At 40.8% G+C, this 60,948-nt stretch overlaps 4 protein-coding genes across 6 annotated transcripts; 2 read left to right on the top strand and 2 right to left on the bottom strand.

Moving 5' to 3' along the window:
• Positions 1-296: 296 nt before the first annotated feature.
• syncrip (synaptotagmin binding, cytoplasmic RNA interacting protein) lies at positions 297-12,328 on the bottom strand. The gene is made up of 10 exons (XM_030046890.1): positions 12,156-12,328; positions 10,868-11,027; positions 8,816-8,934; positions 8,288-8,509; positions 7,304-7,480; positions 6,140-6,275; positions 5,793-5,998; positions 5,115-5,264; positions 4,733-4,854; positions 297-4,464 (listed from the first exon to the last, which is right to left on the bottom strand). Exons 1-10 carry the CDS (start codon positions 12,156-12,158, stop codon positions 3,855-3,857), a joined length of 1,905 nt encoding a protein of 634 aa, XP_029902750.1. The 5' UTR covers positions 12,159-12,328; the 3' UTR covers positions 297-3,854.
• Positions 12,329-19,062: 6,734 nt separating this feature from the next.
• bub1 (BUB1 mitotic checkpoint serine/threonine kinase) lies at positions 19,063-39,276 on the top strand. 3 transcript variants are annotated; one of them, XM_030047931.1, is made up of 24 exons: positions 19,063-19,235; positions 19,391-19,450; positions 21,515-21,656; positions 22,499-22,695; positions 23,004-23,047; positions 23,167-23,246; positions 23,352-23,401; positions 25,617-25,801; positions 26,501-26,625; positions 27,517-27,971; positions 28,551-28,600; positions 28,685-28,804; positions 29,372-29,479; positions 29,714-29,804; positions 30,081-30,156; positions 31,528-31,702; positions 32,103-32,175; positions 32,473-33,338; positions 34,445-34,545; positions 35,183-35,344; positions 35,988-36,142; positions 36,491-36,668; positions 37,700-37,806; positions 38,439-39,276. In XM_030047931.1, exons 1-24 carry the CDS (start codon positions 19,213-19,215, stop codon positions 38,635-38,637), a joined length of 3,822 nt encoding a protein of 1,273 aa, XP_029903791.1. In that variant the 5' UTR covers positions 19,063-19,212; the 3' UTR covers positions 38,638-39,276. The 3 variants fall into 3 exon arrangements, with proteins under 3 accessions (XP_029903791.1, XP_029903792.1, XP_029903793.1); XM_030047932.1 differs by having other exon boundaries at positions 23,170-23,246; positions 38,439-38,637; XM_030047933.1 differs by lacking the exon at positions 28,685-28,804 and having other exon boundaries at positions 38,439-38,637.
• Positions 39,277-39,591: 315 nt separating this feature from the next.
• Positions 39,592-46,211, top strand: LOC115356196 (lactoylglutathione lyase-like). The gene is made up of 7 exons (XM_030047263.1): positions 39,592-39,925; positions 41,053-41,222; positions 42,621-42,703; positions 43,035-43,175; positions 43,880-43,947; positions 44,216-44,305; positions 44,879-46,211. Exons 2-7 carry the CDS (start codon positions 41,154-41,156, stop codon positions 44,971-44,973), a joined length of 546 nt encoding a protein of 181 aa, XP_029903123.1. The 5' UTR covers positions 39,592-39,925; positions 41,053-41,153; the 3' UTR covers positions 44,974-46,211.
• Positions 46,212-51,452: 5,241 nt separating this feature from the next.
• hey2 (hes-related family bHLH transcription factor with YRPW motif 2) lies at positions 51,453-58,629 on the bottom strand. Its single transcript, XM_030046519.1, has 5 exons — positions 58,489-58,629; positions 56,719-56,797; positions 56,511-56,594; positions 55,202-55,283; positions 51,453-53,831 (listed from the first exon to the last, which is right to left on the bottom strand). The coding sequence occupies exons 1-5, from the start codon at positions 58,572-58,574 to the stop codon at positions 53,110-53,112; spliced, it is 1,053 nt and encodes a 350-aa protein (XP_029902379.1). The 5' UTR covers positions 58,575-58,629; the 3' UTR covers positions 51,453-53,109.
• Between the last annotated feature and the right edge of the window lie 2,319 nt (positions 58,630-60,948).

The raw sequence follows: 60,948 nt of genomic DNA, 5'->3' as shown, positions 1-60,948 counted from the left end.
AAAAAAAAATGGGGGGGTGGGGGTTCTGTTTCTCTGCAATCTGAGGAGAAGTGAACAAGCTGCACAGGGTCATGTTGAGCTGGAGAACGGCAGGTGGCGCTGCAGCTACAGACATGCTCAACATGATGCAAAGTCAAGACAACTTTAAAATGTCACCATTAAAAAAAAAAAAAAATCCCACACATTTTTCCTGTGACTTTAAGGAGAAATCCACCCTCACATCCTTTTTATTTACCCCTCTGTGATGTTCAGTGCACTCCCGGAGCGACTGTGTGATGAAGGGCTGTAATCTTTTCTTTTTTCATGTATTCACTTTGTCTCAGACTGCCTCTGTTAATTAATTTCCAATTTTCCAAGAATGCCTCATAACAACTTCCAGTGCAGGGCATGAACTTGTTTTCAATCAGAAACTGGGTAAAAATACAATTAGCCGGCCGACTAACTAGTGAACACTGGCAGCTCTGTTTATTGATGATTCATTAAATTGTTTTCCCACTTGAAGCAGGTATTTTAATCTAATCTGGTTGGCAGTGGCCCTTGTTCTTTTGATGTTAATGTCAGTGAAACTGTCAGTGGCTGAAGCCCATTAAAATAGAAAAGAGAAAAAAAGAAAAATACAGCCCCCAGAAATGCAATGTGCATCATCAATGGCTTTTTTTCCAACGTGTTTTAGGGTGGATTTTTCCTTTAAACGCTAACCCTATCTCCGAAGACATGCTCAGTCTTCAGGTGTGATGTATGTATAGTGGAAGAGTAACATTACTGTTAGCTAAAACATTTCACTCCCTAGGATGAATTTGCCACAACCACAAATGTGACATGACAGCGGGCCTACAACCACATACACAGTAAAATTTCATTTTTTTTTTTTTTAAACGCAACAGGATGTTATCCAGGATTTTCTTTATATTTCCTGTGGAAGTCCCCAACTTTTCAGGGAGTGGGAATAAAAATAATTTTCTATGTTCTTCCAGAGCTACACAGGAATCCTAAAACAAGGCAACTTCACCGTATGTGAGTTATCATTAATCATTAATGTTATGAACGACCAGCAAGATGTTTGTACAGAGTAAACAGCTCAAGACATCGCCCTTCCACTGATGGGTACAAACCAAGACAAAATTAAGACCGTTGCCCCATCGAGGAGGGCAAAGGAAGACTGTGGTTCCTCTGTAGAGGTGGATGTTTCCTGGTGTTAAACGTTTTACAAAAAAAAAAAAAAAAAAAAACACACAAAAAAAAAAAACATACTACTGTACAATCTGGCAACTACATAATCATCATCACAGTTCATTTATGAGGACAGCAAGGCTTGTTCAGGCTCATTTCAAGAGGATTTAGCTAACATGCCTGGTGTGGCTGCACACCGAGTCTCGTTCCACAGCTAAAATTCATCAAGTGCTCCATCGTTGGTGCTTGTGCATATATGTCTAAGGGTGGGAGGGGGCAAATAAAACAGGGTTTGGGGTTAAAGGGAGAGGGGGGAGGGGGATGGGGGGTCGAACCCTGCCTCAGTTTCCCTTAGTACAGTTTGGGACATGGCGGGCGAGTCCTCGAAACTGAGGTAGTTAACCAACCCTTGGCAGCTCAAGTTCTGAAAAAAAGAACCATTTTATCTCCTGGAATGCCCGGCCTCCAGCGGCGGGTGGTCGCACCTCAACACTAACGCTCTCTCAACACCAAACCCTAACTGAGATAGTCAACACATCATCACATCTAGTCCTTCGTAAAGCTGCTGGTTATCAAACCCAAACAAAAACAAAAATAAAACAAACAAAAAAAATGCATTAATTAGCATCAAGCTCCACTGAGCCACTCCAAACTTAGACAAAAAAAAAGTGCAAAGACATTTTTTCCAGAGGGATGCCCACCATGAACTTTTTTTATCCTCAGCAAGTCTCAAAATGGCATTTTTTGAGGAAGGGGAGGGGGGCGGGGCACAGGGAGGAACAGGGTAGCGTGATGTATAAGGGGGTGGGGGTGCGTTTAAAGGTATGTGTATATGTATTTTTTTTTAAAAAGTCGCTTCTCAAGCAAGCTCAAGTTTTGCTCTTCTGATTATCTTCGAGCGTGGCAGTTTTGGGAGATCTGCTCCTGTAAGGCTGGAATACCATTGGACCACTGAGTCAGCTGACCTTACCCTCCCATCCATTGGCAGCCTGCAGTGTGTAACGCCATACACTGGTCAGGTCTTCATAGCGACACATCAGGACCGGCCTCGACCCCTTTTCCCTGCTAGTCAGGTAACAAAAGGAAGCAATTAGAGAATGGAAAACAGGATCGCATTACATCTACACACACACACACACCCTCTCTCTCGCTCTCTCTCACTCACTCTCACACACACAGCTACTATAGAGGATACCGGTTTAATAGGTAAAAAGAAATGAATCTGCGTACGTTAGAAGCCAAACTTATTCAAGCATTCTGGAGGAGCTCCACGCCCTCTCAGTTAACATGCACATGTCAATGCCTTAAAGGAGGACGACAGGGCCAAAACGGAGCACTGACCCCAGTTGGTATCTTAACAAACGAGTGGTTTTAGGGTGCAGTGGTGGGTCGTGGACAAGCTTGGAGAAGGAGGAGGAGGAAGAGGAAGGGTGTGAGAGAGAGGAGGGGAGAGGAGGGGGGTGGTGGTGGTTAAGAGCAGCCACTATTTCTATAAAAGCGAATACAACAAAAAGCACTACAAGCGGGTCATGCATGCCAATTACTTTCCACCATTGCACAAGAGCACAGTATTAAAAAAAATAAATTTCCAGGATAAACATGCAAGATTAGTATCCAGGCCTTCAACGGCTAGGTAGATCCTTCTGGGACAAGGAAAAGCTTCACTCTCATAAAGTAGTAATCAAATTGTGCTTTTTTTTCTCTTTAACCCCCCAGTAGCAAAAGGGAATTGAATTACAGACTTGTAGGTGGCAATATTTATTACTCTTTACTGTATTATCAATCAGTGAATTTAGAACACCAATTTGTGAAACATCTGATAAATGTTTTCTGAAATGAGGAACTCATAAGGATGAAGTATGTCACTACACATACAGAGCACTTGAAGAGATGCCAGCTATAGAAGTAGGTGATTTGGAATTTGATGGCATGCAAGGTGACATTGTAGCATGTGGCCAACATTGGCAAACCTTTGGTCCATTTTCTTCCACAAGGAGCTTAAAATTTGAAGGCAATTTGAAGAGAGAATTTGCCGAAACATGAATTTGCAACACAATTTGAGGTTTTGTACACGTGTGCGTGTATGTTTATTAAAGCAGACAAACAGCAAAGAATACAAGCCAAAATGTAAAGCCAAAAAATAGGACTGCGGTGGTCCTTTTTTTCTTTTCAATAACAAGACACGCATTACTTTGTGACAATACAAATTGTAGTTTCATTTGTTTTAAATACATGTTTAGGAGACATAAGCTTTGTTGCTGTTAGCTACTTAAAACATGGAAACCAGAATTTCTAAAAACATACATAAAGCTATAGCCAAATAGACAGCTCGAGCACATGATTGCAATCTAAAAAATTTTTTCAAACTTGGTTATGGAAAATCTTTTAATGACCAGCTTTTAAAAAAAAAAAAAAAAAAAAAAAAAAAAAAAAAGGAAAAAAAGGAAATAAAACCAGTTCGCCAGAAGCAGGTGGGAGTGACTACTGTTTGAGTCCAAGCGGATTATTAAAATATGTACAAAAAGATACCTTGCCAGATGTCACCAATTTTGAGGGAAAAAAAAGGCAGGCAACCGGATGTGATTTAGGGCCAATCAGATAAAGTCTCTAAATAAAAAAGGGAAAAAGGAAAAATAAAAACAAAAAAACAACAACACGGATTTTGTTATCAAAGCCCTACTGTTCTACTTCCACTGTTGCCCAAAAGAATCCTGATAAAATTCCTGGTTGTCAGATTTGTAACCGGAATAGTTACCAGAATGATCACCACCTTGGAGCGGTTGCTGAGCAATGGGTTGAGAGCCCCAGTTCTGATTATTGGTCTGGCGACGCTTGGAATCTGGCTGGTTGTACCCATCAGCTTTGCGCTTTCCTCCTACATTTCCACCGCGGCCACCCCGCGCACCACGTACCCCTCCACGCCCTCTCGGCTGCACGCCTCCTCTGGCGCCACGCCCGCCTCGGCCCGGTCCGGGCCCGCCACGCTGGGAGAAACCGGCCCTGCCCCTTGGTGCCCCGGCGCCGCCGCGTCCTCTAGCCGGGGAAGCCCCACCCCGGGAGCCCCTGCCGCCACCCCGCCCTCGGCTCGGGGCCTGGAAGTCATCGTAACCGTAGTACGGGTCTTCGTAGCCGCCGCGGTAATTGTGATAGTCATAGCCGTAGTAGTCGTAGTAGTCCTCATAGCCGTAGTAGTCAGGGGGGTAAGAGTAGCAGCCACGGCCACCGCCTCTACCCCGGCCTCTTGCAGGAGGTGGCATGTGAGGTGGAGGGGCGTAGTAGTAATAGTCCTCATACCTGATGAAAGAACAAGGAGGCAACAGAACATCTAAGAACTGGGACTAAGATCTTCAAGAGCTTCTTTTCAATATTTAATTAGCTACATCTAGAACAATGTTAAATTTATCAACATCTAAGAAAAACTCAACATTGGATTAAATAACAATCCTTAGTGTACTGCAAAATGTATGACAAGATCATGTGAGGTTTTTTTTATTTTTTCAAATCAATATTATGCAATGAACATCAGATAACACTTTCCCAGAAGTAAAGTGACATTCCTTACATTTGTGTTTTGGCTGCTTGTCTCTGGGCTTTGCGTTCTTTTCTTTTCTGATCAGGTGGCTTGGCAAAAACAATCTCAATGTGCTCTCCTTCCAGCTCCTTCCCATTCATTTCCTCTAGTGCCTGAAAAAAAAAAAAAACATTAAATCATGCACATTTGCAGTTACATCTGCAAATCTGATTTGGTTTAATTATTACGAACGGCATCAAGTGAGCGTCATAAGATGTAGATTATGTTGGTAAGCTATATGTAACAAAATGCTCAGTATGCCAAATATCAAATTTATTACAAATGTTATGTTAATGTTTGGTTAATAAAATTTTAAAATTTGAGTTATGATGTGATCACATCCACATAACATTTGTGGCTGAAAAAAAATTACCTTCACTGCACCATCCCTCTCATCAAAGTGAATGAAGGCATAGTCTTTAAGCTTCTTCACTCGCTCCAGTTTGCCAAACTGACCGAAGGTTTTCTCCAGGATTTCTTCTGTGACACCATTGGCAAGGTTTCGCACAAATAAAACCTTCACCTGCAAGGTGGGCAGTGAAAAGGAAGCTTTAATATTTTAGATCAGTTTCCCCTCAACCAAATGTATTTAAGGTCCAGTATCTTCAAGAGCGAACTTAACAATGAAGTCAGACGATGCCAACTCTTCATATTTACTACCATTTTTCCCCATTCCAAAACATCCACAAAAGCCTTTGATTTTATTTCAAGTTGTCTGCTGATAGTAGCTGACTAATAATCACTGAAAACATGGTTCAAAACAGATTTTACAACACAGAAAATTCCACAATCTACATAAAATTTGTAGTCATATCTAAGCATTTCTGGAGTTAACCTTGTATACTTATAGTAGTTTTAGTTTCCACTGATACTAATCAGGATATCGGCAACTGGAAATACTTCATTTATTGCGAATGCCCCCAGTATATGAGTCAATGTTCAAGAAGCGTGCCACCATATCACCAAAATTAACACAAACAATAATGATATTCATACCTAGCAACAATTTAAGGATCATTTCCACAGGAAACTGTTTAATGTACATGTTTACCTTGGCCATGACCTCTGGATCGGGGTCCTCGATGGGATCGGCCCACTCCACCGTCACCACGTTGCCCCAAACTTTCACCTTGCCACTCATTAGTCGACGGCGAGCCTGAGCTGCTGTTTTGTGATCTTCATACTCCAGGAAGCAAAAGCCTCGGTTCTTCTTCTTGTCGTCCGGTTGGTGATAGAGTATGACGTCACTCAGACCCTCTGTTTGAAAATTTACACACATTAAGAACACATTCTATCAAGCACTCTTAAAAGCAATGTTTCGTGGTTCAGGCAGTGAGTAGAGTAACTAGAAATTAAATCCACCCAATATGAAAGCATTGCAAAGCAATAGTAGCTTACCTGTGACTTTAGCAAACTCTTCAACAATCTGCTCCTTTGTTTTACTTTTTGGAATGGAGCCAACAAATAGCCTGTTATTAGCGACAGATATGCACACCCCAATGTGCTTGCCAGGGCGAATCTCATGATTATTACACTGTAAAAATAAAAATAAATGACATAAATAAAGAGATGTATCAATAAATATGAGTTATCAAGCAAAAGTGAAATAACATAATGGTGGCTGAGGTGCAAAACCAAATTGAGTTCACTCCCTTGAACACCGTTTCCTGAAACAGCAGAGTCTGACAGTAACTCCACTGCCTGAAATGTGAGTTCTTACAAACATTAGGACAGGATGGTGAATTACCAGACATCAGTGAACTGCTGCCAAGGCTGTTAAATCAGTTCACTCCATACCATTATTTGGGGCAATATTCTAAAAGTCTAATTGCTGGGTCCAGACATCTCAGTGGATTTTTTAGACTATGATTAACATATCAAACTACTGATAGCTACATCTTGATCATGCATGCAATATTCCAACTGCTGCTAGACGTGGTGGCAGCTTCATCACTTGTTACTTTTTCCCTTCCATATGACTAGTGATGGCTGCACCTTCCCCATGTTAGAGATGTAGAATGATTTTACAGTTTGTGCCATTAATTCTCTGTTTTAGAGTCCTTCAGCAACCATTTCTATTTTGAACGGGTAAGCCACTTCTCAGAAAACTTGTATTTTCCCCATACACAGCAAATGCCACCGTTGATTCGTGTGCCATAATATGGATTGGTGTTTCAATCGCTCTGCCACACTAACTCAATGGAAAACATATTCCACTGTCTACCCCAATTTTGAGAAAAACAAAATTATGCTGCTTGTGATTTTTTATTACTGCAATTTCTGAATTACGCTGCTTAGAAAACTACTTTTAAAAACTTTAAATTCAAGCAACAGCCTGGAAATGCAAGTACTTTTCCATACTAATAAAAAGGACTGGAAACTATCAAAACCATTTTCCATACTTTTCCAGACAGCGTAGGAATCCTGTCACTGGCTGGGGAGTTTGGGGACAAACTAGCTCTTTTGACTGCTGGACAGAAACCAGCATCCTGACATACATGATTAACTCAGTCTAAAAAGCATGGACTACTCTGTTTAATAACACAGCCATGAGAAACTTACCAACTTCACCGCATCCTGGGCGGCTTCTTTAGTGCAGAAAGTGACAAAGGCGTAGCCCCTGTTCAGGCCACTGAGAGGATCCATCATTAGCCTCAGGTCCCAGATAGGCCCTGCCTTCTCAAAGAGGGGGACCAGCTCATCCTCAAACAAGTCACGAGGAATCTTCCCAACAAATATCTAGAAAACAAACATTAATAACATTATTAACCGCCTTGTAAAAGAAATCCAGCTCAATTTCAAACAACAAGGGATCCCCCTCCCCTAAACATCAAAAAGATAAAAATCTATTCTTAAGATATTGTCTGTGCAGTGAAATCACGTTTGTCATTATGGGTTTCAGCTATAAACAAAGAAAAGCCTACTGTAAATACATGCACGACTATTTTTATAATTTGTTAAATAAACTAAACAGGTTTATTAGACAGATCAAAAATGCACTGTCTGTCCATCACACCGAGAAGAAACAAAAAAGCAAAAAAAAAACCCATCTGAAGAGCCAAGATAAGTAATAACTTGTTTAATCAGGACGAGCCAAAACAGATTTCATGGTGTTTTGTACCAACCTGTCTCTCAACAAAGCATGCTTCTGTATTAGGTAACAAATCTTTAGACACCACTGATATTAAAAGCTTTATTTGCTGACTTGTTATAAATTCACCATCAAAATGACTTGGATCAACACATGATATTTTGGTGTGGCAGGACACTTTTGGACTGGGCTTTCAAAATTCAATCAAGCTTTAAGTGAAAACATAATTGATTTAAACCCCAACATGTCCATGTGAAGCGAGAACCTGGTGCACCACTATGAAGGTGAACTAAGAGAGTTTAGGACATATGTAACTATTAACTGATGGCTGAGAAACACAACCTGATGACACATTTCCTTTTTATGTTTCTCCACCTACACAAAATGTTGAGTTTGTTTCCTGCCATGTCTAAAACTAAAACATACTCTTTGCAGCCTAGCGTAAAGCACCGTACCTCTGTTCCAACGGTGGGTTGGGCACCTGAGTACACTGACTCAGGCGGAGGGCCGCCATACTTGCGCTGGCCTGTTGTTACATCAAGTGTGTAGTTAGTTCTATCCAGAAGAGCTTTGATTTTAGTCTCATCTGGTCCTTTAGTGGAATCTGAAACTTTAGCCCCTTGTTTCTCCCTCTGTCTGTAAGTCTTCATTACTCCACACAGAAAGGCACTTTTGTTCTGGAAGAGAGAAGTTTTGATTCAACTTAAGATATCACTGCAAAAAGTGACACGTTATTCAATGACCATCCATACATAATAAAAACAAATTTAATATTTTAGAGAATTATCAACATATGTCCTAAGTTGACCAAATAATACTTTCACAGTCTTCTTTTTTCAGCACAAAAAGAGAGCTGATTTTGTTGTTGTTTCTTGACAGAAATGTATGTATAGAATTATCAAAGTCCTTTCAATCTTAACTAATGCCAAAGCTGGGCATGTGATGAAACTATAATCAAAAAGTCAGCACTACTATGAACTTACTTGCACATGTGACAGATCACTTTCTTTGAACTGGACCAGGACTTGCAGGGCTCCCTCCTCGTTGAATTCTTTCAAAGCTTCGATAGCCCTTTCATCTAGGTCACTATGCGCTACCAAGCCTGGAGTTGAACACAAAGAAAACATTTTTGTTATGTATTATTCCAAGCATTTCAAAGCCATAGTGCAACAACAAAATGCACAAAAAGAAAAATTTTTAAGTGTGTTTGAAATTGTGGTCCTATTCACAACGTGTATGCTCTTGGTTTGCACCTTCTGACCACATAAAACCTAATAATCTAACAGACGTCCCTGCACTTAGTTAAATAGCTGTCAGAAATGTAACCCATAACTCATCTAAACTGCATCACAACAGATCACAAAAACAGAAAGTGACTCACCACAGGGGATTAGTAAGAAGTGACTTAAGATGTTAAGCCCTACATAGGTTGAGGTTTCATGATATACCATACTCATTTCAATAACGTCCATCTCCCCAGGGCTTTGGGTCATGCTGATGACAGTAACTGATACTCAACTGCTGTTTCAATGTGGTACCAGAAATCAACAATATACAACACTGCCACTGGCGAGAACCTCAAAGCCTGACAAAAATGAGTACACCACACTTTCACTGTCAATGAGCTATCATCTTTGACACACTACATCTCAAACACTTATATCCACCTCTAGTCCTGTTGAACAAGTTTCATTCACCTGTCTTGGTCACACAGCAGCTCTATTGTTTGTGTATGCCACGATACCAGCTGGCCTAACACCACCTACATTTGTGACTCTCTGAGGATAAAGCCAGCCTTCCAGCCACTAAGTTCAGCTGCTTTTCTTAACATCATAATACAGTCAAGTTTGTCTGAGAAAGAACAAAGATAACCATAGAAAACTACTCTTGTGTATTTCTATGTTTGACTCAATCTAAGCCACAGGGAAGTCGTGTGCTTGTTTACCTACATTAGAGATGATTGACACCAAGCACACAACCTCCCTGTAGATGGAGTCAAGCAAAAAGAGGATACAGCAGTAGGAAGACACTTGAAAGCAGGCACAATGGTTGAAGGGTGGTCTGTTTACTCAGTTTGCCACCCTGACAGTCCAATAAAAGAGTTTCCTATTAACAACCATTTCAAACTAGGCATCTCTCTACATGTGGGTGTTCAGTGGATGATCCAAAGGAACTTTAAATTAGTGCAACAGAAACTTCAATGTCAACATCAGCAAGACTATAAGCAACTAATATGAAGGAGAACAAAGAACAGAGATTGTTGGGGGTTGGTAAAAAAAAAAAAAATTATTTACTGAATTGGTTAAAAGTAAAGATATTGGTATGAAACTGGATGACCTGCAATGCCATGCAAGTTTGTCAGCAAGGGGGCAAAATATTGCTCCCAAGTTAGGCTAAATTTTGATGAGGGGAAAAACTGAGATGGCCTTGACCTCTGACCTCAAAATATCTAGGCAAAAATGGGTTCTATATGCACTCACAGGTCTTCCCTTTGCAGACATGCCCATCTTATGCTAATCCCATGCAGGCTGGCACACAAACCATGCAGGTTTTTGCATGCAGTAAACTAAAAATGTGTTATTTTCGCTTATTATAAAATGGTGTATTTCTGCATACTGGGGCCTTGACAGTCTTGGAGTTACATGAATTGGGTTCAAATTCAGTCAACAAATTCAAAAAACACAATAAATCATTACATGCAATACTTCAGACACTCAATACATACTGAATTGACTAAGTACTGTGATGTACTGAATCAGCAGATAAGCATATCATCCCAGCCCTAATAAGCAAAAAAAAATATGATGGAGAACAAAGAATAGAGATCATAGCGCCATGCCTGTGCATGCAAAATCCCCAATGACCCTGTAATAACATGTATAAAAGGAGGTGCTACAAGAAAACCCAAAGCTAAGAAAGGAGCCAGATGGTACCTAGGTTCTTCCACACAAAAGCATAACAAAGCAGGTGGGGGTGGGGGCATTGATACAGTATGTTGAGAGCAGAGCAGACAAAAAGTCTTCATTTGGGCTTACCTGCTACATAAATTTCATCTAGCTTTTCAGCAACTTTCTGTGGTAAACCCGCTTCCAATAAAGTCTGGAAATGTTCTGAGTGAGTCACCGCGGCGGTCGTGTCCATCGGTTCTTCTGTACCGTTGCCGTTCACATGATCTGTGGCCATGTCTCCAGACATCTGTGTGGACAAGATTAGTGTAACGTTAGAAACAAACATGTGGAAGGGTCTGCCATCAGGCATCACACATTTAACAAGAAAAACTGTTTGAGAAGAGTTTTTAAAACAATGCCTAATGGCTCAGAGCATCAACCCCTCTCCAAATAGGACACATTTGCTAAAAAAACAAAAACAAACAAACATCTGATTATGATCATTAACAAGGAACTTATTCTCAATCACTGTACATGCTGAGTTTAGTGATACATTATATTTAAACTGTGTCAAATGTTTTACTAATTATTTCCTCATCAGTGTTGCTGATGCTAATTCACTGTCTTGATGTTGTTTTTAAGCAGTTTTTTTGGCGTTAGGATGCAATGCTTTGTGTTATGATGAAACGTTTCCTTAGGTTGACCCCAGGAAGAGCTGTTGCTACCTTTGAGGTGACTAAAGGGGATCCAAACAAACAAATCAACAACCACTACCACCACTTCGTTTGGGGGAAAAAGACAGTTTTCACAGGAACTCGGATTGGCGCCACCGTTTCACATTAGACCTGAGCACGGCTCTTGCTAATCCCTGACGATAAACACCGACAGAGAACCAAGCTAAAACAGTTTCCTGCACTTTTTAACTGCATTTACGCTTTAATGCGATGTCCATAACTTAAGGCTAACATCCCATTGTGCAAAATCAATAGCCAGGGACAGCTAGTTTCGATGTCCACCACGCCTCTATCGATAACACGGCGGCTCGCTGCTTCACCCCACAGGCCCCAGTCTTCACCGGGCGCGTGGAAGCATTGATTTAAAGCTCACGAGGCAGCGATAGCGTAAACGTCGTCGGTAAAACGCTTCGGCTTGTGTGTGTTTCTCCTCTTGGTGTGTGTGTATTCAACATTAGTTTAGTCATGTGGCAGTAAAAAGCGAGCCCATTCTCAAAATGCCGGCTAGTCGAGCGGACGGGCTGATAACACCGTCGCCAGCGTTAGCATTAGCATTAGCGTTAGCATTGGCATTAGCCGGCCGCGCAAACTGAACTGTCCCCAGCGTTGCATTGATTTGCATCGAGCGCTAACGCAGCAACGGCTTCGTTAACGCTGTTGTTTTCGGCTACCGGGTTGATTTTTTTCCCGGAGGGACCTACCATGCGAATCTTCACTCAGGTGCACGATGCCGCCTCGCCGGTTGAAGGTGCTTCAAAGAAAGAAAGGAAAAAATAATCACGCCGGTTGTTGCTTCGGTTGGTTTCTTTACTCCCGGTGAAACAAAATGGCGGCAACGTAACGTCGCGAGTTCTTGCCTGCATGCACGGGGTTTCTTTCACCGCCCCTCACGGGCTGCTCAGTTTTCACACGCTTCCGGCAGGTGACAGGCACGAGCATTCATTTTATTTTATTTTATTATTTTTTAAAATTTTATTTTATTTTTAAGAAAGTGATCAGGAACATGCTCGACTGTTGCTACTATGCATTAAAATGGGTATTTTGAATATAATAAATATGACATCATCCTGTTTTACATAGACAACAACCAGCGAGTGTTAATTTACAGCTGAGCCGAGTAAATAAAGAATATATATTTAATAAATACTAGAGGTGAAAAGCTGAACCGTTTCACAATACACCCCACAAAGTGCAGTGTTGTTAGAATAATCTAAGTAGATGTTTGTTTTCCAAAGAATATTTGTCCAGTTCATGTTGTTATTACAAATCTATGCACACACACAAAAAAAAAAAAAAATATATAGATTTAAAATCTAGATAAACAGATATGTTGCTTATGTGATAATCCCAGTACCTACGTTACAAGGGTTTTATTTTGAAAGTTATGACCGGAAGTCTTATTGTTTAAAGGAACAATGTGTAGAATTTACAGTGATATTTGGGTAGAAATGGAACTTAGTATTCATATATATTTTTTTATTAGTGTACAATTATGTGGAAATCAGAATCTGTGCGTTTCCTTTCGCTTAGAATAAGCCATTTATATCTACATTAGGGTGCGGGTCGACTTCCGCTAGGGCTGCCATGTTGTGCTGCCATGTTTCTACAGTAGCCCAGAACGGACAAACCAGACAGGACCTCTGGAGAGCGCCTTTCGCGTTTGTGCAAATGCACAGGTAGATCGGAAGTCGGCTAACGAAGCCGGGTATATATTGTGTGCCGCACGCAGGCTTGCCATTTCGTCTTTCGAGGACTGGAAGAGAGTGTTTTGAGAGTTGAGTGTGAGAACTTTGATAAATGGAGGATCACACGTATTATTCAGCACAAGAAAGAGCGAGGAAGGGCGAACCTTCCCCTTCAAAGAAGCGAAAACGCGAAGAAGCCAAACGATTTCGAGACAGATGAAGACAGAAAACACGAGTAAACATCGGCGTGGCCTTTCCCAGGTGGAAGTCACTAATGAGGGACAGACATTTCAACAGTGACGCCGGAGTCGCCTGCTTTCTGCTTCACAGGTAATGTAGACTCTCTATGTAACTGCTACGTTACGTGGTGTATGCTTGCTTTAGCTTGAACCTGGCCACGGGGATAACGTTAGTTACCAGCACAAGTAGCCCAAGTTACCATGTTGTCACTGTTGAAAAATATTTACGAAGCCCCCTGCCCCCGGGGATTAGTCGAGAAGACGTGTAAATGTTTGTCCTGGCGTTACAAATCCATGCCCACGCATCGGGTGTGCCATCGGGTTTGCAGTCCATGGGCTCAAACTACTCGGGCACTAATTGGTAATCAGGCGGTAGGCACAGAGTTCCAAACCCATAGCACAGATTTACGCGTGGGCCTTCTTTCCCGCAGACACCGGGGGGCTCCGCACAATATCATGTTTTTAGTTGATCTGCCAGCAGTGCTATACTTGATTTATTTTGATATGTTTGTAGAGAAAGCCTGATCCCCGCAGGTTGGGACACAACAGAATGTGCGAATGTATCATGTAGCACTTATATTCTTAATGTTGCTGTTATTTCTCTAGCTATGAGCGAGGTCCCGCAACATCGACCCCTATGAAGGGAAAAACCCCTCAAGGCGCAGCTCCAGCATTGTCCAGCATAGGTACTTCAAGTGGGACAGACAGGCAAGTAATTTCAGTGAATTAACTGTGCCGTCCTAATATGTTTGATTATAAGTAAAGTAGCTTATTTATAAGTTTTTCTTTCTAAATTCATGTTTCCTCTCCGTATGTGTGATATATAGATCATCATCACAGTCTTGACATGTGGCATGGTGCCAAAAACCTGGCCAAAAAAATTGCTGCAGTAAGTTTAATAAGTGGATCATGTTATTACCTACATATCTGTCTTAAAATTGATTTGCCTTACATCAGAGTATTCAGCAATGTGACATTGATGGCAGAGATTATGCACACTTTCATTTTAATCAAAGACAGCAAAAGTTGATTTCGGGCTGAAGGTGTGTTAATACCCATGTCTAATACTATGTTTGGTTTGTTTGTTTGTTTTTTTGTCTCATCAAGGCAGCAAAGATAAAAGGACAGTCCCTTCTCCTCAACTGGCTGAAAGACATCATAAACCATTTTTGGTGGTGCTGTAAGACAGCTGACACAACCGAGGAGTTTCTTGTAGGCACACAATTTATATATTTTTTTCTCTCAATCAGTTAATTCAATGCCATATAAATGCTTGATTTATAGTGCTCTTGGTTTTCGCAGACACTGTGGACTGGTATCCTTCATCATGTCTGTAACCATCACAGCTGGGAATATGGAAGCTGCCAACATGACCACCTGGAAGACACTCGTGAAAAGGAGTGGATCAAGAGGGACTCGAAGTGCCACAATGCGCTGGTGGACATCATTTACAAAATAAGACATAATAAGCTCTTGAAATGTTTTGTCTGTTTGACACTAAATGCTGCATTTTTATGATTGTGTGCCAGCAGATCTATTGCTATTGTCTACATAAAAATGTGTGGCCTACAGTTTCTTTATAAATAAGTCTTTCATTTTACAAATGTCAGTATTTACAGTTTTTTACACATTTTTGGTACCAAAATTGTAAGGTACACTTGTCCCTTGTAATGAACAGTACATGCATACATTGTGTGTGGCAATATGTCACAGTGACAAATGATAGTAATTTAAAGGTAACTGCAGTACTGTCATACTTACCATATAATTATATATAAAGTCTCTATATACTAAGTTTATGTTTACATGTATATAATTGCAGTAAATAAAGCACATATATTTGATGATTGTCTTTTTTTATTGCACTTTGAAAAAACTTCAATGGAACAAATACAAATGAATAAATAATTATAAAAGCAAATGTATAAATATAGAGAATAATAACAATTATAATGAATTAAAACTATAACTGTAACATTTTTTTGCCTTCAAAAAAGTACCGGATGTTGATATTGTTTTGATGCCCTGATGATGGACATGAAGGTATGTGAGTACTTGTGGTAATGTATGGACATACCAGAGGGCCTGAAAGGAAAGTCAGATGCCAGGTACGAAACCAGTGTAGTGTCCTTGGGGATCAGGGAACCTGTCCCTGATCTTCCAAACACAGCAGCTGGGGATGACACGTCGGTTTCCCTGCCCTAAGGAACCATGTTGCCAATAGATGAAGTGTCTATAGGCAGCATAGCGGTACTCCCGGTTGTCATCTCCAGGCCCACTGGCTTGGCCTAATACCGTAATGTCCTCCCGGTACTGCCTGTGAATACGCAGAAATCCTTCAGTAAGGCAGTACTGGGAGAACTGTGGTAACAGGCTGACACAATTATTTGGATCCTGGCCACAGCACTTCCTCTCTAGGTCCGTAGGCATATCCCTAAAGTTACCACAAGTACACCATGGCACCCCTGGCACTCCAGCAAAAGGTGGGGCACCATGCCTGCGCTGATACATCGCCAGGGCATCAAAACCAGGCCTGGCTGCCTCTCCAGAAGCTGTGAGGTGAGCTCCCTGTGTTCCTCAAGGGTCATCTCCTGAAGAAATTTCTGAGGAAATAAAACCCAGGAAAAACGCAAATAAGTTCCATGATGTCAGTATGGTAATAACACTGTAATAGTTTGTAAGCTGTCTAGCATGTTGTCAACGTCTAAAACAATGACAGGCATTTACAAAATACCAAAATATCTCTTCATACTGTTCTTGTAGTGTGTAAAATGATTTATTTGCCTTGTTAACGTAACGTTTCCCAAACAATGACTCACGTTACACTGCAATAACACATCGACCTACAAATTACAATAATGTAACCATTGAGCTGCTATATAAATACCACTTCGTATTGTATTGGTATCGTTCATATCGCACAGACCAGATAGGGGGAAAAAAAACATACAATAAAACCATTTCATAAGAAACGTTACCGACCTTGGTCGCTCCCGGCTTTGCAGGGCCTCCACTCTCTCCTCATCTTCATCTCTAAAAGATGCCGCCAACTCCTCTCCCTCGACTCGCCCTGCCCGCTCCACCACGTCTTCCTCTCCGCCGTCTCCCTCTCCCTCTCCCTCTTTCCTCCGCCACATTACCGGGAGGTCTATCCGGTCCTCTCCGCTGCAACCCGAGGGGGGGAAATCGTCCTGCTAACTTCCATCACTACCAGACGACTTAGCTAAACTTAGCTTGTACTTGCATGCGAACCAGCTAGCCAACGTTAGTAATGAAATGCTATCACAATGCGGAACAAGTAACAGTAATATTAGCGATATTACATATAGACATACAGACAACACGAGTCATAAATAAGTTTTATAACTATCTAAGCGAACCTCATCACCCGACGTCAAAGACTCATTGAGACTCGATGCACCCGTAGATGACATGATGGCACTTGTATGGCACGCGAAGGCCTCCGTAGCTGCTCCTCCTCGGTCGGAAAGGGAGGGGGAGCGAAGCGGGGTGTTCACTTGGTTGCAATCTACAACGTCAGCGCTAGATGCCGCTAAATCTTACACACAGTGTGTAAAATTACACACTGTTCCTTTAAGCTCCAACCAGAGGAATAAGATTTTAGATGTGAAAATGTAAAGTGATATTCAGCTACTGCTTGTCACAATAAATTGTTTTTTTTTTTTTTTAATATAGGTAGATAGACAAATTCCTTATTGTCATTTAATGCATCACATAAAAACGAAATTGTGTTGCACCATAAAAGCAATAATATGATCTGATAATAAAGTGTGTATGGATGAGTTAAAAGTGTCCGAGGGCAGATGAAATAAATTGTTGTAATCTAACCATAAAAAATATCCTGTGTAACTCTGTCTGTGCAGTTCCCATTCTCTGGCTGAGCAGTCAGCCAGAGAATAGGAGGGAAGCTTTTACCTCCTTTGTTTGGTTAAATTCAGGTCAAACGCATGAAGTATGTTAATTACATTTTCCATTAGAAAATATTCTGTAAATAAAACTACTATACAAGCAAATTACAGTGAACAACAAATAACCAAATGTAGGGAAAAGAAAGAAGTTAGAGGTAATTATTTTATAAAGTTAGCAGCACATCGACTTTGCTGTATTCTTGAGGATATTGAGGGACTAAACAATTCAGCAGCCAATAAAAAAAAGGCAGAGGACACCAGGTGTTCTCTACCTGCAAAATACAGGAAGAGCAAGTCATGGTACATGTGCCATCTATAAACCACGTAAGAAAAGACAGCAAAACGTTTTACTTAATGTTTTTGTGACATTTAATCAATTATGTTAGGTCTGTCCCTTGTGGCCTCCCTCCTTTGGGAACCTGCCTCGAGTTTCACTTTATTGATCCCAGAGGGGAAATTGGGTCAGCTGCCGTTGCTCAATAGATCAATAGATAGCTAGATAGAATATATATATATATATATATATATATATAACACACACACGCACGCACGCACACACACACATATATTTGTTTAATGACAAGAAATTAAATTTTAAGTAATTTTAAGTATAAAAATATGTGCGTTAGAAATTCATTTTGTACATTAATCCTACACAGATATTACAACAATTAAAATGAAATATGAAACTGAGCCTATGTAAAAATAAATAAATAAAAAAATTAAAAAAAAACAAACAAAAAAAGTATACTTGTGTAGCCCATATACACACAGGGATATTGACTAATGTGTCTTTATGAGGCTGTAAATGTAGACCTGAAACTGCCCATATTTCACCTGCTGATCGGCTCACCAGGTGTGAAATATGGAGCGCACCCACGATGCGTTCAGGTCCCCAGCGAAATTGGACATAGAGGAGTCCTACTTGAAAATACCGTTCAGGTCAGTTTGCGGATCAAAATACGAGGCTACATCAATAAGGAAATATCTACGACCAAGTGAATGTATTTATTTCAGACTGAAACATGAGCTGTTTATTATGAAATTTTATTTGGTCCACCAAGGTATTATAAGGCAGTGTTATGTACTTGGTGTGTTTGAAAACCCACCACTCTGGTCGGATGAGTGATGATCTCTTCCATATTTTTACTTCTTGAACAGCTATGTATAATAACTCAGAATGGTTTATTACATTATGGAGCAACTGATTCAGAATCTGTATTTCACCTGCTTTTGTTATACCTTTCATTAACTCCATTATTGTGGTGTTAAGATCAAATTCCCTCCTGCCAATTTTTTTTTTTTTAAACAGTCAATAGGAATCTTTTACACCATTAAAACTCTTAATATCAAATTTGAATTAAATAATGGCGTCTTGGATTTTGTGTCCCCTTGTACAAAAAAAATAATAAAGTATATTTAAAATAATGTTACACAGCATGAATATTGTCTGAATAACTTCATAGTTTAATAAAATAGTTTTCAAGACTTAGTAGAATAGTCATTTGTGGTTTGCAAAAGCTCAGACTGTGTAATAAAATCAGCAGAAAACGTAAATTAACGCTTTTTGCTTTTTCAAACGCGTGACCAGACTGCGTAATTCGTTATTCCTATTTACGTGAACGCACCGTTATGAATAGCGATCCACACACGATCCGATTGGCGCCTGTTGTCCAATAGGATCGCTTGGAACCCACGGGACTCGCGTTGCTATTGGCTGAGCGCGAAATTTCAAACGCCATAGGGACAGCGGCGGCTCGCGGTGGAGAAACAAACGCCCTGATGCTAGTTAGAGTTAGCTAACGGAGCTAAACTAGTGACGTGAACCAACCGGGTCAGCTAGTTAGACAAACACGAACTCAATTTCGTGGTTTAAATGATCGTTTAAACTCAATTCAAAGCAAAATGGACATTGCCAGGCATTTAGAGTAAGTTTGCTTTCTTGCTTGCGTTAGCCCGCTGTCAACGGTTAGCTGAGCTAGCTAACGCGAAGACTCAGTGAACGTAGCGTTACAGCATCTTTTCAGTGTTTTGTTTAATTTATATTTGCGTGCCCTCACTGACATTTCATTTTATCTTTTAGGCTTTTTGAAAACAGTTTGACTTCATATACAGGAGACGACCCGCTGGAGCCATGGGACAGGTGAGTATAGCTAGCTCCTCACGTCAACCCAGTCAGCTTAACTAATCCAGCAAATCAAGTGTTTTTATTTTGATATGTCCATCTATAGTCCAGTCATTTTATGAAAAAAACCTAGGACGAATTGCAAGAGAAGCAAACTCAACTGATTTTGTATCCTCAGTTTGTCCTGAGTGAGGGAAAAAAAGTCCCAAGGAATCTCATTGGTGGAAAGTTTAGAAAATCACCTCTATATGACCACATATTACCAAAAAACACTGTTTTTAACACACAGGGGAAATGAGTTCAAAATTTTACTTTCAGATATCACTATAAAAATTCACAAGTTGATTACACACACAAAGACAAGAAAAAAAGTCAATTACAAGTTCTTTGAATTATTCTGTTTACACATGCATATCACACATGATCTGATTTGATATGCGCTAATAAGGAATATAAGGAATAAATGCCAGAACAGATATTTAAACAATGAATTAAAAGGTTACTATATGTATAGTAACCTTTTATGTATATGTATAGTAACTATACATATAGTAATTAAAAGGTTACTATATGTATAGTAACCTTTTAATTCACTGTTATATAGTAACCTTTTAATTCAAGGTTACTATATATATATATATATATATATATATATATATATAGTGACTTTTAATTCACTGTTTAAATGTCTCTTCTGGCATTTATTCCTTATATTCCTTATTAGCGCATATCAAATCAGATAATGTGTGATATGCATGCGTAAACAGAATAATTCAAAGAACTTGTAATTGACTTTTTTTCTTGTCTTTGTGTGTGTAATCAACTTGTGAATACTTATAGTGATATCTGAAAGTAAAATTTTGAACCCCTTTCCCCTGTGTGTTAAAAACAGTGTTTTTTGATAATATGTGGTCATAAATAGGTCATTTTCAAAACTTTTCTTCTTGGGACTTTTTTTCCCTCACCCAGGACAAACTGAGGACACAAAATCAGTTGAGTTTGCTTCTCTTGCAATTTGTCCTAGGTTGACCCCAATTTTGGCCTAAAATTACTGGACTACTAAGACACTGTTCTCTAGCAACACAAGTCCTGGATGTGTTCATATCACCCAGTCTAAGTGTTTACTTTAGTACCAACACTGAATGCTGCACAAAGCCTCCTTTAGAAAGAGTCACCTGATCCGTTAGTTGCTCTAATTGCATCAGTTCACATGTGAAACCGGATTGTACAAGGTTGTGATGGTTTAAAAGACAGGCCTGTGCGTTTCACAGCTAAAAAATTGTAAAACTGCTGTTACAGCATAGCATCACAAATTATAGAGCAAGACTGACGGATGTGGATGTCCCTGAGCTGCCCAGGGTGTCTGCAGGTCATTTGAAGGCTTGAGAAAAGTCTCAGTAACTCTAGCTACAGTGAAGTTGCTAGTGTTAAAATGTTTTGGAAACTTTTATAAATTAGTATTGTTATTGCAGTAGTACGTAGTAATAGTCATAGTAACTTCACCTTCAGGTACTTTGCTAAAGTTTTAATTAAAACGTACTGCATTTATATCAGTGAAATCTGTGGATATCCTGTCAGATTTGGCTGCAAGAGAGATTCGAGCTTTATCTTTATGGCACCATTAGGTGAAATTTGTGTGACATTGAATACAATATTGTACAGATGGAGATTTCCAAACCAAGCAATAACACAAAATGTTAAAACAGATCCAGTGAATCTATTGTAAAGAGAGTCATCATCTCAGAAAGAAAGATACAGTTTGTCTGTTAGAAAGTGGATGTCCTCTGGTCTGGTTGAAGACCCATGCTGTTAAAATACAGACTGTACCATCCTGTTTTTTACTGATCAGCTGCGTGGCACATGGGGATCAACTTGTTAATCGCCTTTCCTCTCGTTGTAACTCAGTTTCATTTCAATGCTCATCACAGTTTCAGAGCTAGTGGTTATTTAATGATGCTTTGCTACTGCTGCACACACTGCTGCCCTCATACTGTGACGTGTTTTGCCCTTGTATCCAACAGTAACAGCAGGAAACATATACACATGACTGACAACTGACAGTAATGTTGTACATCGTCACAGGTTTGTGCAGTACTTGGAAAAGAAAATACCTGCGGAAGATTCCAGTGGAATGTCGCTGGTGTTTGACCGACTTGTACAGAGATTCCTGCATGAGGAGAAATACGCCAACGACACCAGATATGTGAACCACTGCATCAGATGTGTAAGTTTGCATAAAGTATCTCCCGACTGAACTGGTAAATGATTTTACAGCAGTGATGTCGGGCTTAATGATATAGCGTTATTTAGATATGAGCACTTTAAAACATTTTTACAACATCAGGCTCACATTTACATTTATGTTCTTTATTGATTGATTGAATGGCTGTATGTACTGTTTGTCGTTTATGGTGTATGTATTTTATGGTATATGTATTATGTGTATTATGAGCTATGGGATACAGAGAATTTCCCTAAGGGGATGAATAAAGTACCTATCTATCTATCTACCTCTAGCATGCGAGATATTAATATCTCAAAACTCAACGATATGGACGATATCAAATTTAGGGTTAGGGTTAGCCTGAGCTGGTGATTGGTTTGTTCTGATCAATAAAATGTTTTGTCACGTAACTGCATTTTCTACATCCAGCTGGTATTATTATTATTATAATTTCAAATAACTGTGAACCCATAGTCACATTGTATCAAGATATTAGGCAGGAATATTGAGGTATGAAATTTTGTCCATATCGTGCAGCCCTACAGTGATGCTTGTGAGGAATTTTACTGTCTGCTCTTTAACTGTCCCCATTTTTGCACAAGCTATGGTTTTACGTTCACACACAAGTTGTCATAAGGTCATTGTTTATGATGTTATGATTGAAAAGCAAAACTTACATGTTCAACATTCAGACGCTGTCTATATTAGTATACTGCTAATATGAATAGAAGAAACACTGTTAAATGTTGTTTTGATCATATGATTTTTCTTTCACTTGAGAGTTGATCAACGTTCTGTGCCATAATCTCACAGCGCCCTGTTGTTCGTTCTCTGTGGTGCAGGGGACCTTCTACGCTGAGCCCATCGCTTTGTACAGTTACATCCACGGGAAGGGCGTCGGCACCCGGACCGCAGCGCTTTACGTGGCCTGGGCGCAGCAGTTTGAACAGCGGGGAATGAACGATCAGGCGGACGTCGTGTACCAGAGGGCCGTGGAGAACCAAGCGCAGCCGGCAGACACTGTTCTCCACGAATACAGGTTACTTTTAATTAAAAGACACATAGGTTTATTCATACTAGTCATACAATTAACCCTCATTAAGAATTTGATCAGTTAATGTTGATGATATTTGATTATATCTTAAGTAAAATAAATTCTGTGACTGCCATTAATTTCTTGTTGCAACCTCACTGTTGGATTTGATGCTCAAATGTGCACACTGCTTTGAAATATTGATCATATTAGTAAAGTGATGGACAAACAGTTGCATGTGAATATGGCTCTGCACCAATAACACCAAGGGCACAGCTACCTTTCATTTTGCTGATCCACATTCTGTCTTGCAGGCAGTTTCAGTTGAGAACCTCGAGAAGCCAGGCAGCAGTATCAGGTCAGAAACAAAGAATTTTGTGACTTTTTGTTTTTCATAATCACAGAATTCCCATTTGTTTAGCTATGGGCTCCTGAACCTCCTGTGCACTACTAATGGTAAACGTCTGTTGTCTACAGCAGGAAGTCAGGCCCCGCTTCAGAGCTCACAATTGGTCAATCAGATGTCATCGCGCAGGGAACCTCAAGCCCAGAGCAAGGTGAAGAGTGTGTGTTTGTGAGAGTGACAGCTTCCTATAATAACTGTATTATAATAAACTTGTGGCTACTCTACAAACCCCCTATGCCTGTTTTGTCTGTTTCAGGGCTCCGTAGACTGTCTCTCTCAGCTGCCTGAGGATAAAACCATCAGAATGTAAGTTCCTTGTCATTATTATTTCCATTTGTTTTCTTTGATTTGCTGCATCCTGGTGTCTCATATGGGTGGGACAATGGACCATGTCATCAGAGATTGGTGATGGATGGAATCTATTGGCAATCTGTACGATTACTTGCAGTGAAATATATTTAGTGCCTCTAATGCATGGTGTAGAGCAACATCTCTGTTGATTAAGCCCATTTACCTCCAACATAAAACCTGCAGTTCCTCTTTCCTCTGACACTTCCCTGTAGCTGCTGTCAGGAGTTCTTAGGAGCAAATAGACTGTTCCTGATATTGCAGTCTCAGGTCTGCTCTCAGTCTTTGCAGTAATGGGATGTCTTTGACTGTGATGCTACGGATATTTTGTATCGTGCTGAGGAAGCAATTTATATTCGCGGTTTGGTGGTTGACCATGTTAGGCGGCTCAACCCTGCGATAGGCATCACATAACCCTGATATTGTGATAATGCAGTTATCGTCGCAGCCCTGGGCTCACGGCTGGGGTTTAAATCTTGTCTAAGAGCTTTGTCATAAAATCAGTTTCTCTTTCATGTTTCCTGTCAGTAGGCCTGTATCTGACTCACAATTTGTAGAGTCGACTCAGGTCTGTACTTCTCTGCAATGACTTGATGAAATGCGTGTGTGTGTGTGTGTGTGTGTGTGTGTGTGTGTGTGTGTGTGTGTGTGTGTGCGCGCGCTCTGTTTCCTGACTAATGGTGTCTATTTGGCTGCTTTCGCTATCAGTCTTCATTTTTCCACCAGCTCAGTGTTTGGCACCAGCTTTTGTTTGGTGCTGTAGGTATATTTTGACTTGCATGTGACATGTTTTCATGCCAATTTTTTTTTCTCCAAGGATGGAGATGTAATGTTTCACGTTTTGGGTGGCCTTTTTGGCTTATTCGTTAAGTTAGGATAAGGCATACATTGGCTTAGATTAGGGAAAGGCTATAGTGAATGAATGTAAGTCGATTTCACCGTCCTAAGAAAGGAAAACTGGTTAATTAAGTCAATTAATTGTACATCTACCAGTTCTAGAAGGATATAAAAACATAATATTTTTTTCATTTTCTATTGCAGTATATTACCAGTGCATTTTTAAGAGAATGAGTCTTGTGTTACTGTTATGTTGCAATGCCCAGTAACTATGCAAAAAAAAAAAAAAAAAATCTCAAGTTGACACTGGGGTTTCTGATGGATGATTTGACTCAACGACTTTCGGGGGGCAGCCCTACCTGTCATGCAGCCTAGAGTTCTCATCGGGCCTGAAAATTAAGACCCGACCCGACCCGGGCCGGACTGGGCCAGCCCGAGGCCCGACCCGACCCGACTAATTAGCCGAACTTTAGGCCCGACAGCCCGATAAAGCCCGGAAAAAAAAAAAAAAAAAAAATCGCCAAATTCGCCATTATTTAGCAGAGCCGGTCGGCCGCGGCACCGGGGCACCATCAGTCAGTATCAGGCGGGCCAGCCGCGGCACCGGCCAGCATCAGGCAGCTCACCTGTCAGATCCGGCAGACCTGACGGGTGGGCGCGGTATCGGACGGTGCCGCGGCCGACCCGCCTGATGGCGACTGATGGTGCCGCGGCATATTGCGGATCAATACGGTAGTCTAGAAAACTGGAGATTTTTTTTTTTTTTTTTTTTTTTTTTTCTCGTGCGCCCCCAAGTAGATTGCGCCCTGTGCAGAAACCGTCCCTGCTGCCGAGTCTGTCAGCACAGCGGGATACTGCTGCAACTCTCTCTCACTTGTTTGCGCTGCGCTCGCACAGCTGGTTGTCTGTCTGTCACTGAAAGTTTAGCCTCCAAATCCAATCCAGTCTCTCACTCTCTCCACCAGTCACATAAAAATGAAACGTCATAATCAATAACAGAACACATAATTCTATTTTTTTTTTTTTATTTAAAAAAAAAAAAAAAAAAAATCCCCCACAGAACCCGAAGCCCGACCCGACCCGCCCAATTCACGTAAAATTTAGGCCCGACCCGACCCGAAAATGTCGGGTCGGGTCGGGTCGGGTCGGGTTCGGGCAGAATATGAGAACTCTAATGCAGCCACGTCCAATCAAAAAACAGACTAAAAAGAGACTGTGATTTGTTGCTGTGTTGCTCAGTGGACAGAGACAGTGGATTCACAACCACACTGTTCACTTCAGGTATCATAAAGTGCTCTGGGCCCAAGCATCATTTAATCAACCTCCTCCTTCACAGAATCTCCCGCTCTGAGAATTCGGGGCTGGTTCACTCCAGTCAAAGCTCGGCCGCCGCCATTCAGACCATATCAGTGTACAGGAAGGAAGACCTCGAATGTGAAGGATCTGAGCTGAGCTTCGAGGAGGTCAGAGCGGCCAGATACTTCTTTAAGTTGAAGCAGGAAAAGGAGCGCAGAGAAGACGGTAAGACAATGGTTTATATATTTTTTTTCTTTTTTGTTTTTGTTTTGTTATTAGAGACAGACCTTATGATAGAGTAATGGCCAATTTGGGACACCGGGGGCTAAAAGGTGAATGAGGTGGGCTTGTGATGAGCGGATTCGGCATCAGCTGCCCTCACTTTGACAGAAAAATAATGCTGGGTTCACTTGATGTGGGAGTATTTGTTGGATCCTTCTAGTGCCACAAAACAATGACTTGCATGTGTTCATGATGATGATGCTCTACTCATTGATTTATTAACTGTTCATCTTTTGAACCAAAGTTTGAGATAAAATACCTTTTTTTAAAAAAAACCAAAGAATTAATTTTCAGCCGTATTCTCATTAGAAAATGCTAGAATTAGTAATTAAACACTGATCCTTCAAACATGTAATAACCTCAGACCCCACTAAGCAATAAGTTTGATTTATTTTTTGCCAGATATTTGGCCCCTGATGTTTTTGTATCCCTGTGTATGAAGGTGAAGTAGATTGATGCTTCAAAACAATATCCTCTCTGACATTTTTTGGAGATGCTGCCTGTTTCTCTTTCATTTCAAAAGTTAAAGAACGGATATGGTGGCACAATGTGTTGTCTACCCTAATTTGGAGAAGCAGCTTGGGAACTGAATGAATGAATTATTTTTTTGTTGTTGTTGTTTGCTTTGTTATCTTGAACCAGAGGCCCAGCAGAAAATGGTGAGGAAGCAGAAGGAGGACATCCTGAGCATGAGAGGGATGCTGGACGAGCTGAACCAGGGTCTGGAGGCCTGCGGGGGTTTCACCAGCCAGCCTGTCACACAGCAGGCAAGACAACAAACTCAACTCAAAAAATACACCAATACATCATGTTTGATGGCTGCCAGCACCATAATTGAGTTAAACACAATAAAAGTTTCGGTTATTCATCAGGGTTCACTGGTTTTGTGCAGCTCAGTGAGTAAAGGAAAATACTAATACTGCCGCAATTAGAGGATTGACCCCCCCCCCCCTTCGTTCAGCCCACTCTGAACACTGATGCACATTCACGTTGTTGTCACACACTTTGGATAATAGCATCTTGTCTACCAAATGGCTCACTGCTCCATTCACATTGTTGTGCCGTGTGGTTGACAGATGGAACTGGGCGTTTTTTGTTTTCAGCAGAAAGTGACAGTAAACTCCCCCAGTGCCGCTGCAAAGTGTTGGCAGCCTCATCAGCAGGTCAAACATGTTGATAAAAGTAGAGTAAATTTGGTTTACATCAATACTACTACAACAATGAGGACAAACTGGATGTTGACATATTTAACAAAGTAGATTTATAGATGTAGATTTGTCCACTTTGCTGCGCTTTTCTTATCATCCAGTGAAGTTGTGCACAAGCAAAGGTCTTTTAGATCCCATTTGGAGTCCAGAAGAAAAACATGGACCACCAAACTTTGCTTTGGCTGAGCTATTCCTATTCCAGTTCCCTCTTTTACCTGACACATAGTGCTATTTAGTTGTTTGTTTTGTTTGTTTTGCTGTTTTTTTTTTTTGTTTTTTTTTTATCAGCATACATGGAATAGTAGGATCACCATAGCAACAACAAAGGAGTTATTTTGTGGTCGCTTGAGTGACAGATCCTGCAGTGCCGAGCAGAACATTTTTTCAGGTCGCCGTGTGAGAGCAGCATGTGTGATGTTGAACTAGATCCTCGTGTTTTCTTTGTTTCAGGTATCGGAAGCAGAACCTGCAGCCAGCGTGAATCCTCCTCTTACCCAGCATTCATTCGGGCAGCCTCGGCCCTCGAACCGTCTCAGCAGTCGGCTCTCTCTGGGCTTGAGGTTGCACTCTGAGCCGACCTTCATCCATGAGACGAGCACGGCACCCGAACCTCCACAACAGGAGAGCCTCACCAGGGCTGCCTCCATAAACACACAGAGCTCCGAGGTGTCCCATCATGCCTCTCTCCTGGCAGACAGAAGTGTTTGTTCATCTGGATCAGCACAGGTTTCCACCCAGGTGTTTTCCGCTCGGGCCTCGCTGGTTCATCCCCGGCCTGTTGAGCAGCCTGCGGCCTTTGAACCGTCGTCGTTCTCGGCGCCTCAGAGGCCAGCCTGCTTCTCTGGTGTGAACGATGTCAGTCTCTGCCAGGATGATCACGTTCAGCAACACGGCACCACAGATCAGTGAGTAACCTCTAATCAGGAAATGATCATTGTTTGCTGTTTTCCATTTAGCTGCAGTCCCACATACAAAGCTAAAATGATGTAAATTCAATGAGGGCTGAATGGAAACAATTACAATCTGAATTACAGGAAATAATTGTCTCTGTGTTATCATCTATTAAATTAAGAGCCGTTCTTAACGGGATGAGGGTTTCCTCTGTTTTTTTTTTTTTTTGTTTGTTTTTTTTGGCAATTTCATATGTCGAACTGTTGTCTACAACTATGACATTTAAATGACAGGCAATTTTAAGAAAATATTTTAAGTACTGCATTTCCAGGGCTCCTCTTCAAGAATCAAGATTATAACAACCCATTAATTGAGAGTGGTTAACCTCTGAGTGTATGCTGTAAGCCGGTTTTGAAATTATGTGATATTAGAATGAGCAGTGGCAAGTTATATCTCATCTATGAAAAACTTGCATTGAAAACACTGCCTGTTGTTTGTCTTTCGTTGATGACTGTACCCCGCCCTGTATTAGGTGAGGAGGGTTTTAGAAGTCACAGAGTTGAGCCATCTGATGATCTGTCTGCTTCTTCCAGGGCTTTGCCTGTCAGCGCAGCACCAGCACAGCCTGAGGAGAAACTAGATGGTAAGGATCCTGTTCTTGTCCAGACAGACCTTAAAAACACAGACACTGGTGAATGTTTTCACACTTCCCGTCTCTCTCTCTCAGTGTCACAGGGAAGCACAGCTAACCTGTCGCACATCACACCCAACAATTCACTGGGATTTGTTCACGCCACACCATCAAGGGTGCTGCCGTCACCCACTGTCAACACACGTGAGGCACTGGGTGAGCACTGATCCACAACAGCTGGGCATTATTTTTTTAATGTATTCACCTTGGACCTAGGGCCTTAAAACCTTTTCTTTATTTCTTTCTGCGCTCAAATGTCAAAATGTCTTGAGGTTTTTTAAGAGTCTACATCTTTTTTTTTTTCATCTTTTCATCATGAAATGAAGCACTTCCCAGAAACTCTGCAACTTATTCAGTGTTCTCCAGGCTGACTCTTTACAACAGAAGCTACTTACAGCTTTTCGACTGTTACTGTCTCAATTTTCATTAGTGTGGCTGTAAACTGTCTGCTGCCTGTGTAGCATGAAACCCTGTTTCTGTTTTCTCAGGATTAGTCAGCTCACAAATACAGCGCTCTACATCATTGTCACAGATCTAGAAAGTTGGCTTTTCTAAAGTTTAGAAAGCACTCTGCCAAGGACAATACCATCCCCTGAGCTCTGGCAGTGCGGAAGAAGCAGAATAGTGTGTGCACATCTTAAATGATTTGATACAGAAAACAGAGTGACAGAATCATGGCAAACGCGATGCTGGGTAATAATCTGATGTTGGTTTTACATCCAGATGTGATCATGGACATGTTCCAAGCCCCAACGCTCCTGGAAAACACGTTCAGCAACACATCAATGCACCACACAACTGAGAGGGACTTTGCCGCCTATCCTGGAAATGGTAAATATACTAAAATTATTAGATGTGCACATGCACCTGTACAAAATATATATTGCACATTCCCATGTCCACATTCCCAGCATCCCAACAGAAAATTTGTAGAGTTGTTTTGTGTTTGAAGTATGTCACAAACTGCAGCTCTTAAATAAATTGAACACATTCTGTCTGTCTTGGTCTTAATGTTGTTTTCTGGGCTGTTAATTTCACTCTTTTGTCTGTTGGTGTCATGTGAAGGAGCTGCCTCTTCATTCTCCAAGCCTCCCAGCACAACTCCCTTCACCATCTTCCAGGATGACAATGAGGACAACAACAAAGAAAACTGCAGGTAAAACAGATCCTCCCAGCATGCATTTTGCACATCCCTAATATATTCTGTAAATTGACATTTTTTTTCTCTGCATATATTCTGCCACATTGAAATGCTGAAAATGTGTTTGTGATTAAAAATGTCCTAAAGTAAGTTGCTAAACATGATAGCAATGCAGATAGATTTCGATGTTCTGAATTATTTGCAATGCTGGAATGATAAAAACGAGGATGAAGAAATTAAATTTAAGACTGTCAATGTCTCTGTTGTTTTGTACTTGTATTACTGTGTTAGTGCTGCTGCTCCAGTGGTTCAGAAGGCTAAACCAACCAAGGCCCTGGCTGTCATCCCTGTGTCTAAAGCAGACAATGTAAGTATGAACACAACAGACACTCTTTGATCCAGTGATGTCAAATGCATCATCAGTAAAGTAGAAATGAATAGCAAAGGCTGTTGAGGTTCAGGGTCATTTTGATTAGAAAGGTTTGTGTCCTTGTACATTCACTGTGCAGGCTGGCATGCATAATATAGAGACAACTGATCCTACAGTAGACAACATAGCATGTACATGGCACTGTACATGCTGTGTTATAAATAAGGGATATCATAACACCTGAATTTTGGTAGTTACTGTTAATACACTTGTTTTTTTTTTGTCATTGTTGTTTTTAAACTTTGTAATGAGAAATGTGATATGTGACTTATGTTTTTATTCTGTTTGTCCTTGCATCATACCTTTTTATCTTTATTTATTTATTTTAAATCTCACGCACAACAATTTATTCTTACTACATGTACAGAATGTCTGCATAGCATTTTATTATCTAGGGTAACTTATTTTCCTTGAGGTCATTGCTCAACTGTGTAATTTAATAACTATGCGACTCAGTAATAAAGTAGCGATGCAGTTTCCCCTCCGGCATTAATAACAAAGTGTCTGTCTGCCTACTTACCTTAGAATAAAAACACTGAGTTACAGTCGCAGCATTGTCTGGTAGCCTTCAAGCAGAAAACAGAGCAGCTCAACAAAGTACTCATTTTAAATTATGTATTATGTATGAAATATCCTCCTGTAACAACAACGCGCTGGTATGATTATGAGCTGTCATTTTGATTTATGGTCCTATAAGCACGATGACTGACACTTAACTGTCTCAGTATTTAAACATTCGGGTTAAGGCTTCATTAGAGTAAGAACACTGAGTTACAGCGTGACGGAGCAAGTTGAGTCAACAGTACAGACACTAAATACTCTGCAGTAGTATTGTAATCTATTTCATAATTTTAGCATTCACTTCATTATCGATTCTTATGGCATCCCTCGTTTCATTTCCTGTAAATGCTCCTTTTGGGGAAAAAAAATGTTGCCACCTAAAATTTCAGCAGTCAGTATTTCCAAAAGAATTCTGTTCTCAAAAACAGTATCATGAAGTTCAGGTTTCTGTTTTATTTGTCCCACTGGGTTATTGATTTCACAAAAAAATATTAACAAGGACGTGACATAAAAAACAAACAAACATAAAAACAACAAACAGTCATCCATAAAATGTGTAACTGTTTCAAGCACCAGTAATGTTCTGCATGCAAAAGTCTTTATCACCAATAATGTGCTTTATGCGAACAATTATTCACTTGTAGCACTGGGCTGCAGTTTTCGGTGGATGTGTACATACATGGATTCGATGTTTGCAGAAGATGGTTGTGTGTTTTCATTGACTTGTCCGGGTGTGTTGTCGATCAGGAGACTCCGGAGCTGATGCCAGATGAGAGCACCATGTGGGGAGCTCGCTACAACTCCCTCAACTCGCTAGCCGCCTGCCCCAACAGCACCACAGACTTTGCCATGTTGGCCCAGATGGTCTCCACTCCCTTCACACACAAAGCTCCTTTCTTCAGCGACTCATACCAGAGCCAAGGTAGATGATCTTTGAAAATGCAGGAAAAATAGCTTTGGAAGCAAACACGGTTTCAGTTTTGGACTTTTCGTTCACTTCACTTTTTCATTCATTTAAATATTTTTCTGCATAATATTTTTCCATAATATTGTTTGTTAGTTTCATTGATTCGTTTATTCATTATAATACACATAGGCCAATAGGTATTTCATTCATTCAGATCTTTTTGACCTTGGTGATTTGCCAAGATTTATTTTCCAAAATGCTGTGTACATCAGTTTTTGCAGGGAATATCGTTACCTTTAAGCAACTTTTCTGTCATTTTGTGATGAAGGAGTGGGTGTCTCTCTTTTTTTTTTTTTTTTTTCAGCTGCTTGACATCTCATTTTGAAACTCTTATTTGTTTGTCTCCTGTTTTCAGAGAACAACTGTGCTGAAACTTTTGATGATGCTGAGGATAATCCTTACATCGTACGACAACCCAAAAAACTCAGGTGACTGATCTGTCCCCGTTCATTTCTCAGACACTACCATGTGCTGCTGTTCCAGTTTGACAAGTTGTGATGCTAATGAGTCTGTGGTCACTTACACTCGGTCCAGAGTGAGCTTTATTAGTCCGAACATATCAGGATGCATAAAGTAACATGTCTGGATGTGCAAAAATTCTTGAGATGGATAACAGTCAATTTTAACTAAAGCGGAGACAAAGTGATGTAATCCAAATCTCAGCTCTACTCTCAGATCTCAGTGTAACCATGGCCTCTGGGATTTGTCTCTTTCCCCTCCTTCAGCCCCATCATGGAGCAGAGCCCATCTGATGAGAAGCTCTCTGAAACAACACTGGGCCATTTGAGAGCCAAAGGTGCTGCTGAGCAAGGCACTATAGTCGGGGATGGGCTCGCCACAACCCAGCACAGCATGGCAGCGTCCTCCGTCACCGTGGTGCAGCCTCCGCCCCCCGCTGTGCTGTCCTTCAGAGACCAGACACTGGTTCACGCCGACGCCTCCGTCCACATCTCCAGGAGCCCCACGAAGTCCACAGGACCGGGCTGGGATGTGTATATGAGCCCAGAGCAGCCTCCCAAACCAGCCTCCCCGCCCCCACTGAAACCTGAAAGTTCAGCCAAACGCAAAAGCCACATTTTTACCATCAAGAAAGATTTCGACAAGCCCCCCAGCCCAGAACAAGCTGCACGGCCTGCGTTTGGCATCCCCGAGAGCCCAGAGAGCGCGCCCGCACTGGACTGGCTCGCTATCAGAAGCCCGCAAGCCGTAGCCGAGCCGGACCTGGATGCCTTCATGAGTCCTCGTCGGGCTGAGAGAATGGAGGCCTCCCCCCAGAAGAGCCTGGACGTCCCCATGAGCCCAGAACAGCCGAAGCTCTGTGCTGACGTGCCCATGAGCCCCATGCAGCAGTCCCAGCTTGACACTTGGGATGAACCGATGAATCTGGAGAGGGGGACGAAGATGAGCATCGATGTGCCGATGAGTCCGGCAGCACCCAGCTCAGCACACCAGCTGGTCTGTGATCCCTGGGATACTGAACTGATAAGCGGCCTGCTTTCTTCAATGAACCCCCCTCTTACCTCTCACCCGTACTGCATCACCTGGAAGTGTCCGATACCCAGCATCGCCCCCAAGACAACCATCACCATGGGTAAGGAAGGACTTTTATTGTTGTACGTGCAGTTGGAGCTGGGGATACACTGACACCAAGAGAGACTAATATCTGTCATCTGGCACCAAAAGCCCTGAGTAACATGTCAGAAATAAAAGAAGACAAAAAGCAAAAAGCATTTTATATTAATAATTTTGTTCAGGAGAAGTTAGTTAGTTATCAGATTTGTACTTTTTTATTGATTTCCAGGAATAGACAAGTAACCAGAATAACATGAACACAAAACATTAAATAAAAATGAGAACATAAAATAGAAAAATAAAACTATGACAGGAAAGGATAACTGTGGGGATGCAAAGCACAACAGATGTAACAAAGGCAGCAAAGATAAAACACATCAAGTGAGACAGACGATATAAGATTAAAAAAAAAAACAGTAAATGATTGATATTCACTATTGTATTACATGTTGTCAGTGACAGCTCTATTAACGCACAGCGCCCCTGTGAGAACTGATATTTGCAGTGCAGCTGCCTCCTGTTTTCAAGTGAACTAAGAGCTGGTTTAAGAGAGCCTTATTGAGCATAGTCGTCCATTTATCAATTTTCCAGAATGTGTTATCTCTGTTGGCCAGCTTGTAATGGAGTGTCTCCAAATGTGGAACACTTCCCAGATAACTGAACCGTTGCTAGAACAGAGGGCTAAACTCCAACCTCCAAAATGGTAAAATAAGACATTTAACCAACAGTGCATGTAAGGAAATGGCTTGCCCTCAGTTCTTACAGTAGACGGGTTTATCACAGCTGAAGATATTAAGAAGTGGGTCTGGAGCCATAGATCTATTGAATGCTTTGGATTGTTAGTCAAGTACAAGGCACCAGAAGGAGGCTAACTGAGGGTAGGACCAAAACTAATGACTAAATGTCCTGTCCTCTTGTTTTTATTTGTCACAGAAGGGAGAAATGTTGGGGTACAGGGCGTGAAGTCTGTCGTTTCCATATTGTGCACCACTTTAAACTTTATTATGGCATGTCTAGAATGACTGAACTGTGGCGAATATTATCAAGGATTCTCTCCCATATCTGTAAGAATCTTATGTTGTTTAGTTTTGTTGTGTTTAATTGAAAATGCTTGACTGTTGACAGGGAAGGCGTCCCTGCGAGTCGACTGCATACTGGGGGAAGGGGCCTTCGCCACGGTCTACCGGGCCACCGACCCCACGACATCAGAAAAGATTGTTTTAAAGGTAAGACATGGTTACTAATTGGTTCAGATTTAGAGGTTTGTGTTGTATAGTATCCACTAGAAAAATTATGTTACGTTTTGTCTACTCCACAAGCCACTTTGGCAAATAACCAACCATCATTTGAAGCTCTAAAAACGGTGACGATTGGTTAAAAAAGACAGAATTTGGGGATTTACTTGCCACTATGGATTTTGTGCTATAACTCCCCCAGGTTTACATTAAATGCCTGAAGATCACTGTATTTTGTATTTAGTGCCAAAATCATCAGTTGATTAATTGATTTGTCAATAAATGGACAGTAATTTGATTCTAATTTCAGTAAAAAATGGTTTTAGTCATTTATTAAGTAAAAATCCCACACAGTTGCTGATTCCAGCTCCACTGAGATTATGAAGATGCTGATGTTGTCTTATTTTTCTCAGTTCATTTTATAAAATTCATACTTTTTTGGCAGCTGGTCAGACTAAGGAAGCAATTTCAAGACATCAATTTTGGGCTCTGATAACTTCCTATAAGCAACTGTAATTATTTTGACACATTATCAAATCAATGATTAACTGAACAAAAAAGGTAGATTGATTAGTTAAAATAATTGTTCGCTGAAGCCCTGTTATTCCTGATCATCTCGTTGCCACAGGTTCAGAAACCAGCCAATCCCTGGGAGTTTTACATCAACACTCAGCTGGACGCTCGGCTGCCGCCCAACGTTCGCCACCTTTACAGCAACATCCACTCTGCCCACCTCTTCCACAACGGGAGTATCTTACTGAACGAGCTGCACAGCTGCGGCACCCTGCTGGTAGGTGCACGACATTACTGCTCACTGAAGCCTGGTGTATCTGAAAGTACTGCTGAATTTGTCCTGAATACTTCACAATATAGTGAAATGACCATAACTGCTGCCAAATACAGATTAGAATAACCCAAAGGTGTTATGGGAAAACTCCATAATTGTGGTAAATCATTAACATGAACACATTTTAGGTGAAAAGATTTTGGAAGTGCTCAATTGTCTTCTCTGTTTTTGGTGTTTTGAATCATCTGTCTTCTGTGTTTTAACCCTGTGCTTGCATTAGAAATATTCCTCTTCTGAAAATGAATCCATCTTGATTGTTCATCAGGATTATTAGTCTGAAATTTGTGATTTCAGGAGCCAAATTATACTGTAGTGCCTCTGTCACATTCTGTGTTCAACTTGGTGAACATTCAAATTCATATACTCCAAAAAATTAAAGTCATCATGTGAGGTTATACACAGTTACTTGTGCAGCAGTACCTTCAGTGATGATGGGTGTCTCTGATATGTACTTAGAAACATGCGGGTGATGCATTGACTTTCTTTCACTTTAGTTAAAATCATGCATGCATTAGGAAATGCGGTTCATGCTGGACTTTAAAACAATCCCAAACAGACTGACCTGCTTTTGACTCGCCCCGTGCAGAACGCAGTGAACATGTACAAGAAGCTGAATGAGATGATGCCGCAGCCGCTGGTCATTTACTTCACTGTGTGTATCCTGCACATGGTGGAGCAGCTGCACAGCATCCACATCATCCACGCCGACATCAAACCCGACAACTTCATGCTGGGAGAAAGGTAATAACAGCTTGTTACTGTCTGCATCAATTTTTTTTTTTTTATCTTTCTAAGAGGTAGAAAGCGCTATAAAATTCAAGCTTCTTATCGGAGCCCAAGCTGGGAATGTGAGCTTCTGTGTTCTGACCTCTGCTTTTATTCAGCCATGAACTGTTATTTCACTGAGGAGACAAAATAGTTTCTCATGCTGCAGAATGCTGTATGGTCTCATACTTTTTCCTAGTCGGTTCCTTACTGTTCTTTTGTCCAGAAAAAGGCAGATATTTTGGCTGCAACTGGACTGGAAATTTCCACCTTTAATTTACATGCAATACATATTTTTGTTATTACTTTTTAATGGTGATTTAGGTTCCTGGAGAACAAGAGCTTTGACCCAGACAACCTGGATCACGGCTTGGCCCTCATCGACCTGGGACAGAGCATAGACATGGACGTTTTCACACAAGGCACTGCCTTCACCGCCAGGTGTCTGACCTCCGGCTTCCAGTGCACCGAGATGCTCAGCGGCAGACCGTGGAGCTATCAGGTGAGCACATCTTCACTGTAATTCTAAAAACACCTACAAGGGTTTGACAGGCAATGTTACATGAATAAATAAAGCTTGTAAGGTAAACGGGACGCGAAGCATAAATAAAAAAGGGAATAAACCAGGCGAATACAGCTGGAGCTAAGACTGCAGATTTCCTCCAGGCGTCTCTCCTCTTTTCCAGGCTCTCCTGGGCTCCTTATGTGCTGTGTCCAAACTCACGAGAGACTCAGCAGCCAACTGCATAGTTAACTGCTTTTTAAATTACAAATCAAATTACTGCATGATTCAAATATAATACAATAGAGTATAGAAAACATGTTTCAAAAAGAGCACAAATTGAAATTGGAAAATTCAAAATTACTGCTTAAGGTCTACATTTCTCTTTCTCTCTGACACAAAGACGCAGACACACACTTTTAAAACCCATGAAGAATAAGCATAGTCCACTGACATGAAATAGCACCTGCTGTTTTACACCTTTTTTTTTAATGCCATAGAGCATCAGGCTGTTACCTCTTTTAACCCCCTGCTCTGACACTTTTTACAGTGTTTTTTTCCCCCCATGTGCCTGCTCTGAGTTCTGTTGACTGTTGGCGTGTAAACTTACATATTCTAGATTTTTCTTTACCTGTGATTGGAGCAAACATGGACTCAGTAGGATAAAGAAAACAAGCAAGTTAGATTCTGAATAGAGAGAGGAATTGGTGTGGAAAGAGGAAGAGAGGAAGAGAGCAGTCGTGGTTAACCGAGGTAGACAGTGAATGAAGAGTGGGAGCGGAAGTAGCAAAAACAAACGGATTTTAAAAGTTTTGAATCACCGCAACCACGAGAGGTTCTTTATCATACAGTCACAGCTGTGTTCAAAATGTACGAGGCTGATAGACTCAGTAGATTCTGAGAATAGCTACAGACAGACAGACAACATGGTGAAAACAGAAAAATACGCTTTAAATGTTTGTGTGAATTAAAGCATATCACTCTTACAGCAGTGACTAAATTTGTCCTTTTGTTTTTGTTTTTTGTTTTAGACCGACTACTTTGGGATAGCAGGGACTGTCCACTGCATGCTGTTTGGCACGTACATGCAGGTCACGCAGGAGGACGGTGTGTGGAAGACCAACACTGTCTTTAGACGGTAATTCCTCTCGAGTTATTCTTTCGACTTTGGCAAACGTAAAAAGTAATGTTTTCCATTCATTATTTGTTGTACACACCTCTGTTGGACGCCCTCCACTGTTTACCATCCATGCTGGCTGTTTAAGTCACGGTCCACACAAATTCTTTAGTTGCTTTTTGAAAACATCATCCCAAACATCATGCCACTAATGTCTGCAAACAAGAAATTAGTGGTCATTTGGTTGAAATTGTTTTGTATCAGTATTGGCTGTTATTAAACATAACCTTAGGCTCCTAATGCTGTTTGAAGCAGAAAACAGCTGCCAAGTTACTCTCACATTATCACCAGCATTGCCTGATTTCAGGTTCAAAGATACACATAACTTCATAACATCAAACTGGTTAATGTCCTGGTCAGTCCTTGCAAAATGTGGCACAGGCATATCTTTCAGCCTGAGTGCTCACACTGTTTAGTCCTCAAAACTCAAAAAATGGTACATTCTCGCTGCCATATGGAGCCTCCAGTGTGAGGAAACAGGTCCAGCTTGTAAGCTTTTTTCCCCAGACAGTCCAGATTTGTGCCAAACGTCTAACAGCTTCTTTTTTTAATCTCCGTATTTATTTTTTCTTTTCTTGTCTTGTCTCCGACAGAAACCCCCATGCAGACATGTGGCTGGAGTTCTTCCACACGCTGCTGAACGTGCCGGACTGTAAGTCTCTGCCGAGCCTGAGCGCCCTGCGCCGCCGCCTGACCGCCGTCCTGCAGCAGAACTACAGCAGCAAGCTGCCCACGCTGAAGAACCGCCTGGTGGTTCTGCTGCTGGAGAACCTCCGCTCCGCCAGGAGATGACACCTCCTCTTCTTCCTCCTTTACACCCTCCTCTCCCTCCTCATACCCCTTCCTTTTCCACTTCCCCTTCCTCCTCACCTCTCCTCTCCTCTCTTTCTTTCCTCCTCCATCTCAAAATATGAACTTTTGACAACAACAAAAAAAAGAAGACAAATTGTTTGCTTACAGTTCTGAACAGAAGTTACAAAATGTGCACCGATGGAGAGAGCATGGTTTAAATTTCAGATTTTAAGTTTGTGATCACTTTTTAAGATCTGTTCTTAGTTTGTACATACAAAAAATGTAGATTATTATTCAGGTTTTTTTTTTTTCCGCTGATAAATTCTTTTTCTTGTGTAAAGAATAAAAAGTGTGTGTTTTATTTAGTACAGCATAAAGTGTCATGGTTTGTCGTCTGTGGTGTTACACAGCGATTATTCTATTTCTGTGGATATTGAAACTTGTATGAGTGGATACTGCTGACTTTATCTTGTTCAATTTTGTAATATTTTTGTACGTTTACTATAGAATATGTGGGTGCAGACATTTTTCTATATGCAGCATTGTTCTAAAATTAATAACAGATCTTTCTTAACTTATTTTAGGCACACAAGTCCCTTTTTATTGCCTTCATTTTGCTTTAATTTTACACAAACATCCAGGCATATTAAATGTCTATGAGCTCTTTATCAATATTCTGCAGATGCAACATTATCCAACTCACCGTTCAAATGCAGTAAAATTAATATAAATGCATATAAACACTTTTTCCTGCACATATATGCTGTATCCTTACAGTGCATGCATATTATGTATCATGCATGCATATACTGTGTAAATCTGCAGACACATGTCACACACACAAATACACACACACTCTGGGTGCAAGCACATTGAGTTCATATTCAAATACAGAAGCTAACAAAGCCTCAGAAGCTCTGTAGGGTGTGTCGCTGTGACACGTCTCAGCAGCTCCTCCCACCTTGTAAATATTTTGCCGTTTGCCTGTTGGGACCTGCAGCTGCCGGCCGCCTCTGCATTTTTCTACTGAATGTGTCACAAACATGCAGGTGCTCTCCGCCCCGGCTCACGGGAGGGGGTGTTTTTTCTTGGTAAACCAATGGCAGCTGATGATCCACTGCTGTGTTGCCTTCAATGGAAGCTCAAACAAACAAAAAACAAATCACTGAGGTTCAATAATCAGAGGCAGAAAAAGAAGCTTGATGTTTGATTTAGCCGTGTTGGGAATTTGCAGTGGGATAGCAGCAAAAATAACAGGGAAAAGAAACAACTGTGGCATCCTGTAAAGGTATGTTGGTGACTTAAATATGTTAAGTAGATTACTTGTTATAAATATGGGGAGGAACACCAATATGTGGCCTATCAGTGAAGTTACAGTCATATGTTACATGTACAGTCACATGTACTTACACGTTACTTGTAATCACGATTGCCTGGTCAAACATGGATCACTAAATTAGAAATATGTCCTGTATGTGTATTTGAAGGGGCCAGATCCGGAATCCCTCACTGGCATAAAGTCATGATGCCTTGAAGAGCTGTTTTTGTTTTATTTCCATTTACACACATAATTGCAACGTGAGCATTTTATGAAAGCCCAACAAAGTGGCTCATTTAAACTGGGAATGTCTAAATTTCCTGAAATGCCCGAGCTGCAGAGATGTGACATTGGGGAAGCATGGAGCATGTCAGAGGTGTCAACATCTGATGGAAAAAAGAGATGCATAAGTCTTACAGCTAATACTGCAAGATAAAAGACCGGATTCAACAAAGGAAAAGTATTTAAATAAGAAAAACAGCAGAGATTATACAAACATACAACCAGCCAAAATTTTCAGCACTAAAACAAGAAAGCAGGGATGAAAGGGATGAAAATGTGTGAATTACAGTATTAAGGTCATGTTTAAAACAGCAGTAGTAGTAGTAATTGTTAAAACAGCCCCCCCACCCCCAAAAGGAAAGCACTTAAATGCATCAACCAGTGGTGGAAAAATTACTGAAACCCTTAACTTTAGTCAAAGGAAACAGTTTAGCAATGAGAAAATAAAATGAAACTGTAAAACTTGCATTCAAAATGCTACGTAACTCAAAATATTCTAGTATTATCAGTAACATGTAATTCAATGTGAAAAGTAAAAGTTGTCATTGTGAAGAATGGTTCCTTTTAGAGAGTTAAATTATTGCTGCATTAATCTGTAAGGAGTGTTTTAATGTTGTAGCTCTGACTGCTCCATATCCTGGTTTACACTCTAAAAATGCAGCACATCTGATGTTTTGCATGGAAAAGTTTCTTCAAAGTATCTCCAGCCATCAGAAAAATGTTGAGCAGAACAATTACAAGATTTGGTAGAAAAAGTCACTACATGGAAATACTCAAATGAAATGCCAGTTCTTTCCCACTTGTGGTTTTCACAGCTGAGTTTACACAGGAGTTTACGAGCAGCATTTGAACGCAGCACCAGGTGAGGAGGGAACCAGGCTGCTCTTCACTCTGCTGTCACACTGAGCCGTGAGCCATGGCGAGTAGAGGACTGACGGAGCAAGAGGTGTGTGACGCCTGCAAGGACGGACATCCCATCACGCAGGTGAGACACGGAGGGGCCGGGACGGCGGACAGATTTGAACGGGTGCTGGTGTTTTCCTGCCGTCCTGCCTCTCCCTTCACAGCGGCTGAAATGCAGTCTAACCTGTTGCAGTCACTCACTTATCAGGACCCAGAGTCCTGCAGAGGCCTGTGAGCCGCCCGCCTCACACACTCTGACAGGTTAGGGATCCACAAATACCAGAATGAATCTCCTGTTTGGTCAGATTTTATTCCAGGAGGAGATTTTCAGGGCTTCATGTGAGTCAGTGCAGGATTTACATCATAGTTGTTTCAGAATTGTAAGTTACAGTTTGTGAAAAGAATACAGTACAAATTGTGCTTTGATTTAAACAAACAAACAAACAAAATCTGTATATTTTAATTCATTTAAAGGTGCACTGCAACATTGCACAGGGTTGATTTAAGTGATGACTCAGCTGATCATAGGAACAATGTAGACTCATATCAACGCTCTACAATACCGCATAATGCACCTTTAAGCTATATTTACCCAGGTGAGGTGTGACTGAGGTGGAAATCTCTGTCAAAGCTGGCCAGGAAGGCAGCGTAAAATTAGAATACATCAGAGTCACAAACAAGGGCAAACAATAAAGAGCGTCCGTTAAAAGTACAAAAAGCTTTTGATTTAAAACACAACTGATTTAAAACCTCACAGTTTGCATTTCATAATGTCTGTCCCCTGTATGTCTGTTTTTTTTATTTTGTTTGCACTGCTCTGGTGAAACCAAACAGAAATGAATTCTATTCTACTCTATCTGTTTCCATCTAAAAAAAAAATGCACAAGACAGAACATGCTGATGACCTTTTTCTTCTTTCTTTTCTTTCTTTTTCCATTTTCAGAATAGCCTGTTTTAGATTTAGATTTAGATTTAGATTAAAATCTGTTTTATATTGATGTGTAGGTTCTTATTGGATTTTTTTTCATTCATTTCTGAATTTTCTCTACTTGCTTGATCCTTGGGGCCATTTTAAAGTGAAGTAATGGCCAATTTTAACCATCCCTTCCTTACTTTACCCGGACATCTATTGCAGCTTTTGCATCTTCCACAGATAAAAACTGCGTGAAGTGAAAATTATTTTATAAAAACTCTATTTCTAGTGTATAAATATCACTACATGAGACGAGATATCATGTAGGATTTTGCATATCATGACATAAGTGACATAAGTGTTATTTTTTCCTGGTTTTAAAGGCTGCATTACAGTAAAGGGATGCAGTCAGTCTGTTGTAGCTGTTCTGTTATTGGCCTCTACCTGCTTGGTCATCATATCCACATTGCTCTGATCTCTTGTGTGTGAAGAACTTATAAAAGGGACATTATGGTTTGTTTTTGTCCATGTCATGCAGCTCTGACTGTGTGTTTCTCCCCTCTGCAGGACTACATGATGCAGCAGTCCATGTTGAGGGTCAAAAACCCGGCAAAATCTCTGGACTTCTACACTCGAATCTTGGGCATGACGTGAGTCTTCGCTCTCAGTCAGCTGTGTGTTTGTGAGGAGAACAGAACTAAAGCAATTAGAGAACAATCACACCTATGGTTTCTTTTTTTTCTTTTTCTTTCTTTCTTTCTTTCTTTCTTTCTTTCTCTCTTTTTTTTTTTTTTTTTTTTTTTTTTTTTTTTTAAATCTGAGCCAATTACAAGCCAACCAGGGCAAGGATAAAACACAAAAAAACATGCTACAATTAAAATTAAAATACGGTAAATGCAATATGTGATGCTATGAAAATGTATGGAGCATGACCAAGTGAGATCTGTTGATCATTGTTTTGTGTGTGTGTTGACTTTGCAGGCTGCTCCAGAAAATCGACTTCCCATCCATGAGGTTCACCCTTTACTTCCTGGGTTATGAGGAAAAGTCGGAGATCCCGTCGGACATCAGGGAGCGGACGGCGTGGACGTTCTCCCGGAGAGCCACGATAGAGCTCACACAGTACGTAGAGCCAACACTCAACCTGGACCTGAACCTGAACCTAACACTGAACCTGAACCTGAACCTAACACTGATCCTGAACCTAACACTGAACCTAACACTGATCCTGAACCTAACACTGAACCTGGACCTGAACCTAACACTGAACCTGAACCTAACACTGAACCTAACACTGATCCTGAACCTAACACTGAACCTGAACCTGAACCTAACACTGATCCTGTACCTAACACTGAACCTGAACCTGAACCTAACACTGGACCTGAACCTAACACTGAACCTGAACCTAACACTGATCCTGAACTTAACACTGATCCTGAACCTAACACTGATCCTGAACTTAACACTGATCCTGAACCTAACACTGATCCTGAACCTAACACTGATCCTGAACCCAACACTGAACCTGTACCTGAATCTGAACCTGTACCTGTACCTGAACCTAACACTGATCCTGAACCTAACACTGAACCTGTACCTGAACCAGAACCTAAAACTGATCCTGAACCTAACACTGAACCTGTACCTGAACCTAACACTGATCCTGAACCTGAACCTAACACTGATCCTGAACCTGAACCAAAACCTAAACCTAAACCTAAACCTGAACCTGAACCTGAACCTGAACCTAACACTGAACCTAATACTGGACCAGAACCTGAACCTGAACTGTCTGTCTGTCTGTCTGTCTGTCTATCTGTCAGTAACTGGGGATCGGAGTCAGATGAAAACCTGTCTTACCACAACGGGAACAATGAACCACGAGGATTCGGTAAAACTTTCATCTCACTGCACTGGCATTTTTTTATTTTTTTTTTTTACCTCACCTGGGTGGTGGTAGGGGCCCGGGCACGGGGGCCCTGAGCAAAATGAAGAATAGTTTAATTCCATGCAAATTCATTAGAAGTGACTATATAATAAAATCTCATCCCACTAGCTGATTTTTCGTACCTTGTTTGAAAGGTTTTCATGTGTCATGTCATGTTTTGTATGATTTTCTGGGTGTAACCCTGCCGTCTCTCCCTTCCTTGCGGCTGCAGGTCACATTGGCATCTCTGTTCCTGACGTTTACGCTGCCTGCAAATTATTTGAAGAACAAGGAGTGAAATTTATCAAGAAACCCGATCAAGGTCGGTGTCTTGTCGTCTTTGAAATGTCACAAATGAGGCCTCAGCTGTCAAATACAACAAACAAAACGGACTCAGGGCTCCTACGCTAGTTAGGGAGATAAATTAATTAAAAATTTCAGGTCTTGAAACTCTGAGTCTTAACAAGTATGTGAACTGAAAGGAGCACGAATACCAGCCAGAATGAACACTGAGGAAAAAAACCCGAAATCCAGCCAGAAAATTAAAATCAGGAGAAAGTCTGTGATTTCAAAATTTTAAATCTATAGAAACCTTGCAGAAAAAAAATGTTTTAACAGAAACAATACTTACTTATTTATTTATTCATTTACTCTTTCTCTCTCTCTCTCTCTCTCTCTCTTTCTCTCTCTCTCTCTCTCTCACACACACACACACACGTCCATATACATTTTCACCAGCAGATGGAGGTCAGGGTCAGCTAGAGCTCAGCAGCATTTCAGTCGTCTCTTAATGCCTTCACATCAGATTTGTGCCCGGTTTTGTGTGTGTGTGCATGTGTGTGTGTGTGTGTGTGGTTCTAACTCTACATTTCCTGTTTGTTGTGTTTTTTCTCAGGGAAAATGAAGGGTCTGGCCTTCATACAGGATCCAGACGGTTACTGGATCGAGATCTTGAGTCCAAACAACATGGTCTCCATCATGTCCACTTAGGCAGATTAATGTTGCGTTTAAGTGCCTTGCAGTCGATGTACTGTCCTGTTTCGCTGCCCAAGAAAGGGCCTGGTCAAATGTTTTTTTTTTTTTTTGTAGGAAACACTGAATGTGAATACAATGTTGCTGAGAGTCTATGAACAGTCTGTTTGCAAGGGTCACTCTTTTTGCTAAAACTTGAAATACTTTTACTTTGTAGTCCTGAATGCTACAAAACACACCAGCTCTCTGTTCATTTGTACCATCAAAATCACCAAACTCATCCATGTGTTGATCATCCTCTCCAGCGAGCCTCAAGAAAAGGAAGAAATATTTTCGGTAACAAAAAGCTGTTTGTGGTGTTTTCATATCGTCTCAGAAAATTAAAAAATGAACTGTCATTTTAACTGTAGAGCCTGTAGCTGACACAAGCAGGTTTTGATCTATTTCAGGTGAGCTAAATTCAAAATAAGCAGAAGTTTTTGCATTATATTTTGTGCAACATATATCAATTTCTGGCACAAACCTGCCAGACATACCCACATAACATTTAATATTATATAGCTTTGCTGTAGAGTCACTACAAATTCTCATTTTCAGATTTTTGAGATGCTGCTCGGCATCAACTTCTCACTAAAAGAGTTAGTATGGAGCAGCGTGCCAATGATCCGCTGGGGACACTTGGATGATTTAAGGTCACTGCCGGTCACATTACAGTGTCTTGTCTAATGTTTACTTATGCATGCAGTTTCTAATTCAACGTATTAACATTTTCATGATTGTCATTTTTAATTTTTTATCAACATGACAAGTTTGAACCTGGTTTGAATTTCAGCGCTGTCTCCACTCATAACTCTGTGATTCCTGATAAAATCTGTAAGGAAGGTAGAAAGAAAGGAGGGACTATTTTCTAGTATAGAATTTAACATCATCATTATCTTACGCTGCATTTTTCAGTATTTTAGAAGATTCCAGAGAGTGAACAGCTGAGCCATTCGCAGCAAATGCTGAAACTACAGAAGAAGACTCCTCTAAGATTTATGTTTATGCACAAATGTAACCTAAACAATACGCACAAAGTTTTATAAAGGGAAAAAAAAAAAGTCTGGCTTTGTCGTTAAAGTGTGAGTTGCTTTAAGAGAAGTGGACACACTGCCCTGGCTGAGACGGGATATTGACGAAAGAGCACGACCTTCATAACCGCATTCCCGCAAATACATTCATATTCCAGTGATTAAGGATGTGATTGTTTTTTACACAACAACATGCAAGTTTCAATAAAGTAAAAAGAAGAAAATACGTCCTTTCTTTCAGTCGGCATCCACATCCACATTTAACACAACATAACATTTTCCATCAGTTTCCGAGCCCAGTGCAGTGCAGGCTCAGGGTTTGTGTTGGTTTCCTATGTAAAACCACAGGGGGGCTCATACAGCACAATAGCTACAGTAAAGTTATGGCTATGTATAGGCTCAGCACAGCACTGGTTCTGCAGTACACACAGCACTGGTGCAACAGAGCACGTCTGCAAAGGAAAAACACACAATCTGGTGGGCAGGTTTTGGGAAATGAAGTGCAGATATCCATTAAATATGTTGCATTAGTAACATGTCACTAATACCAAAGCAATTTCAAAGAATGTGACGCACTGTAAATCTACTCGTTAGCATTTTATGAAAACACAACATTAAAACAACGATGGGATTTTTTGAAGGGTAGTAACTTAAGTCCTTGGTTGGCAAAATGTGAACTTTTACTTCAGTAGATTTTAGTGGTTTTCAATGAGAAATGTCAGATAATAATGCCTGGTGCAAAAAGGCAGTGGTGGAAAGTACTACAAACTGCTGCTCATGTAGAAGTACTGTCACTCTGCTATTATCTGATTGCAGTAGAAGTAGAAGTACTGTTCCTCTGCTGGTATCTGACTGCAGTAGAAGTAGAAGTACTGTTCCTCTGCTGATATTTGACTGCAGTAGAAGTAGAAGTACTGTTCCTCTGTTGATATTTGCAGTAGAAGTAGAAGTACTGTTCCTCTGCTGGTATCTGACTGCAGCAGAAGTAGAAGTACTGTTCCTCTGCTGGTATCTGACTGCAGTAGAAGTAGAAGTACTGTTCCTCTGCTGGTATTTGACTGCAGTAGAAGTAGAAGTACTGTTCCTCTGCTGGTATGTGACTGCAGTAGAAGCAGAAGTAGTGCAGTAAAAATGTCCTGCAGTAAAAGTCCAAAGTGTCTCATTTCAAATGTCCTGGCAGTAAAAGTGACTGAGCTCCTTTTTCCAAACAGTAACTGTGTTAGCTGGGATCTTTTCCATGCAGTTAGAAAAGGAGGAGAGAACACGCTGCACACTACATGCTTTTAAAGGGGCATTACGCTCAACTCAAGTGAAGACCCTGTAGACTCAACTGACACATGTGGAATAAGCACATCATATGATGGTTGAGTCTACATTGTTCTGAATATTTTCCCCCTTTTACCACCTTTATGCTGCATTTTTTTTTTTTTTTGGTCCTCTCTTCCATCAACCATATGCAGTTTTTCATGCTGCAGCTTTTATTGTGAAATCTGGAAATGACAGAAAGTAGAAGCAACAAAGCAGAAGCAGATTCCTCTTCTCATCTTTGCTGACTGTGCTTTTATTGTGAAAGGTTCCACAATCTGTCACTGATCATTTGGTCTCTGTAATGGATCTGATTTAAAATGCAATGAAAGCAAAAATGTACTCAAGTAAAAGAAAAATCACTGACTTTAAAAAATACTCAAAAAGCTACTCAGTTACAGTCACATGAGTAAACGGAGTTAGTTACTTCCACCTCTGACAAAAGATGTGTGTAATATAATATAATATAATGTAATATCCTATAGTGTAATATCCCCTGATGGTAGTCTCATTCAGAGAGGAGGACAAAGCAAAGAGGCGTCACTCTACCTGTAGTTCTAGGTACCAGAACCGGACCAGAGACAACTAAGGTTAGAGACTTGGGTTTTTCCTGACAGATTAAATCAAAAATAATTTTAGCGTCAGAACAGAGGAATGGTGACGGCAGTGAGTCTGTGGTGCAGAGAGATTTATTTTTAAAACATGAGCTCAGTCTCTTCGCTCTGACAGACTGAATGTGGAGCCGTTACACCCAATAAACAGCACCTGACACCATATAACAGTTAATTTAAAGATTAACTGATGCCATTTTATAGTGTACAGAGACACACTTCCAACAGAATATGTTACATGTATGTATATTTATGTATACATGTGAATATGTTACAGATTTTCTCAACTGCTAAGACATGTTTTGCACATTTTCCACTCCCTGCATCAAGAAAGTTGATGCAGATCTCATAGACAGAGCCAAAACTCTGTTGGACCTCGTGTGTCAAACAAAAGGAAAATCTGTACTGACAGATGATAGAGACTCACACTTATGCAAATTATTTCTAACGCACCTGTGAAACACCTCGGTTAGCAATCAGCTTTGGGGGTGAAATTCTTTATTGTTTCTTTGGTGAAGACAGAGTGCAGAATGAGAGCTGCACCATAACGAAAGTTTGAATTTACCTTGTCTGCATGTGAGCGACAGTTCATGGACACAGAAAGGCGAACACACAAAGATAACATGGATGAAGAAAACTTTCTCAGAAAATGTCTCTTTTAAAAAATCAGCAGGGCGTTTAAAAGAAAGTGTACAACCTTTGGAGAGAAGAATATATTCCATGCTGTGATATGCATGCTTGTCATTTTGATGCCTGCTACTTCAGCTATGTAAAATATCAACAAGTGGCACAGGTATCCAGCACAAATGAAGGTTGAACAGGTTCATACTGGCATCTGTATTTTGCATTTTGTTGCACAGTGCATGATGATTGATAATGCACTCATTTGACCAGAGGTTGTGTTGTTTGATGGAAATATTTTCTTTTGTTGCATTTTCTCCATGTTTCGTGCCAAATGTTGACATTTTGGCCTGTGACTTTCAGTTTAACCCTGAGCGCAAACTGTTTTGCAAGTGTAACTTCTTAAGGTCAAATGTGTTCAGGCAAATGAGAAAAACTGCAACTGAAACATTAAAACTCCTCCTACGACTTCTTGTAAACACAGCAAAAAAATCTCCACAATCACAAGATATTTTTGTCTCATATTGTTTCAAATGTAGTTTCACTTGTGTCAGTTTTTTTTTTTTTTTTTTTTTCCCCTGGGAACAAGTATAAATCTGTTTAAACCAGGCGGAATAAGGCAGATCAGCCCCACTAGGATCAAGAAAATAACACTTTGATTCAAGAAAATTATGGAAATGCATTGGAAACATGAGGGATTATTTCATCCCACTAGATTTTTTTTTACTTTGTGTGAAGAGAAATAAGATTCTAACACTGAAGATGTGACTGAACGAATGGTTATGATGAAGATTGGCTGCCGTGAACGCCTCTGCACTGACTGAAAATCATTCCTTTGCACTTTGTTTAGCTGCTGCTTGATGGAAGAATCACACTTTATCATCATCCTGATTGAACTGCTGTAGATTAAACTCCTTCTTTCTGAGCACAATGGTGTGTTATGACCGTGTTATTAGAGCGGTAAGCCACTCTAACACTAAACTGCGATGCTGGTGTTAATGTGGCGTCTCCTCATATTGTCCCTGTCCTCCTCCTCCTCTGTTTGGATCTGCTGACCGGCTCATGTCCCTGCCGGACGCCTAATTTACGCCGGTCACTTCAAAGCGGCGGCCCGGCGTGAGAACCGTGTCGGCTGACCGGGGCGGATTTACGGCCTCAGGAGCCGTTCCCAGGCCTGTCACCATTTAATCCCCCATTCAGTTGGAAATGACGCTGTTTTCTTCTCTTGGAGGATTTAACGGGTGCAACAGTGATTTCAGCGTGTAAATCACTCCTACAGACTCCAAAATGAAGGCAAAGAGCAAGAAGGAGTGGATTATCATTGTGTGTAGGCCTGTGTGTGTGTGTGTGTGTGTGTGCATGTGCGTCCTGGTTAATTCAGTAAAACACTTTTCCAGCTTGGTGGTGCAGTCTGATTACTGGTTACTTATACATACGCTCATTTTGCCTCAGAAATTAAAAGAATTTCAAGTGAAACACATTTTGTAACAGGAGTGTTCCCCAGCTAGTGTTTACACTGTAAAAAAAACTCCATGTGCACCCAGGTTAATGGTTGAAATTTACTGAATTTGTCATGAAATTAAAATCACAATGCAACAGCAGAGAATGATCCTTCAAAAGTGGAAACCAATGGGAGATGAGTCATATTATTGGTATTATGGGTTGGAACATTTATTTACACCACCATTAAAGAGTGACACGCTGATTTCTAGGGAGTGAAAGACAAGAAAATAAACTTTTGTACTTTGGCATTTATTGTTAAATAAGTGTATAAGATGGCATTGAAAATGAGCTAACAAAGTCAAGAATTCACCGTGATGCTGCTTCCTCTCAAAAAAGATAAATGTCACTTTTTTTTTCTTGGCTAAGCAACAATATGTTAAGTCATCTTTATTTTTAAAAGGGTACACAGGGATTCAAAGATGCTCTGTTGGTAAATTTAGTAACATTTTACAAGTAAACCCTGGCTGACGGAGAAGGTGGAAGTGGGTCTGATATGATAACATATTCTTGGATTTTATTAACTTCATTACCATTATCATCATAACTGCATTTACTGCCATCATCCTCATCGTCCTAATTTGGTTTAGTCTCAACCGATGTGAAGTGTGAATGGCTGAAGGCTGAGGCTGATGCTTTGGGCAAGTTTGAAGCAAATTCTCTTTCAAAAATGTGAAAAATATCATAATAAAGCTCCTAATCTGATATATTAGTGTGGTAACATGGAAGGTCTGGAGACAGGATGAAAATGATTATGAGAATACCACCACTGTTTAAGTCTTGTCTCTTAAAATAATGTTCCCCATTGCACAAACAGTTAAAGAAACACATTTTCCCACCAGAAGAGGGTTATGGATTGACTTTGATCAAAACTGTCACATCTGAATCTTTCTATTGTCACATAATCCCTGCATGGTGGAGGAGTATAATCTTCACAAAATCAATTTCACAACATATGATCAGTTTTCAGAGTTTTCTGCTCGTTTCACAAAATTTTGGGAAATTGTGTTGGAAATCTTGGAAGAGTGACAGCAAGCATCATGTTCTTCTAGACCAGTGGTTCTCAAGCTTTTTAGCTCCTGATCTTAAAACCAACCAAAGCCTCCTCTCGACACCCTATAACAGGCTGCATGTGCAGAGTGGCTGTTCAGGTTGATTTGTTTGCTTAATTATCAGAAGAGGTGATGTTTTAGAGCTACTCAGTATATCACAAGAAAATACAAAAACAGTAACACATAAAAAAAAATAATCATAATATTTTTGCTATTTTTTGTTTCACTTATGTCTTAATCATCTTGCGACATACCCCCCCCCCCCCCCCCCCCCCAAATGTATCTCTCGATCTATAATGACCCTCTAGGGCCCCCAGCCTCCAGTTCGAGAACCACTGCTCTAGACCAAGCAAAGGAGTCAATTTTATCAGAGTGCGGTGTTTAAATGATGCTGCAAAAGATTGTTTCGCTGAATTCCGCAAATTTGGTATTTTCTTTGTTTTGTCAAACCGGGAGAGAAATAGTGCTACCATCTTTTTCTTTTCCAGCAGCAAATACAAACCCTAACCCTAATCCGAATTCACTTGCAAATTCCACAGATATTTCACATAGTTTGAAGTGAAGATTAATTGACACCAACTGTGATTTCAGGGCTTGTTCTTCGTAATTCCTTTCAATACATTTATATATTTACTACTGTTGTTGTTAGTGGTTGTGTTACAATAGTACTCTCAATCAACAGATTATCTCAGGAGCAACCTTTGGTTCAATACCTTTCAGGTGAGTGCTGTTGTTTGAACGGTTGATCCAAACATGATATGAAAAAAAAATCTCAAGATACAATAAGGCCACATAGTTCCCTTACCAAGACAAGGTAACGAGTCTTTTGGGTGTTTCTCTTGGCCATTTCTTTGATCCAGAATTCAATCCCATTGTCGCATTTGAGTCCCAAACCATCCAAGTATAAGGATCCTTCATTGTCATCTGCAATACCAGAGTGCACTCAAACATCTGGAGGACTTCAGAGGAACCTTTGGGGGTTCTTTGGATTGCAATCATCGAGGCACTGACAAAAATTCATTTAGGATTTCTCAAATAGGCACAATCTCCTCTCGGTGTACTGGAATATACCTATTAACCTAGTAACGGCCCATTGACCTCCTTACTAATGGTGATCTAGGTACCTTGGTATCTAGGTATCTAGGTTTATTCTTCTGTTGAGCTCACTCCAAGAAAACGCATTTGCTAAACACCTAAAATGTAAAAACAAAGTGGACCCCAGAGGACTCCTTGAGGAACCCCTTCAAAGAGGTCTGAAGAGATATTTTTGCTAATTGGGAACCTTGATATGCCTGTTGGCTCCCTTTGGATTTTAGAAAACCACCTGATTGACTTTAATGAAGGTTTTAGAGCATACTCACATTGGAATTGAGGAGTTTCATTCCAAAACACAAAGCATGTCCACATTTAGAAAGCAACTGAATTTAACCGCTCAGTAGTATGATTTCATCTTCTTCTTCAGATGTTCAACAGGGAAAGGTTCTTCAACATAGGTAATAATAATGGTTTTACTTTATTCCTATGTTGAAACAGCAATTGTTTCATAATAAATGTACTAAATCTCATTTGAGAATGAATCTCTCCACTTTGACTTGGCAGACTGTTGAAGTGTATTAGCAAATAAGAGACAAAGTGCAATGAATTCAGTGGCATTCATTTGTTCTCTGGACAACCCCATTCAAAGTTGTTCAATCAATCAGTTAATCCAGTTGGGGAAACCAGTCAGTCAGTTATATCAGCAGGTGGAAACCAGTGAATGTGTCATTCACAACAATACCACTTCAAAGGTTAACGAGTGATTAGTGGTTTAGTTCAGGTGTTAAAACTAGTTGTCAAAACTCGATGGTCAGAAGTCCTCCACTTCAATCGTTAACTGGTAATGAAAGTATTCTGCTAACCAGGTGGTTAAAACAGGCAGTAAAACCAGTCAGTCAGCAGATGGCCAACTAAGGTTAATCAACCAGCCAGTAAAAACAGTTGGTAAAAAGCCATCAGTCAGAAAGCTCCAACCTCAGTTCCCCATGGTCTGTAGGGTTTAGTGCTGCTGCTTTGAGGAGTATGGGAGGAAGAGGTGGAGGATGAGGAGGAAGAAGAAGAGATTGGAGGACTGGCAGCAGAGGAGGTGAAGGAGGAAGGAGGGAGAATGGGGAAACCTCCAGGGAGGGCGATGGGAAATGACTGCATCGATGCCGAGAGGGAGAGGAGGGAGGCGGAGAGAGGAGTTGGGGTACAGGGCATCACAAGAGAAGAGGAAGAGGAGGAGGAGGAGGAGGAAGGAGAGGAGGAGGAGGCGGAGTCTGTGTGGGAGGAAAAGGAGGCAGCCATGCTGCGCTGTGACAGCTCCACCAGCCTCTGGGGGGCTCCACTTCCGCCGTCGGGGGAAGAAACAGGAAGCCCGCTCAGTCCGAACGCCGCAGCAGCAGCCGGTAGAGGGCGAAACGTTGCCGCCGTGGCGACTGCAGCAGCCCAGTGGTGGGGATGGAAGGGGTGGGGTGGGAGTTGGTGATGATGGTGATGGGGCTGATGGGAGGCAGCGGTCAGGGCGGCAGCGTCTCGTTGTGAGGCACAGGAGGTAAGGTGGGACAGGAGGCGCGTGCGGAGCGGGTCGCTGGAGTCCAGGCCTTCCACGGCGCTCAGGTAACGAGAAACCTCCGTCACACACTCCCTGAAACCCAGAGACAGGAAGTCCAGGGCCAGCGCATGGGCATCGAAATAACCTGAAGACAGACAGACAGACAGACAGAGAGAGACACATGACATTACACATTATTCTAAAATACAACTTGGATATTTACTTTGTGAGGGTTTTTTTGGCTGTTGGTCTGATTAAGAGAGCATTTCTAAGAGATCACTTTAGCTTATTGTGAGTTGGGATGATCATTTACTGCATTTTTTGGTAAATTATAGACTAAGTGAATAATCAATTCATCAAGAAATGATACATTATTCAGTAATAAAAGTAACTGTGACCAGCAGTCCTGCTTTGGTCACATAATTCTTTCATGGTGAATGAATGTAATCTTGTTATTACTGGACACATTTTTCAGTATTTGTCCTTATTTTGCCAAATGTTTAGGAATGGTGACTTAGTAAAAGGGCGTGCAAACAACAAGTTATTTAAAATACATGAAATTTAAAAATACATGAAAATAATGTCAGCCAAGAGAAACTCAAAGATGACTAAACTAAATTGTCCCTAGGTGGTTGTAACCCCACATTAGACCCCCTCCCCTTTCTCCTCTCTCTCTCTCTCTCTCTCTCTCTCTCTCTCACACACACACACACACACACACACACACATAGTTTAGCTGTATGACCCTGAGAGAGCTGGCTATCTGCGGAGCTGATTGTATGTTTGCTCTATCCCCTCCGCTCTGCAGCCCTCTTCACACACCGTCGGTGGTAAACCCAAACAAACGCTGCAGAGAGCTGGTCTGTGTGTGAACACACACACACACACACACAGACACACACACACACACAGCCCCCCCACTGGCTTTATGAAAGCAAACAGCATGGCTCAGGGTCAAGTGGTGCTTTTATCCCTACAGTGCTTTCCCATGGACTCAACCCCCTCCCTCTGTTAGAGATGACTACTACCCCCCCTCTATGCACACACACACACACACACACACACACACACACACACACACACACACACACACACACTGACACTTTACTGACACTGACTGACTTACTGACTAGCTGGTTAAAGCCTTGCTGATTGGCTGGCCAGCTCACAATCACATAATCACTTTTGGGTTCAACTGTGTCAACTGAGTTTGCACTGACCAAAATCTCACTGAAATGAGTTCTTGAAGGAATTCAACACAGGAAGTCATGGCTAATTCAAGGAGTTTCACATTTGTCACAGAGTGGGAACCCTGGTCCAGGATTAGACAGAAGTGCTTCCGTTGAATTGAAGCTACATAAAGATCTTCAGCAACAAAGTGTGCACACCCCATCTACTGCCATGTTAACAAAAACCAGGAGAAGTCCTTGGTTGGGGAGAAAACACCATTTACAAGCTGGATGTTTTATAAAAACAGAGTGATGTCGATGCCTGTGATGATTTTCTGTGCTTTACCTTTCCCTCCAGTGGCCTGCAGCATCTTCAGATGGTCCACCGTCATCTGGAGAATCTCTGCCTTCTCCAGTTTGGCTGAACCCTGAAAAAGCAGGTAGACATTTAGACCAGGGTGCCAGTCAGACAGGAAATAATATAACAGATACAAAACATTATAACAGTCAGATATGAATAGTAGTGTTATGTAGTCACTAGGTTTTCAGTCCCACCAAATACTACAGCAGCTGCTTTCTCAGCTACCATACCTTCAAGCAGAGAGATGGAAATTCATACAAGAGCTGGTTTAGGGTTTGATTTGAATAAAGACCTGAGCACACCCTTCATATTCCATCATGGAGACTATGAACTTCAAGGATCAGCTTCAAAATACCACAGAAATAATTTGAAAAAAGGAATCTGTCATGTTTGAATGCTGTGATCCCACTGCACTGGCTAGGAGTAACAAAATCTACACAACAACTTTTATGCAATTAGACGTGGGGTGAAAATGAAACTTTTATTGTTGTTAAGTCACCAAACCTAAATGGAACAGTCCAAATGACGATGCAAACAGAATTCATGATTTTATGCAGGTGGTTCTCTGACAGAACCACAGCTAAGTTGCACAGAACTGAAGTTGCATTTCAACTGCACCACGTAAACCTGGTCAATAAATAAATAAATAAAAAGGCTTAGAGAAACCTTTGGAATCCCAATAAATTGGAACTATAGGGGAACCACAGACGGTTCCTTGAGGGACTCCACCCCTGTGGTACTTCTACAGACCTCTAACATATTCTGGGTTCTTGAAGGAACCTTTGGGGCAATGTGCTTCTCAAGAGAAACCAAAGACAGAATGCAACTTGAAGCCCCAATCCACAATTTGTACACCGCTGTGGTCACAAAATGGTTGAGTCAACAAAGTCCACATTCAGTACAGAATAAATGTCGTTGAGTCAAAACGTATGGTTTGTATGGGTACCTGCATGAATATGCCTGTATAAATGTGGACCGCGTAGACTCATCCATTCCTGCCCATTCCTGACAAACTGCTTCGACTTCGACTGCGGCTTCAAGTCCAAACCAAGCCACTGATTCCAGCCATCACATGGTTCTCCTGCTGCCCTTTGTGTTTACACTATTTTAATATACATGCAGTCGTCTAGTGTGTATAAGCAGCACACACCACAAGTTAGGAGACAGCCTTATTGTTTCTAGAGCAGAACCCAAAGTCGCTTATTTGCTCCATTTAGATCTTTAGAGCTTTGAGAATGTTATGGTATTTTCTATTATTTTGTGCTTAATCCTGCAGAGAGGCACAGATCTTCACCTGCTTCTCGAAGGCTGTTGGGACGAGTCTCCTCAACTCTGACAGGCTGTTGTTGATCCTGTCTCTGCGTCTCTTCTCGATTATCTGACAAATAAGAAAAGATTTTAAAAAACTTAACCTATCTCCGAGCGTATCTATTAGAAAGCCTGTAAATCTTACACATAAACTTTACAAATACTGGCACTGCTACAAGTAATAATAAATTTACCCCTCTTCGTTTCTTCCTTGCCATAACTTGAGTGGTTGTGGTTGGTGATCCACATCTTATAAAGGATCCCTTCATGTGCCTGGGAGTGGGAAAACAAATTACAGTGAGCTCATGACACAGGGAAGACGTCTGAAACATCATCTTTTTCAAAATGATATATATTAACATGGGTTATAGATAAATTACATTGCCTTAAAGCATCTAATAGTCATAGTGTGTCACGGAAATGAAGAACGGCTTTAGAAAACTGCCAGAGAAATAACAAGACTGGGCACAAGAGGGATAAAACCTGCAGGGAGAGGTAGAAAGACTGTATTTTCAATCAAATATAGTAATTTATTTAGTTATTAATTTGTTTATTTAGCAGGGACATTTGTGCATCAGCAAGTGTAACTGCACTGGAGTGACTAGCTTTGATCTGTTGCAGGTGAAAATGTAAACATAATATCATAACATTAACCATAACCTTACAACACAACACAACACAACACATTACACAAATTAGAGCAATGGATGAATGGCCTGTGCTGGCACCATAACAGGCCTATGGAATTTGTGCCCTTAAAGCACAAGAGAGTCACTTGTCCACTAAAAATATGCATTCAGCTGCAGAAAATGTATGGCGACATAAGTGTATGAACTCATGGTGCTTTGAGATCCTTTGGAGAGGAAGCATCTCCAAAACAATTTAATGCTGTTAAAAAAAAAACCTTAGGTTAAAGGCACTCTGGTAATCATGGGAAACGGGTGATACGTAGATGCAGCCAGAAAAAAAAAGTCATTTTCAGCACAAAATAACTCCTGTAATGCACTGGACTTCACAGACTGATATGTTGACAGTGAGGGTTGGTTTTCTGTTAAATATATCGACTCTGTGGCAGTCATGTTAGTTTAATTTGTTCTGTCTGTTGCTGATTTGATTACTTTGTCTGTCCATTTCCCATACATGGCCTCTCTTTGCCAATCGCCAGTTGACTCGGAGATCAGTTACCATCAGACTTGGCCCAAAAAGCAACTAGAAATAATTAATTTTATCGTAGTTTGAGCACCAGGTGGGTGCGGTTAGCCAAACTGGGCCCATTAAGACTTGTCAGTCCCAGAAAACTACATTAAAATGACTTTAAAATGATTTCTTGTGATTCTCTAAGCTATCTGGTCTCCATACTGTCTTGTGGCAAACTCCACCCATCTGGTACCCACAGAAGTAACATAAAAACTCAAAAAGCTCTTAAGGAGTCATGTTGCAAAGTTAGATTCCCACCATTTCATTACCATACTCTGAGATAACCACTCTTCAGTCTCAAAATATCTGACTGCATGAAACTAATTCTGGGGCCTTTTTTTTTTTTTTTTTTTTTAAAGATATCAGAGAAGCTGAAACAACATTTGATAAAAAAAAAAATGTACACTTTATAGATTGGATCCTCCAGCTCTCACATATATTGAATGATAATCTTCAAGAAAATGTATTTTAAATGTGTAAATATACTATTAAAAAATAAGGTAGGGTATATAAGGGAGGGAGTCCTGTGAATTAAAAAAATAAATAAATAAATAAATAAATAAAAATAAAAATGCATTTCAACTGGGGCTGAAAATGCCTGACAGCATTAACATTACACCAAATAATGGTGGGCTACTTTTTAATGGCCAGTTTAAGTAACTTTGACCTCTGGGTTCATAATTGGAACAATTTTGCAACACTGACGACTAGGCCTCAGGTAGAGGCATTTGCATTTTTAAGTTCATCCTCAGAAAAGAGCCACTCACCCGGGATAGATGTTCTCACTGCCCACATCAATAGTTTCCTCCACGTCGCTCTCCGCCGAGCTGCTCTCCTCGCACGGCCGCTTCATGGTGTGCAGAAGGCGGGGACGGCTGTCTGTCTGTCCCCGGGAGGAGGCGCGGAGATGTGGAAGTCTCAAAAAAAAAAAAAAAAAGGAACAAGTGGAACTACTTTGCAAGACTTAGTTCCTTGCAACTATAGTACTCCTGTATTAGATTTTGCATGAAACTAAGAGTGTAAATATGTTAAAGTCGCTGTTCTTGTAGGATTATCATAGGAATATTACAGGTGATACCACGGGAGTCACAAGCAGCCACCATGAAGTACGACAAAGTCACTGTACCTCACTATGCCACTGACGCACGATTGGCCCCTGCAGGAATATCACAAGAATATTGGAGGAAAATTCATAAAGAAGCCTATGATAAATTCCCTATAAATGTGAAACTGTGAAAAATAAACACTATAAATACAGGAATAACAGAATGTTTTTTCAGTTTGCAGCCTGTTTGATAGTCCAGTGGCTGCCGGGGATTTCTCAGGATATATTCCTTCCAGAGCGATGGAAAAAAAAAAAAAAAAAAGATGAGGAATAATTACAAACTTCCCCTCTTGCAGATTTTTTGCGTGAAAGCTCCGAAAAAGATAGTTTGGGGGAAAATTAATAAAATACTTTAAATATAAGCAGGAGGTTGTTGCAACATGCTGCCAAAGTTCCTGTCTCACTGTTTGGAGTTCGGGATTTCAGTAAAAGTCCGCAGGAAAGTGAAAAAATGTGATTTCTCCGCGGCTGGTCGTTGGATTTACAGCGGTATATGTCCGGTAAGTAGTCCGGGTCAGGTGGCCTGTGTGTCGGCAGCAGACTGGACTGGTGACCGGTGTGTTCTCCCGTCTGCGGAGCTTTCCCACGGAGCCTGGGAGCCACACACACACACACACACACACACACACACACACACACACACACACACACACACACACACACACACACACACACACACACACACACACACACGTTTCGAGATGGAAGATTTCTAGTCTCTGCGGGGCAGGACCAGCCTCCAGATAATACCGTCTGTCTGCTGTGGACGGTGTGTGTGTGTGTGTGTGTGTGTGTGTGTGTGTGTGTGTGGGACAGACAAGTGCATGGGAATGAGGCCACCTCTGCCAGTCAAAAAATAGTCATTATATAAGCCGACAAGTTTTAAACTGGCCACGAACTGGACTGGTACAGTAAACTACGAGCAGGCTCTATTCTATTCTATTCTATTCTATTCTATTCTATTTAAATACGAGTATAAAACTATTTCAGTTTTATTGCAGATGGTATTGTGCATGACATTTTTTCAGACCTGCTATATTTGTGAAATGTGGAGCCACATCTTTTTCTATTCTATTCTATTCTATTCTATTCTATTCTATTCTATTCTAATTGACTGTGCTGGACTGCACTTGATTTACTCCGTTCTACTTCATTTTGTTGTAGCTACTCTACTTCGCTCAAGTTATCGTCATCTTTACACATACCAAACTACAATTAACTCTACTGGATTCTACTGTGCTCTATTTGACTGCCTACTGCACTCTCCTTCAGTTGTGCTCCTTTCCTGCAGTCTAATCTATTCCTGTTCATTTTACACCACTTTATTACAGTTGAATCTAGTCTGTTTAACCGCACTACACTTTACTCTGTTTGACTCTACCTAAGCGTACTCTACTTGACTGCTTACTCTATTGCACTCTACCCTCCTTTACTTTATTCTATTCTATTCTGTTCTGTTCTATTCTATTCAACTTCGGTTGTACACAGATCACCTCTACTGCACTTGTGCTGTACTGTATTCCACTTGATTTTGCTGTACTCTAATCTGCTCAACTGATTTCACTTACATTCACACTACGGGACTACAGTCCACTCTACTCTACTCTACTGTACTGTACTCTATTGTACTTCATTATAATACCTTAACACCATCCACTCCATTCCAGTCAATTTGACACCATGTTACTATCTACTCTACTCTGATTCACTCTGTCTGCTTTACGTTCTGCTCTACTCTACTGTACTCTCCTCTACTTGACCATTCCTACGACACTGGTTTTCAAAGTGTGGTCCAGGGACCTCCAGGAGTCCTTGTGAGGCTTTCAGGGGGTCCTTGACAAAACGTGGACAAGTTTAATTTCACTGTAATTTACTTCATTAGAAATGGCTACAAATGCAGAAAATGCATGAGGGATCCCGTTAATATTTTCAGTGTTTTGTCAGTGTTCAAGTGGGACACCTAAACAATTTAACCCTTTGCAACCAGCAAAAATTCCCTCGATTTCTTTAAAAAACATGGGTGGGAAAGGTTATTATCAGATTACCAGAAAAATGACCAGGAACATTAGTAAAACAACACCAACAACTACAAAAGCAACAGCAAAAAAAGGTAATTTGCAAA

The sequence above is a fragment of the Myripristis murdjan genome, chromosome 24 (assembly GCF_902150065.1).
Source record: "Myripristis murdjan chromosome 24, fMyrMur1.1, whole genome shotgun sequence".
In the NCBI taxonomy this organism is placed as follows: Eukaryota; Metazoa; Chordata; class Actinopteri; order Holocentriformes; family Holocentridae; genus Myripristis; species Myripristis murdjan.
Note: the sequence above shows the minus strand (reverse complement) of the source record. Positions and strands in the feature narration are given on the sequence as shown.

Coding starts and splice junctions, on each gene's coding strand:
- syncrip (XM_030046890.1), bottom strand. Junction 8,935..10,867: donor AGATGAAATTTATGTAGCAG/GTAAGCCCAAAT, acceptor GTTCAACTCCAG/GCTTGGTAGCGCATAGTGAC. Junction 5,265..5,792: donor ATCCAGAGGTCATGGCCAAG/GTAAACATGTAC, acceptor CCCACCTTGCAG/GTGAAGGTTTTATTTGTGCG.
- bub1 (XM_030047931.1), top strand. CDS start 19,213: ATGGACATTGCCAGGCATTTAGA. Junction 21,657..22,498: donor TGAACCACTGCATCAGATGT/GTAAGTTTGCAT, acceptor TCTGTGGTGCAG/GGGACCTTCTACGCTGAGCC. Junction 36,669..37,699: donor GCAGACCGTGGAGCTATCAG/GTGAGCACATCT, acceptor TTTTTGTTTTAG/ACCGACTACTTTGGGATAGC.
- LOC115356196 (XM_030047263.1), top strand. CDS start 41,154: ATGGCGAGTAGAGGACTGACGGAGCAAGAGGTGTGTGACGCCTGCAAG. Junction 42,704..43,034: donor ACTCGAATCTTGGGCATGAC/GTGAGTCTTCGC, acceptor TTGACTTTGCAG/GCTGCTCCAGAAAATCGACT. Junction 43,948..44,215: donor CAATGAACCACGAGGATTCG/GTAAAACTTTCA, acceptor TTGCGGCTGCAG/GTCACATTGGCATCTCTGTT.
- hey2 (XM_030046519.1), bottom strand. CDS start 58,574: ATGAAGCGGCCGTGCGAGGAGAGCAGCTCGGCGGAGAGCGACGTGGAG. Junction 56,798..58,488: donor AGTGAGAACATCTATCCCGG/GTGAGTGGCTCT, acceptor TCCCACTCCCAG/GCACATGAAGGGATCCTTTA. Junction 55,284..56,510: donor CAACAGCCTTCGAGAAGCAG/GTGAAGATCTGT, acceptor CTGCTTTTTCAG/GGTTCAGCCAAACTGGAGAA.